The 52,210-nt window shown below is 28.0% G+C and overlaps 3 protein-coding genes across 3 annotated transcripts; all 3 read right to left on the bottom strand.

Moving 5' to 3' along the window:
- Positions 1–1,736: 1,736 nt before the first annotated feature.
- LOC145844200 (uncharacterized) lies at positions 1,737–4,005 on the bottom strand. Its single transcript, XM_082951569.1, has 3 exons — positions 2,859–4,005; positions 2,378–2,594; positions 1,737–1,889 (listed from the first exon to the last, which is right to left on the bottom strand). Exons 1-3 carry the CDS (start codon positions 3,984–3,986, stop codon positions 1,858–1,860), a joined length of 1,377 nt encoding a protein of 458 aa, XP_082807695.1. The 5' UTR covers positions 3,987–4,005; the 3' UTR covers positions 1,737–1,857.
- Positions 4,006–4,201: 196 nt separating this feature from the next.
- On the bottom strand, positions 4,202–32,387 carry LOC145845154 (zinc finger SWIM domain-containing protein 8-like). The gene is made up of 41 exons (XM_082952577.1): positions 32,235–32,387; positions 31,633–31,738; positions 30,962–31,008; positions 30,493–30,577; positions 29,755–29,941; positions 29,214–29,328; positions 28,604–28,801; positions 28,054–28,255; positions 27,392–27,587; positions 26,969–27,095; positions 26,518–26,649; positions 26,088–26,212; positions 25,174–25,372; positions 22,112–22,259; positions 21,273–21,320; positions 20,897–21,054; positions 20,063–20,258; positions 19,731–19,793; positions 19,434–19,512; positions 19,032–19,155; positions 18,358–18,543; positions 17,640–17,879; positions 17,401–17,457; positions 15,949–16,065; positions 15,301–15,493; positions 14,775–14,849; positions 13,723–13,888; positions 12,403–12,565; positions 11,898–12,044; positions 11,313–11,460; positions 10,701–10,924; positions 8,990–9,112; positions 8,759–8,801; positions 7,855–8,183; positions 7,507–7,605; positions 7,117–7,255; positions 6,544–6,662; positions 6,187–6,260; positions 5,329–5,443; positions 4,302–4,991; positions 4,202–4,237 (listed from the first exon to the last, which is right to left on the bottom strand). The coding sequence occupies exons 1-41, from the start codon at positions 32,385–32,387 to the stop codon at positions 4,202–4,204; spliced, it is 6,171 nt and encodes a 2,056-aa protein (XP_082808703.1).
- Positions 32,388–48,380: 15,993 nt separating this feature from the next.
- LOC145845153 (chromobox protein homolog 1-like) lies at positions 48,381–50,729 on the bottom strand. The gene is made up of 5 exons (XM_082952576.1): positions 50,602–50,729; positions 50,085–50,179; positions 49,163–49,225; positions 48,733–48,883; positions 48,381–48,498 (listed from the first exon to the last, which is right to left on the bottom strand). Exons 1-5 carry the CDS (start codon positions 50,727–50,729, stop codon positions 48,381–48,383), a joined length of 555 nt encoding a protein of 184 aa, XP_082808702.1.
- Between the last annotated feature and the right edge of the window lie 1,481 nt (positions 50,730–52,210).

Below are 52,210 nucleotides of genomic sequence, written 5' to 3'. Positions count from 1 at the left end.
TCTAAGGAACTCTATATAACGTGTTTGCTATGTTATTTTTATCCTTTTACACAGTAGTATTTTTAAATGATATTTTATTATAAATCACGTTTATAACTAAAGAGGTTGTATTTTTTTCGAAAACACCTAGGCCCGCTAAGATTAGTTTTTGAGATAAGTTTGTCCAACTCTAAAAAGGTTGTAAATCTGACACATTGGTTAGTACCCTACCCATATTTTATACAACAAACACAGTAGTTAAAAACTAATAAAAAAATGTTTCGCAGTCTGATTTAACTTTAAAAAACTTGATTTGACTGAATCCGGCCGCATCTTAATTTAAAAAATACCTTGGTCTCAATATAATATAATTATAAGCACATCTCGGGCTGCAGTTTGCCAACCTCTGGTATAAACCGAAGCTGCATTTAAAATATTCTTTATTTATTCTAAAACTAAGTTATAAAAAACATAAACAGAACCTATTGATGCAGAAAAAAAAATTACAGAAAAATAATAAACTTGTTTAGTTTTAGTAAGTATCTATAATCAGCTACTAGCAGATAAAATTAGAATTCGATTTTTTGAAGTTGTACCATGTAGTTTTTCAGATAATTAAATTCTTTTAAAATTTGTTGCCGATTAAATTTGTCCTATTTTTATATAAAATGCACAGAAGCCGATATAGACAAGCAAATTAGTTGATTTTAATTTAAGATAAGACTTATGTAAAGTTGACATTGTTTTAAAATGGCTAGGTTAGAAATAACTACAAAGTATAATAATAATACTTTTATTAAAGTTTGTTCAAGGAAAACCAGGTTACATGACAAGCATGTAATCACTGGAATTAAATTCAAGTTCCTTAAAAACTTTGCGGACATTTCAATCTAGTTTTTAGTGATCTTTTAAATCTAATGGAAGTCGTAGTTGGTTTACTTCTGGGAATCTACAGCTTTAAAATTTTTTTCTAAAATAAGCTTTGCATTCGATTTTAGCTTGAGGTAATCTTGGTTTTTGCTATTTTCAAACGTAATGCTTCACAGTGATATTGAATTTTTTACAATGCAAAATCTTGAAAATGTTATCTTCAAGGGTTAATAACACTAATAATTTTTTAAAAATAAAACTTAGTATCCAGCAGGTGTGAAATTAACACTTTCCGTACTCTATATCTATAGTAAAAAAACAATGTGTTGCCACTGTATTATTACATGTGGACATTATCTTATATAACCAAAAATAGTAAGTCTTAATAAACAAATAAATTATGTTCACTATGAAATAAACTTTGACATACAATTGATCCGCGAAAGAATCATATTGACAAATGTACCAGTCGACTAAAAAAGTTACTTAAATTAGAATATTCTAACTTGTTTATAAACACCTTTACACTCAGAATTTAGTTTTTATTTTTTTTTTAGCTACATCATGACTGTTAAAAATGGACAATTAGCTAGTTAAGTTAGTATTTAATAAAAACCAAACACAACATTTAATAAATTATACTTTATTACCTATGTAACGATCAAATCACAATATAACGAATACTTTTAAATGGGAAATACTCTCACACGATTTCTCACAATGAACACAAATCACTGCAATAAATATTACGTCACAGATATCCCGAATAAATAGGTTAGCAAAACAAGAACGGAATATTGTTAGTATTTGTATGTTAAAAAAATTCGGCGAAAAATGCCAACAAAATTATTGATCTCTAAAGATCGCCGCATTAATTAAAATATTTAAAATATTGTGTATTGTGCAGAAACTCGGGTGTTTCTAGAACAAAATAAATTGTCGTACACTTAAAATAAATAAAACGTATCTCATGTATAAATAAATATTTTCAGTAACATTCAGGTTTTGCTACTGCGGATTCCAGTGGCCAATGGTGAACCCTGAAAGAAAATAAATTGTTGTAAAAAGATAAAAATAAATAATATTAATTATTATCATACTGTTTAGATATGAGCTGTTTTGGTTAAATTCTAGTTTAATGTATACGGTATAAGTTAATATCATCTTTATCTTAACAGTTTCTCAAAAATACTACAATTAGCTAAAAAAATCTTAACATAAAATTAGTCACTCAATGTAAAAAATTAATTAGAAGTTATATTTACTAATTACAAGTTGTTTGTAATGTATAGATATCTAATGCTGCTAATTGAAATGTCTTTAAAACAATAATTTACAAAATAAGTGCTAGTAATTTGCATGTATTAAATAAAAAACTTTTTTATAATTATTAGTAGGTAGATTTCTATAATAGAGTACACTGAATATAAAACATTTTTTTGAATTAATTAGCAACAAAATTTCTTTAATACCAAAAAAAAAAGCTTAAAATTAATTTTAAATATTTTATACAAATGAAACAGCTCACCATCTTGCCTTTGATTGCTTCTACCATCTCTATTTTGTCTCCTACTGTTGTTACTGCTGTTACCCTCCTGTCTTCTGTTACTGCTGTTGCCCTCCTGTCTCCTGTTGTTGTTGTGTTGCCTCGCACTATCCTGCTGCTGCCTCGACTCCCTTCTGGTTTCTTTCTCGATGTAGGACGCGGCCGATATGTTGACCCCGCTGTCTCCCCACTTGCAACTCTGATATAAATAATTAAATCAAACTAATATATATATATATATATATATATATAGATATCTAGGAAAATTTTGAGGTTTTAATTTAAACAACACTTTTTACTCTTTAACTAGCAGATTACTTTTATTTATCTAACCAGCAGCTTGTTTTGTAAATACTTTCTTTTAAGATGAATTAAAAGATACTTCGGTGAGATATTTAATAAAATCAGTTTAATATTATTTAATTATATTAATCAAATATAAATATTTATTTATCCAACTAACAGTTTGCTTGTGGCTTCCCCATTGCTCCGTTCCGTTGCTGACATCTGGTTTTTGACAACCGCTGCTGGTTGGTTGAGAGAAATTTCCGCTCGAGCTGATTGGTTGAGAGAAATTTCCGCTGCTGCTCATTGGTCGCTGGAAATTTCCGCTCGAGCTCATTGGTTGTTGAAAATTTCCGCTCGAGCTGATCGGTTGTTGATTATTGAAAGGGTTGACGGCGGGTGAATTTCGTGAAGTTTGAGCGACCGAAGGAGGCGGAACAGCGGAAGGATTGTACGCGGGTTGCGACGAAACTGGTGCACCGGAGAAGCTGAGTTGTTGAGGAGCCTGCGAGTTTTGTGCGGGTTGAGGAATTTGTGAAGGATGGGAAAAGCTGGATTGTTGAACTTGTGAACTAGCTGGTTGTGGCACCTGCGAGTAATCAGACGCTTGAGGAGCTGGGGAAAAGGTAGGTGTCTGGGGAACGTGCGAGCAACTGGGTGATTGAGCGGCCAGGGTGAAGCTGCCTGACTTGGTAGCTGGTGGGAAAGCATGGGGAGCCTGGGTGAAGTTGCCGGGTTGGGCGGGCTGGAAAGATTGCGAAGTGGATGGGACTTGCGAGAAACTACCAGACTGGGGAGTTTGCGAGACGGCAGACGGTGGCGCAACGCTCATTTGACCGTAACTCTGCGCATGGGAATAAGTTGGGGAGTGGGCAACACTAACATGTGCAGAATTCGCAGCTGAAGGTTGAATGCTAGGCGAAGGTTGGGTGTTAACGTGACCAACGTTACTTTGTACAGCTTGGGGGTAGCTAGTAGGCTTAACAACATTGTTTTGCACGGGTTGGGGGTAGCTAGTAGGCTTAACAACATTGTTTTGTACAGCTTGGGGGTAGCTAGTAGGCTGAACAATACTATTTTGTGCGGGTTGCGGATAACTTGACGGTTGAGAGCTGGTAGCGGCCTGCGTGAAGTTTAAACGTTGCGAGCAACCTAAAGACTGACCAACGTTCACCTGAGAGGGTCGAGCAATATTTTGGGTGGTCATAGGTGAAGGTTGAGTAATGTTTTGGGTGGTCATAGGTGAAGGCTGAGCAATGTTTTGGGTGGTCATAGGTGAAGGTCGAGCAATATTTTGGATGGTCATAGGGGAAGGTTGAGCAATATGTTGGGTGGTCAAAGGTGAAGGTCGAGCAATATTTTGGGTGGTCATAGGGGAAGGTTGAGCAATATTTTGGGTGGTCAAAGGTGAAGGTCGAGCAATATTTTGGGTGGTCAAAGGTGAAGGTCGAGCAATATTTTGGGTGGTCATAGGGGAAGGTTGAGCAATATTTTGGGTGGTCATGGGCGGTTGAGCAACACTCACGTGTTGGGAATGAGCGAGTGAAGAACTTGCAGCTGGAGATTGAGTATTAAACGATGGTGGCGCGTAATTGGAATTAATGAATGTTGGTTGATCAACGTTCATCTGTTTGTTCTGAGCGTAATTGGAAGGGTGCAGGCTAACAGGAGGTTGATTAGTGTTAACCTGAGAATTTACTTGCTTGGCTGGTTGATTAGAAGGTCGGTAGTTGATCTGTTTGTTTTGTGCTGTTGAAGTTTGTCTTCTCGAGTGATCGCTCATGTTGCCGACTTGCGGCATCGCTCGTTTCTTGTCCGCCTGAATTGCTCTGTTGTCCTGGTAACCCACCTGGTGTTGTTGGGTCGCGTAACTTTGTTGCTGGGCAACGTGATGGTGGTTTTGGGGTGGAGTCCCAGCGGGTGGACCCATCTGGGGACCGCTGTAAGCCCCGTTCGAAGCGTGAGTCGTCAGGTTACGGTTGTTGCTAGGGTTACCGACAAAGTTGGTGCTGTACACTATGGGGGGCCGGTTGAAGGTCCTGCCGACCACGTTGCCGTGGTAACCCTGCTGGGGGGAGGGGGGCAGCTGGAAACGGGGGCTGGTCGCTTGGGGCTGCATCATCTGCTGAGGCCGGGTTGGAAGGGGCGGGGGCGGTTGTTGTGGAAACTGAAGTTTCTGGGTAATCCCCTGGTGCCGCCACCCGTGGGCGCTGTTGGCCTGCCTCTCGGCCTTCTGCTCGTCGACTCGCTGGGCGATCTTCGACCTCAGTATCTCCTTGCAGTTCTTCGACCGCACTATGTTCCGACGCAGCTGTTTTTTTAATTTTAAGCTTGTGATATTTAACTTGCAAGCTGTTAAAAAACTAAAGTTGTTTGCTTTATCTTGTTAAGTCAGTTAAGTCAGCTAAGTCTTGTTAACCTTTCAGCAATTAAGAAAAACTAAGAATGCAACTAAGAAAAAGAGACATTTATTAATAAATTTAGTTTATTTTCCCTAATTAAAGCACCTTAATACAGTTTTTATTTTAAAAACCGAAAAATAATAATTGCTTTTGTTGTTTTTGAAAATATTTGTCTCATAACTCCACACTTATCATTAAGTTATAATAATTTTAAACATTGATTTAATATTCATAAGAGGTACTAACGAGGTCGAATCTTTCCTGACCGTTCCTGCAGTTCGCAAAGCACCTGTCGGCTTCCAACATGTGCTGCAAGAACTCCTCGTGACCGTCGACTGAAGCCGAATTCAGCTTGAATATCCTGTTTGTTTGTTGTTTAATAAATTAATAAATAATTAACAAACAAATTTAAATATATACTGAAGCAGAATTCAGCTTGAATATCCTGTTTGTTTGTGATTTTATGAATTAATAAATAATTAACATACAAATTTAAATACATACTGAAGCCGAATTCAGCTTGAATATCCTGTTTAGTGTGATTTTATAAACTAATAAATAATTAACATACAAATTTAAATATATACTGAAGCCGAATTCAACTTGAATATCCTGTTTGTTTTTTTGTTAATTATATTTAACTGGTGTGCATTTAATTTATTGAAACTGTATGAAACTTGTTAATTAATTTAAATTGAAAAACTTTTAATTCCTGTCTGCTGGTTACTTGATAGATTTCTAATAAATTTTACTATATAAACTAAAATATATAATAAAGCAGAACTCTATACCTTTTTAATTGTTATTTAACAATTAGTTTGGATGAGGTTATTAAGCTAATTTTAAACAAGTTAACTAAACTTTAAACATTTGTACTTAATTCTAAATAAATTTCTTATGACTCAGGTAAATTCACCACAAAGTTTTGTTATTGGAATTTGTTTTTTGCCAGCTTGCATTTATTAAGTTTTGTGTTATCTACGTATTTCTACGTTATATGTTTTAATATAACATTATAATTTCAATAAAACATCTATTATTTTATATGTATATATACGGGAAAGGATTTTTAACAACTTCTAAATGTATATGAAATAAACAAACTTGTTATTGAGAAACTGCTGAAAAAAATCAGCTCCCTTCTCAATAATGCTGTCCATACTAGGGTGGTTTGCCATCTGTAGAGAAAATAACTATAACTATGTTTTTTTGTTGTATGACATTTTATTGTCCACAGTCTAACATGTTATTACTAAAAATGATAGTTTTATAGCTTGTATTTTTTTGTTAAACAAATTTAGAAGTAATTTGTCAGTAATGTCAACAGTGTCTTTTCACAAATTAAAAATGCTTGGTAAAAAAATAACCAAACGAAATAGTTGCAATATAACTTCAAAATAAATTGTTACTCAACTAAATGCTCAATAACTCAAATAATAAACTCAATAAATGCAAACTAACGTTTGGAATCTCCAGTTTCTTGTAGAACTCAATAGACTTTTCGTATATATGCAGCAGGGTAGGCGGGTAAGTAACAGTTAGATGGACAACATTGCAGAACTTCAACAGGTATTCAGGTCCTGAGAATGTGCATAACGTTTATATTTGTTTTATATAGAAAAAAAATTATACATCACCTCCTTGGATAATTTTCTAAATGTTTAATAATTAGAACTACTTTGCTAGTAAAATGCAATTAAATTCAGTGAAATGATTGTAACACTGTGAATGTTTACAACTGTAATAGTATTTGTTCGATATGAAGTTTAAATGCTGTAAATTGGTTATTTTGTTCAGAAAGAACTTAAAGAAACAATTGTTTTCTTATATAGATATACATACATATATATATTTATTTATTAGGTTATATAATAAACAAATAGATTTAGACGACCGTTTCGTATACGAAATGTAACATTCCATACACTTTTCAGTAAAGCTAAAGTTTATTAAAAAGTTTAACAGAAATTTGAAAAATTTTAAGTATTGTGACGTAGTATATATACATATATATATATATATATATCAACCAACCTAGTCTCAAGGAAAGATCTAGTTGCCAGTCAACGTGTTTCAATGGCGGCCAGTTTTTATTATTCTTGTTCCTGTTGTCCTGAGAGTAGTGCTGTAACGAGTTGAGAGCCTGTATCGAAACTGCATGCGCTGTTTTCATCTAAAACATCAAATTTATTTTACTTGTTACTTGGATACATTTATTCAAAAATATTTTCATTAAGGATAACTTATTTTTCAAACTTGATCAAATAAATTTGTGTCGTACTGTGATTTTATTCCAAGTTTTTGAAATGTTGCGTTTTTACTATTAATAATAACAGCAGTTTTATACAGAGTGTAAATTTAGTTCAATGTTTTCAAAGTCTGAATAAATAATTAAAGTATTAAACTTTATAAGTAAAAACTGACAGTTTCAGGCACTTCAGGTTGCTTGCTCCTAATCATGCTTTCGCTTTGCCACGTCGGTATCCCAATAAAGTTAGAAGGTATTGGTTGCGGGCTTATTACCTGATAATAAAATTGAAAAGACCATCTAAAACTACTCGATAATAACTAAATGTTAAAAAAAATTATTTAAAGACTATTTTAAATTAATTTTCAATCAAACAAAATTATGCTGAGTATTTTGTTCATGTATATTTTAAATGAAAATACAGATTATTTTTCATGAGTTTATTTCTAAAGTTTGTTTATGTATATTGTTTTATCAACTAAAAAAGTTAAACATTCTGAAGAAAGTATATTAATTATTCCAACCTGGAGAAACTGTTCACCCTGCTTCAGCACCAACACCGGTCTCACCGGTTGGCATGGCAACTGGGGCGGCGGGACCCCGTGAAACTGCGGTGGAATACCCTGAACCCACTGGACGGGTGGCATGACAACACCGCCGTGGCCACCAGAGGGAATTCCCCCAGCCGTGGGCGAAACCTGCAGTATTTGTGGGGCGAACCTGATGGGCGACATGAGGGGTTGAGGGGGCTGCTGAGCGGTTACCATGGAAACCTGCTGTTGAGGGGGAGCTTGCTGCTCGCTTCTGATTGGCTGCTGATCGGAAGAGTGAACTGAAGGGCTTCTCTGATTGGCTGAAATAGTTTTTGTATTAATAGTAATTGGATATTTTTTGAAGTCAAACTAGCACGCGTCTTTTTACACCCTCAACACCCACCCCTGATACCCATAACTTTCACACAATTACGAATTTTAACCCCCAACAATAACCTTTCGAACTTTTTTAATTCAAACTTGTAAATTTATTATTCTTTAATTTAAAATGCTATAATACATAATTTATCGTTATGTAAAATTAACTTGACACTCAGAATATTCAAGTCCTGATCTTTTTGCTCTTCAAACCACTAGTTTAACAAGATACATGACCCCTTAAACTTGGCTTTCTCTAATATGTTAAGATTTCATGTATTAAATCACCCAACTGCGATTTGTTCTTATTTTATTTAAACATATCAATAAGTTACCAATGCTTAACACATGGGTAAAAGTCGAGCAAAAACTTGGTCAGGTTCAGTTTTAATTGTTTGGATACCTTACAATGTTAACATTTGATAATTGAATGTGTATTACACACTATGACTTTAAATATTAAACTCCAGTAACTATTTTCCTATAAAAAAGCAAATATATTATATAAAAAACTAACTGTTGATAAACTTCATCACGTCGAATTCAACTCCTCCGTTTTTCTAAAAAAACAAATAAATTTAATAAAAATAACCAAATACAAGACTCACTTTTAACTTAGTAACTACTATAGTCAAAAAAAATCATAAAATACAAAACTGAAAACATTTTTTTTCATTGAGCAAAAACAAAACAACATTAACTTTCAACAAACAAATATTGGTCGTTTACTTATAATAAACAAACAAACGTTAGTCTCAATATCGTCCCATCTTCTTGCCACATTGTAAAGGACCTCGGGCGGAACTCCTTTTCCGTTGCTCTTAGAAGAAGACACAATCGCATGCAACCCCTTCATCAAGATTTCACTGCTCTGTTTTTGATAATAATTTAATAATTAATATTAAAATATACTTAGATGAACACATGATCGTGCTTAACCCCTTCATTAAGATTTCGCTGTTCTGTTAATATTTTAAATATATGATGTGTAAATTACAATACATAGAATGAAAACCTAAAAAAAACGTATAACGTAAATGTAGTAAGTTCAAGTTAACAATAAAAGTTTAATTCCTTTATTTTGCTTTTCATGACTTGTGTTTTTTTACTACAGTTGGCCTTATGTTAATCCCGCGCATTGGGACGTTAAAATTTAAACTAAGAGAATCTATGAATAATTCTGAAATTACCTCAAATGACAGCACAGTTATACTGGTTATATACTTGAACAAATTATTACATTCGTGTTATTCCACGCGTGACGTCACAATACGTTTCAGGCGCATTGTTTGCCAAAACTGTGTAAATATTTAACTTTGACCAAATTTTCAAGTTTTTCTTTTAATAATTTTTTTTCTGATGAGTTTTAAGTGATAAACCGTGAACTTATTACCTGATGAGCTTCAAAAAAAAAAAAATAAATACCTGTATTAATTTTTTATTTCCATCATTGATTTTTACGAGTAATTCAAACTTGTTTATAGTTCTTTAAACATAAAAATGTATAAGTGGCTAAAACCAAATCAGTTTTAAACTCTTAATGAGAGACCAACAGATATAAAATAACTAAGAACCAAGAAAATGTTCTTGTACGAATATAGTCTTACAAAATATACTAAAGCGTTGCAGGTACCATTATACTCAATATTTCTGCATAAATTTTACTTGAATAATAAATACATCTCAAGACATTTTGTTTGTATTTATCAAAAACTTTGAATAAAATTATAGAAAACTGAACAAGTATCATTATAAACAATTTCAAATATGTATATACAAGCATGTTATTTTTTAAAATCAAATATTATTACAAACCATTTAAGTCATGTGATCAGTATAATTCAAATCTAATACCTTTTTTCTTGCCAATATCCAGCACTTTAAAAATTAAAAAAAAAGAGCAACTATAGTTACAGGTAGTTTCAAATATGTAATATGTGACCTGTACAAATATCATTTAAAAAAATATATCATACTTTTATAAAATCAAACTCTAATACCTCTTTCTTGCCAATATCCAGTACTTTAAAAATTAGAAAATAATAAAAATGAGCAACTGTAGTTACAGGTAGTTTCAAACATGTAATGTGATCTGTACAAATATCATTAAAAAAAATACATAAATATTTTAATAAATTCAAATCCAATACCTCTTTCTTGCCAATATCCAGTACTTTAAAAATTAAAAAAAAAAATAAAATGAGCAACTATAAATAAAAGTAGTTTCAAATATGTAATATGAGATCTGTAAAAATTTTTATTTTTAAAGTGTATATATATATTTTTTTAAAAATTCAAAATCTAATTTCTCTTTCTTGCCAATATTCAGTACTTTAAAAATTAAAATAAAAATGAGCAACTATAGTTACAGGTAGTTTCAAATATGTAATATGTGATCTGTTCAATTTTTTTACTATTTAAAGTGTATATATATATCATATTTTTATAAAATCTAATACCTCCTGCTTGCAAATGTCCAGCATCCTGTCCACGTCTTTGGGCAGCAGCGCGTTGGCGTGGGTCAGCGCGAGGTATGCGCACTGCGCGGCCTTCTGCAGTATGGTGCTGTTGCTGCCCCTGCTGTTCTTGTCCGCGTACTGCGACAGTTCCTTCGGGGTGAGATGTCCCTCCCACTTCTCGATAATGACGTCCATCGCACTGGCCCCTATCTCGTTTGCTTGCTCTGTTATCAGTTAAGTTTGTTTTAAAGTATTTGATATGAAAATAATTTTGGAGTTGCTTCTTTGAAGGTTTGTGAAAAAAAGAAGCTTTTACAGAAATATGCATTCACTTTCAACTTTGATTTGCACCTTAACGTTTGTAAGCATTTTGTCGTAGATACGCTTATATGTTTAAACTATAGGTTTATATATTAGTTGTTCAGTTTTAAATTTCATAAGATTTCAGTGTTTTGATTACAAAATGGCTCAAAAAAACACATTACTTATACCAGTTACCTAAAACTGGTAACCCATAAAAGTTTAAATAAATATAAAATAAATATTTATCGAAAAAAGACCCAAATCTGGTTATCTATTAAATGTTTACGAAATAATACAAAAATTTCTCACCGGTGACCCAGTTTTGGTGGCCGTTGTAGGTCCTGTTCACCCAGGTGGGCGTGATGCAGTTGGTGACGCCCAAACCGTACAAACCGATCTCAAAAGCCGCCTTCTGCAGGTTCCTGTTGATGTTCTGCTGCCGTTGCACTATCAGGTTCTGTGGGAAAAATTAGAATGAAATTTTTATTTTTATTTTTTATTGTGAAAATTATCAATGAGCTATTAGGTTCTGTGTGCGGGTATAGAGATAGTGAAAAAATAGTTTACCCAGTAATTTGTTTGAGCGTGAAACTTTTTATGCTTACAAATAAATGTTGTAAACTAATATGTTCAAGGACAAAAGCCACCAGGGCCGGTAACTAACAAACACACTAAATTGATGAAACAAACTACCTAGCTTATTATATGTTTGATTAAAATTAAGCTATAAATCATGTAAAGTAAAACGCTTGATGTCAGATACTAAACAGAGTGCACAGTTAACTACAACTTAAAGTCTTGATGAGTTTGAAAGAAACATCAATACAAAACTTGTTTCAGACATAATGAAACAGAGTTATAGTAACCATGATATGAGTTACAATAAAAACAAACGGGGTTGAAGTAGCTGGGGTCGTTGTTACCGCCGGATTTTTTCAGCAGCTCCTTGGCGAGCTTCATCAGGTATTCCCCCATCGCCTCGCTGGGGTGGTTGGGTTTGGTCGGTATGGCGAACATGGACTTCTGGTGCTTGTAGTGGCCCTGTTGAAAATAAAGCTTACTCGAGTTTTGATTGGTGAATACGACTAATTTTAATTTGATAGTGAGCGTTATTGTAGTTCTCGTAGTGCCCCTTTGAAAAATATTGATTAAACTTTGTTGAGATACTTTCTTGCTTTGATAATGATCCAGTAACTAGGCTGTTTATTTGTGATAAAAATGTTACCAATAAAATTTACTTATATACAGTTGTATACTAAACTGTAACAAACAAAAAATATTTTTTGTTCGAAATTGTGGTGATAATGTGGTTGTTTTAATAGTAACCAGGAGTAATTATAAAATCATTTTTTTATTTGTACACAGTTGCATTTTAAACTGTACTTAACAAAAAAGTTACTTTTTGTTTGAAATTGTGGTGATAGTGCGGCTTGTTCTCGTAACAATTTTCCTCTTTGCAGTACTCAACAATCCTGGCACTCAGCAGGTCTTTCTGGTTGAAGCTGTCCAAATACTCGGAACCCGACAAATTTGTCTTCTTGTACGTTGTCACCGACATCGAACTGTGTAAATTTATTATATTTATATTAAAAATTTTTGAACTTTCACATTGAAAACAGTTTTATTATTTAAAAATAGCAACAAAAACTTTATTAGTTTTTATTCTTTAGTTTTTACTGGCTTGCTATTTTCAATATTTAATTAATTGTTATCGAGCTGTGACAATTAATAAAAATTCGGTTTCAGTTTTATTTAAACTTTTATGATTGTTAATTTTTACATTGAAAACAGTTTGAAGGTTTAAATTTAAAACTGTAAGAAATAACTGATTTTTGTTACTTGTTGAAGCAATTTAAAGTTTTGTTAAGATTCGAGTTTTTGGTTGAACTCTTTTGATTGGTTTTGTTGTTGAATATATTTCCAGTTTAAAGTTCACCAGTTTTTTTTGAACACTTAAAATCATAATTAATACTTTACTAAGTCGAACTATTTGATTTACATGTTTGATTTTTTTTTAATATATAATTTTTATAGACTCTGGACTTAAAAGGAAAATTAACAATAAATAACAAACCTAATTTAAATCATAAAAAAATATTCAACAGGTTATACAACTCTTTCGCTTTATATGTTCTGCCGTAAAAAATATTAAGAAATATTATTCAATAACCATATAATTCCAATTAAAAAAGACATTGTCAAATAATTAACTTATAGAAAACGAAAATATATAATAAAAATTCTGAAAAAACCACCAGCTTTTTATTTAACCGCTAAGTTGCGGTCACAAGCAACATTTGAACTGTTTGTTTTGAAACGTCACAATGATTTAATCGTTTACGTAATAAACCGGTTAAATTTCACAAGTGCCGTTATAAATTAAATGTGCTTTCTCAAAAAGTAAACACAACAAGTTCGATATTCCTCTAAATTCGTAACAAAAATCTTTTTCTTTCAACAAACATAAAAACAATATTTTAGATTTCTACTAACCACTTATAAACTAATTTATTTTGGACTTAAAACCAAACAACATACCTGTAAAATAAATCATTAAAAATAATCTTATTTGCTATTTATATTTTTCAACTCTGTGTTTATTCTATACAAATACTTGTATATTTTTACTAACATAACTTATATAAAAACTTATCATAACACCTGATGGTTACAATTGTACATTCAAGATGAACAATTTATCAAATATAAATAAACAAACTCTTCATCTGAAGAGGGGCTGAGGGGTTGTTTTATGATGGGGGCGTCCCAGTTGCCCTGACAACCGGAATTTCCCCGCAGGTACAACTTCCTTCTCAACCTGGGGCTGCCGTTGTCACTGGAGAGCATGGCTTCCTCGCTGGCGCTGCTGTTCACTAGAGGCACGCCTGAGAAGTAAAAATTAATATGTAGATTTTATCAGCTTTTAATTACTTGTACATAATTTTACAGAAGTAAAAATTAAATTACTTTATTTTCTATTCATATACACTACTGTTTAAGAGTTGTACACCTTTGATTTTATAATTATTTATTTTACTAATAGTTGAAACTATGTTCACTAGTGGGACGCCTGAGAACTGATAAATTCATACATATTTAATAACTTATACTCATATATGATATGATTTTATTTTATAAAGAAGAACACGATTAATTTGAAACCCATTATGAACAGCTTGTTATTATTTTTTTGATCAAGTGTTAGCACACCACACCAAGCCAACTTTTTGATATTTTTTGTTACCCTTGCTGTAATAAACAACACACTTTAGCAAACGTAGTAAAATAAAATTTAATTGATTCATATTCCAACACTATAAAAATTGATTCTTGATTTTTTACAAACTAGTCCTAGTGTCACGCCTTGAAGAAGGCGTTACGTTTAACTAGTTTAATTTTATTTTTCACACTGTATCTCTAAGCTTTAAAAATAATGATATCAATTTGTGTGTTATATATTTAGCACTATACATATACTATTTACACATTTTAATTTATCATAAATTCAACTAATATATTTACAATCAACAAATTAGCGTCTAAATTATTAAATTAAAATCTGTAATCTGGTTTCATTTTTATATAAAAAACTTAAAGTTATTTTATTAGTTGTATATATGTTACAACATTTTATTTCAAGTTTTTGATATTTTTTTGATACAAACAGTTCACTGACTCACAAAACAGTCATCTTTTTTGTTATTGAAAACAATAAAAATAAACAAAAATTTAAGTTCATCTGAATATCTTATATATAACAAAAAAACAAACATTGTGATTTTCTTTTAGTTCTGGTGTTTGGAGACCTCCATGCTTTTTCCGGCTGTCTATGCGTTGACAGATGACCTAAAAACATTGTAATTTGATATTAAATTTATAATATTATATGTACTCTCTAAACAACTATTTTAACAAATATGATTGAAATTTTAATACAAAAACGATTAGTTTCAGATTCTTTGTATAAAACTTAGCTTGAAAGATTTTGAAAAAACCTAGTGTTGTTCACTTTATTTAATCTTAAAACTTAGTTTTAGCACACTTATTTTCATGTTTATTTAATATTTATTTGCTTAATTTTTCCACCTTACTCAAGATAACAAAACGAAAAGGCTCTCGCAATATCCTAACAGATAACGTCACAAACTAAATTAAATTGAATTTAAAGCTTCCATACAATTTATAAATATTATTAGTTTTCTATTAAATACCATCCTACCTAATCAAATAAATAAAATATTTTTAATGAGGAAAATACTATTATCTACTATTTTTTTATTATCATTTATCTTCAAACCTTCGTCATCAGAGCTGTTGCTGGCATCTCTCGCTTTCTTCTCTCGGATCTTGCTGAGCATCTTGTCGCTGGGTGGCGGCTGCTTGCCAACCGTCACTATGGTCATTTTGGCTCTTTTGTTTTTGCGCAGGTTGGCTGCCATGTACGCGAGTTCAGAGTTGTTCATCGACGGGTCTAGGAACGCGTCGAGTATCTGAAACATATATATATATAATGGTAAAATAAATTAATATTAAATAATTAAGTTAAGAGTGAAAATTTTTAAACTGGATGAATACTTTTATTTAGTTCAAATGTTTTAATATAAAAAGTTAATATGATGATCTGGAAACTTTTTTTAGCAAGACTCTATACCGAAAAACTAGTTTAAATTGTTTATTTAATGCTGATTAACTAAATTTATTTATTTTTATGATAAACAGATGCAAAATTAAAAACAATTAAATCCAAAATTGAAGTTTAGTATTGTGTTATTTAGGTACTCTGTTATTGATTGCTATAATCAAGCAGGGTACAATTGGAACCCTAATTTTTTTGAACAATTTAGTAAACCAACCCTCTTAATAACTTGCTGATTGTCTTTGTAAAGTTCCAGCAAAACGGTGACAATTTATAAATGTATGTACAAGTTATAATAAACAAACCAACCCTCTTAATAACTTGCTGATTATCTTTGTACAGTTCAAGCAAAATGGTTACGATCGAACCTCTTATTCTTCTCAACACTTCCAACAGCATCGGATGTTCGGCCTCTGATACGTTGATCTGTGATTTTAATATAAACAATTAATATTTGTTATTTTCGTCTATTTTAATTAACTTTGGATTCGTTAAGAGAAATAGTCTGTTAATTTTAAGCTAATATTATGGAATTTAAGCGTGATATAAATATTAAAATCGAATTTAGTAAAAAAGTATGCAGTTATTACAGGTATTATCATTGCATAGATGTAGTAGAATTCATATTAGTAAATCGATCTGGTAGGATAAATTTCTAAACATTGGTCTGAAATTCTTGAAATTTAATTGCAATATTGACAATAGAGTAATGGATTCAATATATAACTAGTATCAAAAGTCATGAGAAACGTAAGTTTCAATCAAATGTGAATATAGAACTAGATATAAGAAGGAGGTATTTACAATACTAATTTTTAATAATAACATTTGCTTATTAATAGATAACCTTTTAAAATTTTTTTTGTTTTTGTCTTGAAAATAATTTACTAAATATATTAAAGACTGTTAAAAAAGTCGAGCTAAAAGATAAATTTACTATAAATTTAAGTACTAGAAAAATTTAATCAATATAAATTTTATTGAAAAGTGTTAAAATTAACTGATAAAAGCAACTTTAGAAGAACAAAAAATATTTTAAGGAAATTCAGAACAAGGCTTATTTGAACATAAATTTTAAGGTATATCACATATATAATTATTTAGATATTTTATCAAAAAAGCAAGTGTATTCTAAAACAGGGAAGTTATAAAAAGTGTTTCCTTCTAATTGCTTCCTGACAATGACACGGTTCACAATTAACATTTCATTAAAGTTTTTTATTGACTTGTATGAGTTTTTACGTTATATAATTAATGAGAAAAGTATTAAAAAATGTAAGCTATGTGTAATGTTATACTAAACTGCAATGAACTGTAAGTTTTTTTTTTCTAATCTACTGATCTTTTACGAAATTTCATACACAGATTTAATTTATTTTAAGTTAAATTTAATGATTTTAATAAACTATTATAAGTTGATATAATTTTGATGCCTAAAACCATTTATTGCTTTTATTTCTGTTTTAAAAATAATAATAATAAAAAAACTTTTAACTTAATAAAAGAAAATCTTGTTTGAATGTATTGTAAATGTTATTGGTGAATGAATGTAAGTCTTATCTGAATGATGTTTATTTTTACTGAGTGTATACATTTTTTTAACTGTTTTTTTCAGAAATGATTTTCAATAGATTTTTGTATCTAATCGAAATTTCATCACTATAAATATAAAAGTTCTTTAAAATTTTTAAGTTTGTTTACCTAAACTGTCGTTTTCCAGGTTTTTAAGCAACTCTAATACAATTGAAACAAACTACAAACCTTCAACCTTACAGCCTTCAGCGCAGTTTGCAGCAATACCTCGTTCAAATCATCAACCTTTAAATAATATTGTTGTAAGCTTCAGATACATCAGCTTTGTGTAAAAAATATCAGTCAAAAAAGCTATTAAAAAAAAAATAAAATGCTCCAAATTTGCTACAGACTAAAAATGTTTGTCATACTTTACCAATCCTTACTTTAGTATTTAAGTTTAACGTTTTAATTAAATAAACATCAACCTGCAATACTTCCTCACCCAACTTCTTGACATTGCCAATCTGCTCCTGCTTCAGCACGGGGTAGAACGTCTTTATCAGAAACTCAACCTCCTCCAATGGCAGCACGAAATTCAGGTTGACGTCGTCGCGCAGTGACGCGATCACTCTCGCCCGCTCGACCAACAGCGTGAGGGTTTCGGCTTGCGCGGGGAGTTCCCGCAACAGAGAAATGATCTCCTTGTTGATGCTGAACAGGGTCACCTACGTGTGGGAAAATAGTTATTTAAAAACGCTTGAAAATATTGTAACGAACTTGGGTACACGAAATGTTGTACGATACAAAATAGGTATATAAATATTCCTAAAAATGGTTGAGATAAGTGTCTGTTGTTTGATTGAAAATTCATGGGCATGTATTTAAATTGCACTTTTTTTAACCTTACTCAAAACTTATGCATTTTTATAATTTTTGCATATAAGTGTTTTACAGACGCATAACTATCTTATCATTTATAAAAAGGGCAAAAGTCATTGTTTTAAAGAATACCAACTTTCTGTTTACTACAATTTTCTAAAAGCTTCACCCCCTAATAACTTCAAAGCCCGGCAAAATGTCATAGCTTATTGGACGTTTAAAGCTAAAGTTGAAAAAAAGTTAAAACATATCCAACACTATTGAAAGTTTATTACAGATGGACATACATCTAAAGTTTAAAAAAGACAAAAAAATAATAATCACCTCGAGTTTCTTGCTGCAGGCGGGCGGCCTCCTCACGCCCAACGCCTGCATTCCCAGGTAGAACGCGACATTTCTCCTCTCGGGACACTTCTCCTTGAAGAAGATCTGGCACAGGAGAAACGTCCTCCTGGCCATTTTCAGCGCTTTCTCCGAAGTCTGCATGATCCAGATGTCGCGGTCCGACGCCTGAAAATGGTATTTATTATGTAAACTAATCGAAAGTACAATTTACTGATCTAATCGTAAATAATACATCAATAAATTGTACAATGTTTTTTGTTATCAATTTGAATTCAAGTAGTCGGAAGCCTGAAAATTATCAATTAACTTTTATAAATATTGAAACTGAAAGTAAATAATACACCTATAGAACAGTACACTGTTTTTAGCAGTTTTAAACTTTTAAATAACTTGAATTTAAAATTTAGTTTTTAAATTGTTTATTTGACCTATTAATAACTTAATTATTATGTACATAATAATATGTTTTATTCTTAAATAAAACACACAAGTTATTTTTGTTAAAATATATTGTACATATAAAGTTTCAGACTTATTTTATTACATACTTAGAACAGCTAGTAAGTATTAAACAAATATTAAACTAGTTTATTCAATATTACATCCTACTGTTACTATTGAACCAAATAAGTTTGTTTTTATACCAAACTTACTCTAATCTTATTGGGGTCTCCCTTGTAGCTGAGATCAATCGGGCACAATAGAACTTTATCAGCAAGATTCTGGGCCAAATCGCATGCCTTGTCTACATGACCGTGAATTGAAAGTGCTTCACATCTGAATCCAATAATCGATTATATGTATAATAAAACTTTTTTTATCATTTATTGCTATTACTGAGAAAAAATTACTTTAGTTAAAATTATTAATTGCTAACATTATAAATAGCTGCTAACATTATCAAAAAAATACAAAACAATATCAGGTTAAGAAATTGAGTTGAATCAACTTATTTCAACTTGCAACTCTACTTTGCTTCAAATAAAAAAATGATAATTTCAAACTACTGACGGCAAAACTAATCCAGATAATATTGTTAATTGCGATAAACTTACATTATGAACAATTGCTCCAACTGCTGCTCTCTTTTCCTTGACTTCTCCTCTTTCGCTTCGTCCAATGAGATTTTTTTCACTATTTATTTGTAATTTATCAGATGTAAGAAAGAGTGAGTTATTTTCATAAAATGGTTTTTAATGTGGTAAATATACAAAAAGTAATTGTATATTAATTTTTTTTTGTAACTTAAAGTTTTTTTTTGCTTTATAAACATTTAAAAACACAAGGTTTTAATCAAGATAAAAAATGAAAGCCTTAAGTTAAAATTTTATTGAATTTAACAAAAGTCTTACACTTTTTGTTGACTTTTTCGATTGGATCTTCTTTTGTTGTGGAAGCTTCGCAATTTGATGTGCCTAAAAAATATTTGAGTTATTATAACTAAAAAATAGTGATTATCTAACAAACTTGTGATGAATTGCTCGTTCGAAAATATAAAGTCAATGTGCAGACAATTACTCTGCTAAATTTCAAAAATCTTTAAAGAGTTATAAATACATTTTAAAACATTTAGATTTAGAGGCTTGAAAACGTACTTAAAAAGAATAAACAACAAAAATAGTAAAACATGTATTAAATATTTACGATGGTAGACTCTAATATTATACATTTAATAAATTTATACCTGCTTTGTTGCTCGGGTCTGCGTCGGCTTCATTCGCGTTGGCGCTCGTTTCCACGGCAGCGTCGTCGGTTGCCACGGCGTCGGTTGCCACGGCGGGCTGCTTGGGGGTGCAGCTGGAGGGTCGGCTGTCAGGTGGCGCCACGGAGCTGCGACCGGAGGAGTTCTTGCTCCGACGCTTCTTCGTCTTCCGTTGTTGCTGGGGATTAATCAAAATAATACATATTATTTAATTAAGTATAAACAAAATAATGATTATAAAATATTGGAGTGATGTTGTTTATTAAACTAGTACAAATTATATAGTTGAGTATCACAATAACAATTGTTATGTATTATTTTCATCATACTAGTAGTAATTATTTTAATTAATATCAAAAATTGTAAAAAAGATTAATTAAGTGTTATATTATATATACTATACTAGTACAAACTATTTGATTTAATAAACTATATTTAATAGTTGTAATGCATTTGAGCACAAGTATGTTTTGACTAAACAATAAATTTAATTTTTGCGATTTAACACTTTGATTAAAAATTATATAGAATTATATAAAAGAACTATAATATTATCTTAAACTTATCAGAATCCCTATAAAACATTTTTTATTCACTTTCTTCTTAATAGTAAAAGAAGAAGCTTGTATACATGTATCTACCAGTTTACAATAATAATCAAGTAAAAGACAGTAATTTTAATAATAAAAGTATGTGTATACTTCCATCCATAAATTTATTGTTATAAATATTCCAAAAATAATGTAAACTAAAATATTTTGCTTAATAAAAAATAATAATTTTGACTATATCTAATTTGAACATTCCACAACTCACAGGCAGTCCCTGTATCAACCTCAACATCATCTGATCGACCTCCCGTTCCCTCTTCGTCATCTTCGTTCTGTTTGGCTGGTCGTTGCACAACAGGCTGTCCTGATTGGTCGAATAAGACGACGCTTCGTTTTGATTGGACGATGACGGTGATGGTTTGTCTGATGGTGAATATAAACATTTTTTGGGGTTTGTATGGAACTTAGTGATGTAACAACTGTTTTTTCGCATTTAATACAAAAACTTGATACTTTTTATGAAACAAAAAAAGCCTGCTTTAAAAATTTACACTTTTACTAAATTACAAATAAAAATTATATTAAAAAGTATTGAAAACTATAGCTTATAAGATTGCATTAATAAATGATGAAATTATTACCATTTACATTGTTGGATGTAGATTGACAGCTTCCCGGCCGCAAATCAACTGAAAAGTTATTTATTTTAAATCAAAAGTATATATGTCAAAATAGATTAAATAAACATTTCTTTAACAGATAAAACTCGAGATTTATATGAAAATATTACATAGGTTTTCAGACATGACAAACATTAAACAAGTCTTTTTTAACCATATTTAAATAGCTGTTGAAAATTTTAAAAAATTAGACGAGCTTACATTTAAATAAAGTTTAAATATTTTAAATTGATTTTAAAAAAGTGGAATTGACATTAGAGATAACGTTAAGGTGTTATAACAACAGATTACCTTCTATTTTTATAATAACTTGAACGAATCTAAAAATAGAAAGCAATTGTGTTTAATGTTGTTTTTATTCTTCCCTTAGGCGTAACCAACGATTAATAAAAATAAAAAAATTATAAAGAAAAAAATACTTGGCACTAGTGAAAGATACATAAAAAATAACTATTTTTGATTTTTCTAATTTAAAAATTTATACAGTAAATTATTTTTATTCTTCCTTTAGGCGTAACCAAAAAAAAAAAACTTTATAAAGAAAAAAATACTTGGTACAGTGAAACATGTACTTTAAAGATACATAAATAACAATTCTTTTTTTTAATTTCAAATGTTAAACAGTAAGTTTTTAAATTTTCAAATACATACTTTGTTATTTTTGTTACTTTATTGTTGAGTTAATCAAAAAATTACCAAGCCATTAAATTAAAACAAACAAAAAAAGTAGTTTTAAAATATTAAGACAAAGCACTATTTAAAAATTATTCTCTATATATGTTATTAATTCATCAACTTACACCAAATATTTTCATCCAGGTCGCGATTTTGCATTTTGGTTTTATTTTCAACATCATTTATTTCGACAACTTCACCAGGAGAATACTTGATGATTTTCTCATACTTTTCGTTCAAATCGTCGAATTTCGTCGTAAACCGCTCATCGTCCTGTTCGTTAAATTTAGTATTATTATTATAATTTATTTAGTATTATATTTATGTGTAAAATATTAAAATACAGTAGACTAACTATGTAAATAAAAATTTTTTTTTTTACATAATTTTTTAAATAATTTTAGCTTATGTTTTGTTAAACAAATTTAATTCTTCTTAAAACTGAAAAAAAAATACATATCACTTTATTTTTACAAAATGGTGTAAGCTAGACTTAATAGAAACTAATATCGTTATTTATACAGATAAATAAGATTGCCTGTGGTATGAAGATGTTTCAAATGCTTGTAATTGTGAAAACTTTAAAAAAAACATAATTTTCTTTCAACTCTGTTGCAAGCTTTTTATTCAAAAACGCTTTATAGATTAAGGTTTTTTGTATGAAAAGTTTATGTAAACAAAGGTAACAACTACTGTGTGAAATTTCTCTTTATTGCCAAACAAAACTGATTGTATACTTAAGCCGTACAAAGCCTTAATTTTGTAAAAAATACTCTCAAACATTAAGTTGTTTGAGGTGGTTAAGATTAAGTACGAGTTACATTTAAATAAAATAAATGTATGACCAGATAGCACAACAGTTTATAATTACATAGTAAACTTAAATATGGGAAATGGTACTATTTGTCAAGCATACTTTTGAAGCACATGTACTTTTTAATAGTTATTACTAAACATTTGTGTGATATATTAAAATTTTCGATTTACTTGATTCAGTCACATACATTTACTAAACTAACTAACTTCATAAAACAATTAAAAAGGTTACAACGCTTTTAAATTTCACACAAAACTTAACTTTCCGTTTTAAAAAGTTTTATGCAAAACTTCTTTTCAAATTAAGTAATTTAAAAGCCACTTTTCAAACAAAAGCGCATTCAGGATAATCCCTTATCCACATTAAAAACAGACAACAAAACATTCTGGTGCGAAAAAACCCATTAAAAACCATCAAAAATGCTTGGAAAAAACAGATTAAAAACCCTCGGCGAGTTTGATTGCTATCTTCTGAAGCTTGCACCCAAATTGCAGAGGGAGCAAACGTTTAACAGAGAAGAAGGAAAAACACAACAAACAGAACTTTCAAGCCGACTTGCTCGCACTCTGCACAATTCTCTTGCGTTTTCTTTGAAGTTAAACAAGCCAGCACCGCATTGTTGTTTTTTATGGCCACTCGGTGGAGGTACGGAGCTGATTTTGTTACAAATCGGTGGTTGCCAAGAATGTTTCCGGCATTTTATCATCATTGCAGCATTTCGAGTGGATATCGAATATTTTCTTTATCATTTTTTTGTATTTACCTTGCGGTCCGAATAACTAGTTTTTAATTGAGTTGACTTGGAAAAATGTTTAGGGTTTTTTTTGGCTATTTTACGCTTTGCAAACTTTGAAACCACAGTTTTTGTTTGAAAACAACTAGCCTTGTGGAGTTTTTGTTGTTTAAAACAAAAAATTACTGTTTAAAAATAAAATTGTTGAACAGTTGAAAAGCTAAGTACATTCAAATAAAAATGCCGTTATTAATTTTTGTTTGGAACAAAAAAGTTCAAATAGTTTAACTATGAAAATAAAAATTCAAATGTATTTTTGCTCGTAAAATTCACATTAACTTCTCGTATGCCTCAACATTATTTGTAATCTACCTTATAATCAAATTAAACTTCGCTCAAAGAAAAGTATTTTGAAATTACATTGTCGCGGTTTACTTTAGTACAAATATTTAAACGCAATAGAGCACTTTGGAATACTTGGTTTTTTTAACTGATTTGTTTTATCATTCTTAAAACACCATTTATTCTAATAATGACAAAATAAGAGTTTATTTGAAGCAAAACAAAAAAAAATATTTGTGCGCTTTATTTACAATTAAATATAAGAATTCTGTAAGTTTATATACCTATTTTAAAACAACGTTTTCAATAATTTTTTCAATTTTTATACATGAACAACTAATGACACCTTTTTATACCTGACAAGCATAGAAAAATAAATTACTTTATTTTTCGTACATAGCATTTTTAATTAAGCTACTAACGTTTTTTTTCACATTACATAGTTGAAGCAAATCCAATTCATTTATCTAACAAATAAGTTGATAAATTGTTCGTATGTCATATTAATCAAGTTATCAGACAATAATGTTATTTCAATTTAAAACATTTGTCATTCAAAAACTAATCACAGTAACTGACTGAAAATAACTTCCACAAAAACTACTGTGAAAACCACTAACTCAAACAACTACTGTTTAATATCTTATCATATGGCCTGATTCAATCCAAGCTCAAAAATTTCATACCAATTAAGAACTTTGTACCTCATTAAACCACATTATCGAATAAAAAACAGTTAAATAAATAGTAATTTTCTAACCCATACAAAAATTTAAAAAAAATATTCAACTTACCAAAACTTATCAAGTAATTTATTTTACCTGATTAACAATTCATCGCACATATTTTTAATGTAAAACACTTGTTACTTTACCTTACTAAATAACAGCAACATCAATTTTTCCATTGTATACACTTAACAAATCCCTTATCAGATTGTTTTTATCAACCTTAACTGACCAACGACAATACTGGTTATTTTATTCACCTCAAAAAACAATCAAAAGTATTTCTTTTATTAGCAAACATATTAGTTACTTTCTGTATAGAACAAATCAGCTATTGTAAGTATAAGTACTATTTAAAATTTATAAATTTTTTTATTAATTTTTTTTTATTATCATTGTTTTTTAATTTTGTAAATTAATTTGAATTTACTTATAATTTCATGAATTATTGTTTATTTTTAGTTATCCATCGTCTTATTTTTATTTTATTTTTCAGGCCTGAAGATCCCTTAGGGGTGAAACGTTGTTGCCTTAATGTGAATAAATAAATTTAAACTCATTAGTTACTTTATTAAAAAGCGGCAACATCAGTTCGTCCAAGCTTCCGTCCTGGCAGCTCTCCCCCCTCAAAATGCTCGTCACCGATGACGGGATGAATTCCTTTGTGACGTCACTGTTGAAATCACCGGAGCACTTCCATTGGAAGCTGCAAGCCTCGATGGCCGGTCGGAAGCCCCTGAACCTGCCGAACTTGTGGATGTGGTTCCTGTTGGAAATAATCATATTATTAAAATTATAAAAAATAAACACCATTGTCATTATGTTAGAAAATGTTTAATTTTTTTTTTCATTTTAATAAAACTTTTAAATATATTCTTGAAATGTTTGGAAATAACTAATTAAATTTTTAATCATACAAATAAAACAAGTTTATTATTTTGACTCTATAAATAAAAATATTTTAAACACTTCAACCTTTTTTTTACCGTTTCTTACATTCGTTAAAAAGAATTAAATTGTATAGTTATCATGTACTTTAGATTAATATAAATTATTGATTAATATTATTAATTAATGATTGTTTTGATGGGTTGTTAAACAAACTCTGTTGTCGTTACAAAATAAAATTTTCGTTTTTTTTTTTTTTTTTTTTTGACAAAACTTTTATTTTACATATTCTTACACTCGTCGAATTGCTACAAATTCTTAGTTAACTTCTGATGAAAAAAATACTTTACATCTGATAAAAAGGTTCCAGGAAGACTTATTTTCTTAACATTTTTATAACTACCAATAAAATATAAAAAAATAAGCACTCCTCAGTGCATGGATTACTTTCTTAAATAAACTTGGAGAGAACAAAATATTTTTTTTATTATAAGTGTTTTTTATATCATTAAAGCTTCTATTGATTTTTTAGGTTCAGAACTTTAGTGTTCATAAAGCAACCAAAACACTGATCATTTTATATTGTAACTGACTTGTTTTCGTTCTTGCACTGTTCATACACACTGACATGGTAATATACCAGTAACTTTCTGAAGTCGTTCTTCACGCTTGCTGAAATTCCTGGCTTCATTACGGCCAACCTCCAAGTATCCACAATCTGATTTGAAAATTTAAAAAATAATAAAAATCTTACTTAGGTGAAATCACTACTTTTGTTCAGGTGTTTTTTTTGCATTTAATATATTATCAAAAAAGTTAATTAGCTTATAAAGTTTAAAAAATTGTAAAATAGTTATTAAAACTTTACTTAATTTCTTTTTAATTTAATTTTATCAAACTTTTTGTGATCAAAAAAGAATGAAGTTAACTTTATCCAGGAGATTGGAACTATCTCAAAAAAAATATATGAATATTTCTGTTATTACTATTTAACTATTATTTAAATTTTTAAGCATAACAAACTTTATCCATGAGGTTGGAAGCGGTGTTTTGAAGGACTTCAAGAGAGCTGGCAGCAGAATCTTTCTTCTTGACCAAGTTGTCGAACGATGACTCGGAAAACACTGTGCTGCACATAAACCACCACGCGCAAAACTGTATACATACTACGTTAGAAAAAAAGAAAAAAAAAAGTTATTTAACAATTTGAAATGCTTGGTAAAATTGAAACAAGCACAGAATTGTTCAGTGATACTACTGTTTAAGAAATAATAAGGAAAATTATTCATCTGTTTGTTTCTGATATTTATATAAGATAACACTTTTAACCCTTACAACTTTTATTTAGTTTAAAGCTATAAGAAATTTTTAAAGATACGAGTTACAGAAATAATATTAATTGAGAACAACAGAACACAAAGCTGTAAATGGAAATAGAGATATTATTTCAGTTATTTTATTTTCATAAACTAACTTTCTCGTTAGTATCTATGCACTGGTCTGTGATTATTTTCAAAATCTCAATTGAATTATTGTCGTTTGTTGACATCAGGTCCAGGACTATTTTCAACAAATTTGTTATGTTTTCTGGTTCCTTGCTCCTGCAAAAAAAAAATTATTAAAAGCAACAAGACATAACGTTCAACTATTTAATCTAAACAAATCCAAACAATTTCTCTCAAAAAGTTGAAATCACAATATTTTCTGGTGTACGAAGACAAATCAAATATCAAAAAAATACGTAATACATTTATTTTTCATTACTTTTTTTAAATGCAATTAAGATAAATTTCAAACAACGTTGGCAACTAATTATTTTACTTTTTAGCCATTTGATTTTCTAGCCTATGATTTAGTTAAATATCATTCAGAATAAACAACTAAAATGAAAACTAACTGCAACGGCTGCCTGATTCTGTGGTACTCCTGGGTGACCGCAGGGTCCTCGTTGGTCCGGTCGTTCATAAGATCGGGGTAGACGCACTGCTGCGGCGTGCAGAACCTCTTGATGGCCTGCTGCACCTTCTCCTCGATCAACCGGTTGTTCATGAACCACGTCACCGTGTCGGTACTACATCCGCCGGCAGTTGGATCTGTTTGGGGGGTTTTGTTTGTGAGTATTAACATGGTAGGGTTTTTTGTCTCTGTATTAAACTTGTTAGGTTTAGAGGTTCCTTTATGTAAGGTTCATTTCAGGTACTTTTTTTCAAATAATAGGGTTTTATGTGATGTCCACCACCCATTGGATTTATTTTATTCAACGGAAATTTATTTATAACTAGTATAATATAAAAAAAATTAAAGTCATTATGACAGTAAAGAATCATCCTGTTGTCAAACTGTTAAGGGAGTTTCATTTATCTATAGTTGCTCATTTGGCTTTACTTTAAAACTGCAACTACATCCCCTTGATTCGAGATAAAAGATCTTATTCTGAATGTTTGGGATTATACTGATTGGCAAGTGAAAGTACTGTAATAAAAACTATAAATATATAGAAAATTAATTCATGCATTAGTATGATTATTTTTTAAGAAAAACAAAACTGAAAAAACCAACCTGGGTAACCGTGCGGGCCGTCGGTGCTCTGCTGGATGCACTCGTCGAATATGTCGACGGCGTTGCTGTACGCGGACTTTCCCATGCTGGCCAACAGCTTCATGATGAACACCTCCATCTGGTTCTTGCTCAGCTGACACACCAGGTCGGATATCGGGTTCCTCACTGTCGAGTTCTTCTCGTTGTCGGATGGGCGAGGAACCTAAGTATTTTAAATCTGATGATAATATCCATATAGATGTATATATGGCAGTATTATAAACTTGATGATAATATTCATATGGCAAAGTGAGCTTAAGGTACCTTGAAATGTTTTGTTACTAATGTGAGTTGGAAGAACTAAAACTTTTATGATGTTAATAAGAAAAACGAGAAAGATCATACTTAGTTTTGAAGTTGCATATTATTTTGATGTTATATCCTTTAATGTATTTGTAAAATTATCATCAATCATAGAGAAGGTTTAAAAACACAACGATAAAACAAGATTGTTTAGTTTTTATTTCTTTTGTTTAAACATCAACAACATTTTTTATTACACAAAACCAACATTTCTGATCCTGTAGATGCAGGCGGCGATCACGTGACTGCACCAGTGGGGTCCCTTCTGAAATTCCCCGCAATCGCAACTGATGTTGGTGATGACCTTCCTGTCGAAGCTGATGATGACCGTGTACGCCTGGTTGGTGCTGCTGTGAATCAGGCTCAGCTGGGAGTTGGGGTCCCTGTAGGCTATTGCCTGGCAAACCTGCGGATGTTTAGGTTGATGAAATCAAAATTTGTAATTGTCTTCGCACCACACACAAATTGCATCTTCTTATAATGGAATTTTTATCTAACTAATATTTGAAAGTTGATTTTTAATGTGACCTTTTATAGTAAATATTTTTTCGATAAAAATTTACAATTGGTAGATGTAAAATAGTAGTTATACCAATTAAACCTGCGTGGACATACTTGTAATGTTTAAATACTTATATGTATGCAGTCATGTAGAGAAATATGCTATTATGTTTAAATTTTTGTTTATATTTCAAAACTAAATTAAGCATTTATTAAAAATGTAGCCTTTGCACAGTTATGAAAGCTCATATTAACATATAATTGTACATAAAGCTGCACAGGTTAATTTTAATTTTAAACTTCAAACATTTCCTAACCTGAGCAGTGATTTGGAATCCGATCTGCCTGAACTTCATCACTCCTGATTTGCTTACCAGGTTGACAGCTTCGAGGAAATTGTCTAAAGATCCGTTCACTATCAGTGATTGCTTCCTGTATGAAGTTTGCTTGTTAAAATTTACAGTGATTCACAGAATTAAAGTGGCAATATATTTCACACTAACATATATTCCTATACCTAATATTTTTATACCTTAAAATATATTATAGACAGGATTTAAACTAAACTTTTTAAAGGTCAATTACAACTTCTAAAAATCATAAATTAAAACTTCCAAAAGTTACATACTGCAACAGATTTCAAAAAGTACTTAAACAGAAATTCTGTGTATCAAGGTAGAAAAGATAGCATACTAAATAATAGCTTTATCTAAATAATCTTTAAGTAGCAAAAGATTCTGAAAAGTACTTGAACACTTAGTGCACCTATCAACTTATACAAAATAAAAATATGTATAATATAAGTACTCATGAATTTTTTTATTTTTTAAATACTAAAAACACTATACTAAAAACAACCTGATATCATCCAGGTTGTCAGGGAAGCTGGAGTAAGCGATCTGCAGGGTGATGTTGGGCGCACCGGAGCACACCTGCTCAACTCGTTCGAACGGAATGGTTTCCGCTATGTACTTGGTGGCTATCCTCAGCAGCGTCGGAACTTCTGCCACTTTCACTTCGCTTCGAGCGTCAAGCGGACTTTGGCCTGAGTTTTTGTTGAGCGTCAGTTGTGCAAATGTTGCATTTTGATAGATAGTTTCTACTATGGTAGAAAAAATAGGAAAGTTGAAAGTGATCTTTGTTGTGCTTGTTTTATCAAGATTCAACTGGTTTAGAGCATTGATTGAACATGACAGAAAGTCTCTACCTCAAATGCTAGTAGTAAAACAAACTAAAACTGGCTACACAAACTATCGAGAACAATACATTTGATGATTTACTTATTAATATCAATTAACAAGCCAATATGGTTATCATATTAAATATCAAGATTGACTGGTTTGGTAACGGCAAAAGAAGATAAAATTTCTAGTTTAAAGGTCAGTAGTGAAAAAGACTAAAATTTGTTAAGATTAACTTTTTTTTGTTTGTACAAAAACAAACAAACCATTGTAGTGTGAGCTGGGCGAGTTTTAATAAAATCAACATACTTGGCATAGATAGAAAATAACAAAACATTTCTAATTTAAAGATCAGTAGTGAAAAAGATTAAAATTTGCTTAGATATTTTTTGTTTATAAAGACTTATAAACAAACCGTTGTACTGTGTGCTGGGGGAGTTAATTGCTTCCTCATACTCGTACCAGTTCTTGTCCAAACCCACGTAGTAAGTTCCGTCCACCTGGTTAAACATCAAGCTCACTTTACGAGCCTCAATATATACAAATTCATTGTTAATTTAGTGTTTTTTTTGTTTTCATATTACCAAACTTTATATATTTAATTCTCAAATATTAAACATTTACGTCTTTACATCAAAACAGACTTCAACAGAAATATTTTATTGTTAATTTAATTGTTTGTATCTTTTCACATACCATACTTCAAATATAAATATTAGATGCTAATTCATTTATATTCAAATTCTCATCACAACTAACTTTTTTTCTGGTTTTAAAATTTACCACTACATTCAAACTAAAACTATTAGCAATAAAGTATTTACTCATAAGCTTTAATTAAAGCTATACTAGTAATTTTGTTAAAAAAATATTTAAAAATTTACCTGGTTGTTGACTCTGATCTTTTTTCTCCCACTGGGACCAACTTTTGCTGAACAAAATAAATTTAAATTTAAATAAGTTTTATTAGCAATGGGTAGTTTTAAGAAACTTGGGTAAAAAATAACATAAAGTTTTACTTTACATTTTACACTTTTTATTTAAAATTTTCACATCGTTGTTCTAAACAATTAATAATACTAACTATTTTATGCCATACATTGAGCATAAAACAAGGTTGCCACTCGTTTTTTCAAAAAATTTTCCAGGTTTTTAAAAGTACACATTTTTGGGTCTATTTATAGTTTAAGTTAAAGGTAAAAAGCTGTGTTAAATAGTATAAAAACATTGAAAAGATACTGTAAAGCTACATTAAATATGTTTTTTAATAAAACAAAAATTTATAATGACAAAAAATATTTTTCCATAATAGATTATTTGAGTCAAATCATAATTTTACTGCTGAACACGTGATAAATGTTAAAATTCCAGGTTTTTCCAGGTTTTTTTGCCTAAATTGTCAAATTCCAGGTTTTTCAAAGTTTTTCCAGGTTTCCAGGTAAAGTGGCAACCCTGATAAAAGTACGAACAAAGTTTTTAGTTACAATAAGTACAAACGGGGTAAACAGAACATTGAAAATTGAAAACTTAATATTGAAAATTTATTAAAACTAACACAAAAGTGGGTTTATAAATGGTTTAGTTTGTTGTTTCTGATGAACAACTAGGTTTGAAGTTTCTCCTGCTGCCTTCTTCTCTACTTGCCTTTCTACTATTGCATTCTACAACAAAATATTAATTTTTACAAAATTGATACACACTAATGGAATCAATATGAAATAGTTTCATATAGGAACAAAAATGAGTTTAAAACATATATAATAAAATAACAACAGAAAAAAACAATTTAAACAAAACTGTTTCAACAACAAATCTTTAAAAAAAAAACTTGAGCAAACGTTGGTGAATGACTGGTAGAAACTATTCAAAACAACTTTTAATCAGTAAGAAAGTATAATTACATATAAAAAAAACAGGAAATCCTTACAGTCAAGGTATGAAAACAACTTTAAAACTGTCTTGGTGACACTTGATGTTTTTTTTACAACAATTATGTTATTACTTACTACATTTAAAATCAGTATTTATTAAAATTTTAACTATTTTGATCGGAATTATTCTAAAAAAATTGTCTAAATGTTGATCCATAACTGCTAAAAACTTTTTAAATATGAATGGAATTTCTTATTTTAAATAAAAAATCAAAAAAACTTTAACCTGTTTTGGTGCTGCCCTGCTAGCCACTTGCTGTTTTTTCACAACAACCGGAGCAGCGGTTCTGTAAGACCTCATTGGCTGTTCATCCTCACTGTCTTCCGCTGATGAAGACAGCAGCAGAGTTCCTCCGGGACGATCATTTTTGTTGTACATTTATTTATTTTCAAAATATATTGTTCAATAATATAAGAACAACACAATGATTCTTATTTAAAGTCTGCAAAGTTGTTGAGTGGTTAGGTACAAAATAAAACTCAACCAAAGTATTTATTTTATTAGTAAGTTTACAAGTATTATAAATTAAAAGTTAGTATCATTATTTAACTATGTAGATAAAATATTAACTACTTTATTTTCAGCTAATACCAACTTTTCATCTGATGTACTACAAAACAACATTTTTTTGTTAGTTTTTGTCATCAAATTTTTATTTTTAAATATTTTTAGTTTTGTTGCAACTCAATATTTAAATATTGCAAGAAAAATTCCCTGAAAATTTGAAACACTTATCTCAAAAACGTGGGAAATGATAGATTTTCAGTTAAAATGTCTTTTTTCTTCTTTTAAATTTACACCTCCCATAAGGAACCTATTGTACTCTCTGACTATCACAGGGTATAACTCAAAAATTACTTCGATTTTTTTAAATCTGTGAACAGCAACTTGTAGCTTAGTTAAAACTCAACAAATAAGACCGAATTGTGAAAAAAGTGATTTTCCCCCTTATGCCATTAACTGCTCTGAAATAAAAGTCTACAAAATTATTGATTAGTTAAAGAAATAGTTTAACTTTAAGCTATTATAGTAAAGCTAGTTATTTTACTTATTTTATTCTTAAGTATTTTGTAATCAAATAAGTTATGCTGTAAAAATTTAACTATTTTGACAGTTCAAGTTTTTAAGTAAAATAAAAATTAATTTTTCATATATGGCACCACTTATTTTTACCTTAAACCTATAACACTATACAAAGCAACAAACAGTTTAAACAAGCAAGACTCACTATATATGACTATATTTGTTAGGCAGTTAACTAATAACTTCAGAATTGAAAAATATTCAAAGTTATATTTAAAATTAGCTTTATATTTTTTCTTTCAAAGCCTTTTATTGAACATTTTTTATTAAAAAGCATTTGAAATTATGAATGTAAACAAAATATGTAATATAGGTTTTATAGGTTTGTAACAAATATAAATAATACAAATAGTGTGTTGAAATTAGTTATAACAACAAAAACATTTTCTATTAACATATTTATGAAGTATACATTTTATTAAGTAAACTATGTATAAACTGTTGCTATGGATAAAGGTGTCATATTTCTTAAAAAATTCCCAATAGTAAAAAAAAATTTAACATCTTTTAATTAACTTTATTTAGTTTAGGGTTTTTTAGATAACAAAAGGTAATTACTAATAGCAACACATTACACTATAAATTAAATTTGTAGTATTATGATGCATATGCTGTTGACCTTGTGAGTGTACTTTATATACTAATAAAAAAATTACCAAAAATATTTTTGTAGTGTAGTACAAACATATACAAAGTAATTATAACTTATGTGGAAAACTTAAACTTATTAAATGCTATAATAAATCATATAAAATAAATTTGAAAAAAAATTAATGGTGTAAAAGTGCTATACTGTAAGATTTTATAAGACCTAAACTTAGTGACCATCAACAGTACTTTTTTTACTTAAACAATTATTAATATTACATTAAACAGTATTAAAACATTTACAAATACTAAATAGATATAGATAAATAAGATAACATCTTTTTCATGGGCAGATATTGTTGCAAAAAATAGTCTGATATGTTTTGATAATATGTGAAAAATGTAAGTTAAACTGACTCTAAAGATTTTAAACATTATAATCAAAAATTGAAACAAGAATTTTGTAATTACCTTGGATGATGTTGCACCAATATCAAGCTGAAATAATATCATATTCAATGTTCTTTATAATAATTTTAGACTAAAAATTGTATTTTATAAATACAGTTTTAACTTATTTATCATAAACTAATAAGACTTAAATATTTAATTGCTTTTATTTTACAATATAAAGCAATTACATCTATATATTAATTGATATCAATTGCAATATTGTATAGTAAAACAGATTTAATATTTTACTTTATAATAATGATATTTAATTCTTACTATGAATTTATATAGCTTGTTTAAGACTAAGTATCTTTTTGGATTAAACATATTAGGCTTAAAACATTGATTTTTATCCTAAAGTTATTGTTAAATAATACATTGAACTTATTATAAATTCAGCTTGATATTGGTGTAACGTCATGCTAGGTAATTAACTACTAGTTTATGTGAATTTTTTTAGTTTTATACCTTGTAGCAAGCATTTTTACATGACTCAATTATTATTATTAATATCTAAATTTTTTCTTTAATAGCCTATGACAAACATTGAGACAGTTTAAAAATTAAGGATTTTTTTTAACTTTAATTACTTAAATAAAGGTAATAAACTTTTTTTCTTTGAATCATAATGTAAAACCTAAATTATACTTGTAAATGTTATTATTATAAAACTACTCTTATTTTATTTCATCAATTATCCAAATTTTCGGAACTTTCTAATCTCTTCTTTTTTATATGATTTCAAAATTCTGGCTATGAAGCTACTAACACTTTACTTAATTAGAAAAAGAACCTTCTGTTTAAGTTAACTAGTGTTTTAAATTTTTATATCCGGAAGTATGTGAATTTATTTTAGTGTACATAAACATACAGCTTAATTCTTATTGTGTTCCATAAGCTTGAATTTGAATAACTAAAGCTTCCTGACTTTTTGAACTTTGTGGTTTAAACCTAATAAATGTGTTTTATAAAGATAAATTATTTAAGTTGTTATTCAATCAGATAAAAATTCTCACAAAAATGTAAATTAAATTCAAAAGTTTTTATAAATAAAGTAAGAAACTTTCAATGTAATTAACAATTCTCATGAAACTTTTTACTATATTTGTACACTACTTTCTGAAGGACAGTTTAGTGAGTTCAGAATTTTTAACATAGTTACAGAACACATAGTTATGAAAATTTGTATATGTACTATAGAAAACTTTTAAAAAGCCACATCTAATTTCATTTTAATTCATACATTTATTATGATATAATTATTAAAGAAAAATATTTTTGACAAAGCTTTATGCACAAACAGTTATGAACTTTTGTGTATGTTCTATTGAAGACCTTTATAAATCCACTACTTAATTTTAAGTAAATAAAGAAAAAAAATTATATCTGATGGTTTGTTCAATTTTAAATTCTTGTTTTAACAATGTCATGATTCCTGAATGGATTGAATTTTAAAATTAAGAAGTGAATTTATAAAGGTCTTAAGTAGTATTTATACAAATTTTCGTTAAGAAAATGTGTAATAATTTTTGTCAAAAACCATGATCTGGTTTTTTACAAACTTTATAAGAAGAATTGTATTTAAAGTTTTACAAAGTTGTGTAAATAAAATCAATTTGACTTAAAAAATAAATCTTTTTAATAGTTGAATTATCAAATGCTGTATAATATTTTGAAAATACTAATTTTTTCACAAAATATATATTCCATACTAATACAATGTATACTACAATATAACACTTATTGATATTAACTTATTAAATTACCAAAAATTGTAGTATAGTGTTAATTTCAGCTCTTAGTAAATTATAAGTTAGTGTGCAAGTATTATTGAAATTTAATGTTACCTGAGTTATATTAGTAATAAAGTATTATAAGATTTAATTTTTTTTTAGTATGCTTACTATACATAAGCCCTTTTTTTAAAGACTAAATTTGAAAAAAACTTTCCAGAAAAAACGCTTACAAAAAAATTATAAAAGTAAGTATAAAGATTTAACTTTTTGTCTTGTAAATTTAGGTTTTAAAATGTTTTTGTAAAGTTTTAAAAGATTAAAGCTGGACTGAAATTTTCAAAAAGTCTTAAAATTATCCCAAGTTTTTTGTAAAATAAAAAACTAGCCTGAGTCATCCTGAATTTTCAAAAATTTAAACTGTCCTCAGTTATTATGAGTATACTTAGTATCCTGAGTGAGTGCAATCCTGTATAAGTAGAATGACTTATATATTAAAATTTATTTACTTCAAAACATATTCAAGCTATATAGTTAATAGAATAAGAAAAGAGATTGTAATTAAAAGAGAAGATAGTTTTGAGTGAAATAATATTTTTATTCTGTATCAATAACGAATTATTTTAGTATTCATTAAGAACCTATTAATTCTCCCGTTTATGGCCTGATGGTGTAGGAGTCTAATGACAGCTTTGAAAACTCTCTGAGTTGTAGGTTACAAGATTTAGAAGTGGACACAAAAAATATACAAAAATACTATGATTTATTTGAAAAATTTCTAAACTTTGTTAATTAGAAAAAATCGTAGCTAAGTAAAGCTATACAATTAATATTAAATTGTAAAATCAAAGTGGATCTTTTATAGTGTAAGCTAAGATACAAGATAACAGTGCAACAATATATAGCTTGCAACTTAGTTTTATTTTCTATGTAAATAACTGCTTTTATTTCTTTTGTGAAATAAAATAAGACATTTTTAATTGAAATGCAAATCTTCCACATAACTCAATTTGGTTTAGAAATTAGTTTATAGATTTAAAAAAAACTTTTGTACAACTGCGGAAATGTGTTAAAATAGATGTGTATTTATTAAAAAACTTGGCTATAGCTTGGGAAAATGTGGGAAGATGATTTTTAACCGAATAGTTCTTTTTAAATATTAAAAATTTTAACTCAACAAAATTTTGATAATAATAAGTCATATATCTAATTTCCAATAAATTATATTGAAAAATTAGTAATTGATTACGTCGCACCAATATCAAGCTGAAATTATATTAAATTTGATGTCTTTTTTAACCATAATTTTAAACTAAAAAATTATGTTTTTGAATTATATATATAAAACTAAACTTATTTATCATAAACTAATAAGACTTAAATATTTAATTGCTTTTATTTTACACTATAAAGCAATTATATAAATACAATGATTTATATTGATTACAATATTGTAAAGTAAAATTGATTGAGTATTCTAATTTATAATAAATAAATTTAATTATTACTAAACATTTATATAGCTTGCTAAAACCTAACTATCTTTCTAGATTAAACACATTAGGCTTAAGACATTATTTCTTAGCTTAAAATTATGGTTATAAAAGACATTAAATATAATATAACTTCAGGTTGATATTGGTGCAACATCATCCTATGTAATTACTGAAATTTTTAGTTTAAGTTCCCTAACTATATGTGTGCTTTTGTATCCTTGTATTATTTTTAGATTGGAGTGGAATTTAAACAATCTTGTTTTTAGGTGGAGTTTTGTGTTTTAAGTAGTTCATAATGTTTGTTTCATGTTTTTCTACTTTAAAGACAAATAATATAGTTGTTTACGTTTTAGAAATAATGCAATTGAAACAATTCTTTTGGCTTGTGTTTTACAAAGATTTTTTTTTGTTTAAATATTTTGAAGTAACTTTTTATATAAATTTTGTTATTTTATTTATATTTTATATTAAATTTCTTAGAATATTTACCCAAAAAGAGAATTATACATACTTGTTTTAATTTATAGAAAATTAATAAGGATGTATCAGAAAAGTTCAAACTTAAGATTATTATTGTTTATATTTGAGCAAGTGAGTATTTCTCACTAGGTGGTTTTGAGATCATAAAAAGGAGGGTTTTATAACAATAAATAGTAAATTCTAATAAATTTTGTCAAATCTTTTGATTAAAAGTGAGAATATAAGGTACTAAATACGGGAACAAGTCAAATATGCACGAAGACACTTTCACAAAGGAGCATTTATGCACGAAGAGACTTTTTTGCACGAAGGGACACACTTGTACGAAGACATGTTTGCACGAAGGGTCAATTTTACACGAGTGACAACTTTGCATGAGAGTAAAAACAAACAAACAATAATAATAAAGAATTATACAATAATAAAAAAATAACGGCAAGGGTAAGGTTAGGGGTAATATTGATACTAAAAACTATTAAATAAAAGATTAAATGAATAAAAATAAGTAAACAAAATAAATGTCAATAATATAATATGTTTACATTGCATTTTTTTATTTATTAGAAAAGTTTTCACAATACTCTTATCAACAACTATTGTGTTTGACTTAGCTATATTATATTATCATGTATAAAGCTATAGTATTAAAGAATTGAAGTTTCAGAACAATTACACCAAAATATACTTGAGCAACTAAAGAACATTAATTTAAATCTGAAATTTATTCCTTATTAATAAGTACATTAACTAAATTATAATAATTATATTTTAATTTAAACGTTTTCATAACTTTTTTATTATTATTAGTCACGTTTATATAGTTTTAAAGCTTGTATGTGTATACTTTATTGTAATATCTTTTTACCGTCTTAAATTCTTTATTTACTTTCTTATTCTTAAAAGTCTGGTGTAATTAATTTTTACCAACTTCTTATCTAAACAGCATTTATTCAACAACTTTTATTTAAACTTATTATGACGTATCCATTATCTAGCTTTTATACATATGATATTATATTTTATAGCTTAGTTAAACACAAATGTAGTTGATAAGAGAGTGTTTGAAAACTTTCTACTTAATAGAAAAAATGCAATGTATTTTTCGACATTTTTCATTTAATTTTTGTACCCCAAAAAAGTTAAATATCAATAACAAAATAATAAACCGACTTAGGGTAATAGTTAACAGTGATAGTAAAAACAAACAAAGATATATATATTTATATATATATATATATATAATAAAACAAAATAAGTAACCAACCAAGGGTAAGGGTAAGTTAAAATTAAAAAGCATTAATAACAAGTTAAGCAACTTATTGTACAACAAAAGTTATCTGAGTTTACCTTTAAATTCTTTTCACAATTGCTACCTAAATTCAACGTTTAGAGTACTTTTTTTATAATTTAGTATGAAAATAAATGCTTATGAGGGTTAACTTTGAAAAGGGCTTATTTAAAAGTTATAATTTGCATTTAAACAAAAAATTTAGCGGCTTTAAATATTTATAGCGTATAATGTCGCTTTTTTTAAGAAAGCTAAAAGTTTATATTTTTTTAACCGGACTCGCTTAGGTAGAATATTTGTAAACTAATAGAAATTTAATGAAATTCTATAAACAATAAGGTAAAGATGTAACAGTTTAGATAATTGTGTGTAGACCAGGGGCGTGTTTTGACTGGTTTCCTCTTTCCTGTGAACCCCCTAAGAAAAGAAAAAAGAAAAAAGTTTCTTAGAATATCACTAAAAACGTTGTTTATTGACTTTGTTTTGGTTATTTGATAAACTTTGAATAATGAATGTTGAATTTATAACACTAAAAGATTGAAAAGTTACGAGCGTGAACTTAACTTGAGAGCATTTTTTATGAACTTTAAAAAAAAATCTAAACTCAAGACCCAATTATGTACTTATCTTAATAGATAATTAAAAACTTTTTTTTCCTTCTAAAGAACGGTCCTTTTTCTTTAATTAAAAAAAAGTCCATTGAATTGGGGTTTAACTTTTTGAATAGGGCCCCTTCAAAATTTTTGTGCTTTTTTCTAGTTTTTTATTAAAAAATTTTTTTTTTTTTTATTTATTTTCCTAAACATACTTATTGAAATGAGTTTAATGATGCTATAAACTTTTATTTTCAATTTTTATTTTCAATTTTTTTTAATACCATTAGCCTGAATTAACTTTTCAGAAAAATTCCAATTATGCACGATTTTCGTTTTTCAGATATACAACCTTTTATGCAAAAATAAAATATTTTTAGTAATTTCTATTTTTAACAGACTTGTATAGTTATGTTTTATGATGCTGTGATATTTTTTCCCAGTTTATTACTGCTTTTAAAATACAGGACCCATACAAGTTTTACCTAAATTCTTAGCAACACTATTTGAGGGATTTCTTGCTCAAGTGCTAAGAGTTTAGGTAAAACTTGTATGGGTCATATATTTTAAAAGCAATAATAAACTGGGAAAAAATATCACAACATCATAAAACATAACTATACAAGTCTGTTAAAAATAAAGATTATAAAAAAATACCTTATTTTTGCATTAAAGGTTGTATATCTGAAAAACGAAAATCGTGCAAAATTAGATTTTTTCTGAAAAGTTTATTCAGGCTTATGGTATAAAAAAAAATTGCAAAAAAAAATTGAAAAAAAACTAAAAAAAAAATTTAAAGTATCATTAAACTCATTTTAATAAGTATGTTTAAGAAAAGTATTTTCAAAAAAATACTTTTTAAGAAAAGGTTGTATAAATAAAAATCAAGAAAAAAACACAAAAATTTTAAAGTGGCCCTAAACAAAAAGTCAAACCCCAATTTAATGGGTTTTTTTTAATTAAATTTTATTATAGCTATTAAGATAAAGACATAATTGGGTCTTAAGTTTGGACATTTTTATAAAATTCCTAAAAAAGCTCTCAAGCTAAGTTCACGCTCGTGTTTTTGCTCATAGATTTTAAATAAAATTTTTATTGTGACGTTATAATAGATAAAAGTTTTAAAGTAATTTTTTTCTAGGAAACTTTTTACTAAAATGCTCTTAGTTTCCATTACAAATTGTTACTAAATGTAAATAACTTTTGATTATATATTTTTTTGAACTGGTAAGTACAATTTTACTTAAAAAACGTCCAATATAATCACTAAAGTTTGTTGTATATAATAATGTTGTGTGAAGCTTTGTTTTATGTTGTTATATAATAATGTTGTGTTTGTACTTAAGCATTTATATTATTTGTTTATGTGTCAACCAACTGGGTTTAAACCTTGAAAAGATCAATTTTAAGAATTTTCTAAATCATCTTAGACAACTACACCACCTGGCAATTTATTCTTTTATCATTTAATGGTAAATTAATATTTTTATTCAAGTTGTTTTGTTTTTGTATATCTGTTGGCCACAAAGTCTTTTGAAATTTTCAACTCAAAGAGATTTCAAAACCATCAATAGAATCCCTGCACCACCAAGCAAACATTTGACTAAAATTTAAAGATATTTTAATTTAATTGTATGAGTCTAAACATTTTTTTCAGTGAAATTTAAATTTTCATAGATTAAATTACTTGAAAATTTTCGTTAATTACAAATAGATATATAAATGTAAAGAATTTTAAATTAAAAAAAAAATTATCTATAATAACCTTTAAAATAAAATTGAAATTCTCTTTAAGTTTTATTTAAATGTTATGAACTTACAACTGTATATCAAAATTCAAATCTGTTATTTAAAACAAAAATATTACAGACATAACTAACTACTTTATAAAAAATTAACTTTTTTTTACCAGGAAACAATATTACAAAATAATTAATACTAGAATAAATTTCTTAAACATATTTTAATTTAATTGTATAAGTCTAAACATTTTTTTAGTGAAATTTCAATTTTTATAGATTAAATTAATTTTAAAAAAAATATTTTTATTATAAAAAGATATATAAATGTAAAGAGTTTAAAATGTAAGAACTCCATCTATACTAACATTTAATTCAAAAGTGAAATTCTCTTTATAAAAATTTATTCTAGTTTTAATTATTTTATAATATTGTTTCCAGATAAAAAAGTTAGTTATTTCTGTAATATTTTTGTTTTAAATAACAGATTTGAATTTTGATATACAATTTGTAAGTTCATAACTTTTTTCTGGTTCTATTAGTTTCAATTTATCTAAATTTAATACAGTATAAGAAATGAAAAAATTTAATATTTTTTTATTACATACTACTTATATGTTTTTTTTATTTCTAAGCAGAAAAAAAGCATTTTAAACACAGAGTTTTTCGGCTAAATATTGCGTACTTAACTGGCAGCACATACCTAAAAAATGCGCACTTAAGTGGCAAATTAAGAATAAAAAAAATTGTGAACCGCCTTTGAAAAAAGTCTAGACACGCCCCTGGTGTAGACTTCGTTTATACCTATAAGTAAACTACTTTTACTTATAACTTCAAAAACCGTTTAGTTTCAAAACTAGCTTTAAGAAATACTTAGTAGCAGGGTTCCCGAAAAAAAAATGAACAATAAATGTTTGTCTTAAATAAAGTACTTTTAGATTAAAGTTAGTATTATATTTTATTAAGTAAATAATAAAAACAGACATTCCTGGACAAGAACTTATAAGGTACCCAAGTGGTGCACGACTTGATAACCGAAAGGTTCTTAGTGCACTTGATCCTAAGACAAAATGTTTTGAGCGGTATTTTGTCGTTCAATAAACAATATTTAGGTTTCCATTTATAAATAAGGGCTATGTAAAGTGTGATACCAATCGCTTAGTTTAAAATCTACTGCTTTGAATCCACTTAGTTTTACAAATATTTTTATAAGTAATTTAATTACTCAATTAGAATTTTCAATGATTTTCAAAATATTTCAGCCTTTTGTTATGATTATTGAGAATATGTTAACTCAACTAATTTTTAATTAAATTAACTGCTTTAATAGTTTTCTGTGAGTTCTTTGTAAAATTTCTCAAGACCAAGAATATTTAGCAAAAGTATTGTAAGCTGTTTAGCTTAGAAAAAAAACTTTATACTTAATACCTCATTAAAAAAACTTATCTAACTTTAAGATAGCCAAAAAATTGCTATTAAACGCTTCATGGACTAGTTTTCTTTTTTGATATTTTTAGAATGCATGTTCAAGTTTAAACATTTTATCGGTTTTGTTTTACTTTAATAGGATTGAAAATTTACAAAGATAACAATATGATATTTTCAAAAATATCTCACATATTTTCTTTAAAATAAAGAATCTAATTTTATAATAATGGAAATAACACAACTAACTAAAAATTTTTGTAAAAATGTCCTAGTTATTTCTCAATTTCGTTTACGGCAAGTTAATTCCAAAATAACTTCTAATTTAAAAACGTACTTTGTTAAACAGGTTATTATCGCTTTTGCCTTATAAAAGTTAAACAAAACTTTATTTCAAAAAGCATTTGGCCAGTTTAAAGATAATAAAAGAGTATAACAAAAATGATAATGATATCTTAAAAAAAAATAAAATCAATGGGCGTGGTTAACTAGTAATTAGCTAATTGTTTAAAATAAGCTTAATATAAACTAATTAACTATTATCTTGACAAATTTGAGCTAATCACACAAAATGTCCTTGTCTTAAGCTTGAAGGTCATTCCTTATTTGGCAATAGCAATATTGATTTTATCTTTAGAGTGATTATTTAACTTTAATATAGAACTGTTCATTAGTTTACATATTCCTTACAACTTCTACAACAAGTAAAATATAAATAAGTATAAAATAAACATTTTACTATATAAAATATTACTAACTCTTGCTTAAAGTTTTTGATTTTTAACATACTAAATGGTTGTTTTAATGATCACTCTTTATAAAATTTTTAAACTGAATTTTAAATTTTTATCAATAGTTAATAAACTTAGGTTTTGCATTAACAGGTTTTATTAAAACAAACTAGTAATTACCAGATCCAAATTTAAATTCGGGTCGGATCTGGCCATAGCTTACTGAGAAACAGAGACAACCAGATTTTAGTGATAGATTTGATTCCAGGTATGGCTAGATCTTATCTGGTCCTGTTATACCTTATTTTACAGATCCAGATCAGGCAAAGCTCAACTTAAAAATGAACAAAGATCCAGCCAGGATTAAGTTCGAATATTTTGAAAAAAAAACTTGGTTAGACCCAGATTTTGACAAGGTATGGTCCGATCTTGCTGGATCCATCGTGTGGATCCAATAGAATACTACAATAAGTAATCGTCAAGAGTAGTGTGAACGGTAGAATTTATGGAAAAACGATGTAAAAGATATCAGAACAGATCCAATTTGTTGTCTTAGTATATAACAAACAACCAAAGCAATAAAATCATTTTGAACTATTCTATGGGTTTTTAGAGCTCAGATTAGGAGACTGAGCTTACACTGAGCTAATATAGCATGTGAACTTCTAATGTAAAACTAGAAAGTTCATTTTCTATAGAATTTTGAATGAAAAAGTTAGTTGCTGTAAATAGAAATAGAAGTCAGCTGTTAAGTAAAGAAACTTCTTGAAGTTTTTTGTTTTAAATGTTTTAGATACGCATGTGGACATCCCTAAAATCTTTTAAAAGTTGATATTTAAGTTTTTTAAATACTACAGAAATTTTTTTCTAAAACAAAAATTGTTTAACTTTTTAATCTCCTCTTAAGAATACCTCAAACTTAAAAATTTAGAAGGTAAATACCTTATATTAAAAAGTTTATTCAAATTTATAAAAATTTAGAACTAACTTGGATTTTATTAAGAAAAAGTAATGATATTTTTGTAGAAATTCAGTTTGCTAGACCTACAAATATTTTTCTTTTATTCATACAAATAGAGGTAAGTTTAAATGGAAGTGACTGTTATGAACCTTTTTAACAAGTTTTAAAATTAGTAATGTTAGTGAATGATTAATTATTATAATTAATTATTAATTAAATATGTTTTAAGCTATTCTTTATCTTATTACATATCTATAAAATAGTTATTAACTGACTCTGAGTTGTTAAACATGAGTTGTTAAACTTAAAAGTATAAATTACTTGAAACAAATCCCTTTATCTACATTTAGGTTCTTAATTACAATAAAAAAAGCAAAGAACTAACAGTTTTTTCTACTCATAAGAACTCATGTTACACTGCAAACCTTATAATTTTAGTTGTATGGTTTGCAAACCAATGTTACATCAGAATGAACAAGACATTTTCTCGAAAAAACCATAATGTACTTTTTCGTTGTTCAGTTAAAATTTGCAACGGCAAAACGTCTCACTTAACTTTGGCCGAGTCGGCTGTCTTTTTTCAAAAATGGTCTAAACGGACCGCGTATTCATTAAAAGTCCTTCGCGTACCGCCGCAACTTTAAAACTTCCACTAAAAAAACGTTTTAAATCGAGATTTTAAATCTACAACAATTAAATTAGAATCACTTAATAATCACAGTTGAAGTGATAGCTTCGTTTTAAAATATCATCAATAAAAATTAAGTTTTTGCACAAGTCAGTAACTTCTGTTTTAAGTTTGACTGCCGTGGGTAGTAAAAAAGTTTTGTAAATGTTTAAAGTTTTAGAACATGTGGTTTATTTAAATTTATAAGATTGTTTATCAACTATAACTTACATTAAAACTAAATCAAAAAACAACGCTTATCTAATTTATGTATGGATCTAAGAATTTAGTTTTATGCAAGTTTTGACTTGTAAAATGTACCATACACGATTTTTTTTCTCGTATTGACTACTTGACCAAATTAAATTTTTTATTTAAATAAAACAAAAATAATAGTTATTCAGATTTTTGAATTGTTTCGTAACTTTAATGATGTAAGTTTTTTTAAATATGTACATAACCATAAAAATTTTTATTCAAAGACCATGTTTTTTCAAAAAAAAATATATTACAAAAAAAAAAATTATCTGAATGCTCAAAATTTTACAGCTATTTAAAACGGTAACAATAGAAGGCTTTTTATATTTTTTTTATAAAAAATAGATTATTAATTTTTTTTAACTAGTTGCTACCTAGCTGTAATCCAAATACAAGTTTGTTTATTCTGACTCGGCATAAACTTTGTAAGTTTAGCGGTTCAACAACTTATTTTTTTGTCGAGACTAGATGCATGAAGGTATAAGTCTTGTAAGAAACCGTAGTATTTACATCCTTTACGATTGTGAAAACATAAAATATAGCAAGTGTGTTGTTTACTAGTAAACTACACAGTTTGCTATGGTGAGAAAAGTTATACAACATTGATGTAACAATATTTGTGATCAAACCTTTTAGTATAAGTCACAAAAGAGGCTTTATTAGAGAAACAATTTTTTGCTACTCGTTTAAAATACCAGTTGGCGGCCAGAACTTAACACTTTTTATTTCAAACATACTAGCGTGATGCATTCTTTCTACTAACAACTTAAAATTTTAACAAATAATTTTTTTTTAAGTTTTCTAATTTATTATTAATTTTTGATTATGTGAATGTATATGAAATTCAACACAACCATTAAATAGCATACTTAACTTTTTGGTAACTAAACTATACTTTTAAGACTACTTTTACTATATTTAAAACTAAAAATAAAGTATTTCTTTAAATTATAAGTTTGGCTAAAAACTCTTTATTAGTACCAGGTCAGAAAAAATTGCTATTTTAACCGTTTTAGAATTTTTAACAGTTCCGTTTTGGTAGACGTTTGAAATTACGGTTCTTTTAAATTGTTGGACTTATTGATTTATTTTATTAAATATGATCTTCATAACTATACACTTTTTATTAAGTATTAATAATTTCATTACAGTCAGCAAAAATAATTAAACATGGCTTTTTTTACTACTTTAATAAAAACGAGTTGGCAAAGTGCTAAAAAGCGTTTTTTAGTATTTAAGATCTTTAAATTAACTTGATTTGATAATCTAATGCTTTTTTGCCTCGTTAAGAATTTTTTTTTTAAATTAAGAACTTAAATTATGTTTGATTTTACTATTATTTAGACCTAAACTTCTTCGCTAATTGTTACTAAGTAAAATAATTTTAGTTATTTCTATACAGCGATATCGTCGAAGAGTTGTATAATGAGCTAATGACATCCTTAAAAAAAAAAAAAAAGGAATTTAAGAAACCCTATTTTAGACTATACTATATGTGCTTACTTATAATTTTAAGCTCCTACCTGAAAATTTCAAATAAAGATTAAAACAAATCATAGAGGAGTCTACTTTGTTGTTTACAAGTTGGTATTGTTTTGTTGAGTCTTATCTTAGCTGTTAGACAAATTTAATACTTTAAACTATTTAATGAAACTTTTAAGAATTAAGGTATAAAAATTACTTAGTTTAATTTTGCTCGGTTCAACTGAACTGAATTTAAACACGTTTGATTGTGAAGCGTTGCATATAAGTTTTTCCTGTTGTACGTGGGCGACAGTAAGCTGATAGGATTAAATTTAAAATTGATCATTAGCTCATCATACGACTTATCGACGATATCGCTGTATAAAAATAACTGAACATGTAAGTTATTATATTAACCAGTAAACTTTATTGAACTGAGAAAATTAAAAAAAAACTAGTCCTAATGAAATAAAATCTATCCATTAGAATATTTAGAGGTAGATATTAGATTGGAAATTTTTCCTAATTAATTAAATTGATTAGCTTGATACTACAATGCTTTTAATTTTAATTAAAGTTTAAGCTTATCTTACAAAAATATTTCTAATACGGAGGTTCTTAATATTTTCAGAAGTTCTCCATACTACGTTTTAAAATAACTATTCATAAAAAATTAAAGAAATATTCGATTTGCTTTTCTATTAAAGTACTGCTTACAATTCGTAAAACTATCTTTAAAATATATTTTACTTGGATTTAAGTTTTTATGCACTCTTAGAGAAACATTGTATGTAAGATTTTGTATGAATTATCTACTCTTTTTACTTTTTTTACTATATTTATTTGATTAGATACATTAACTACAATAGGGTTGATCACGCCAATTCGATCATCAGACCACAAGTTTCGGTAGACTGAGACCGGTTTCGTCCTTATTAGGACTCATCAGTCAGTCACAACCGAAAAACTTGTAGTCGTCAATCTACAAAAAGTTTATCATGCTTTCACATGAATCAACTATTTGCTAGCAATGATCAGTGACGTCAGCATTGTCATTTGCCGTGCAACGTTTAAAACATTGTCCACTAAGCAAGACATCTGGCACGCTCGTTTTAGTACGATCAACAAAAAACATCGGCGAAAGTCAGCAGAGCAGAAGCCTGGACTTTCGTTTGCCGTGAGACAAGCTCAAGTTTAACAATAGGGTTGATCACGCCAATTCGATCATCAGACCACATTAACTACACTGATTAAATAGTATGATACATTTATTTATGTACACTTCGCAACTTATACAAGCAACAAAACTGCAAACTAAGTTTCACAAAAAAAAACATTATATAAAATGCGTAAACAAAAAGTTCAAAATCACTAAAAACAGCCTACAGGCCGAATGAGTACAAGTTTCGCAACTAAAGAACTGCTTGTTTTCTCCAGTTTAAATTCTCCTCATAGAACTTGATGACCAGTTTCGGGCAGTGCTTGTTGGCGTGCTCAGAAAACACAAAATCTGGTTCTGCCGAACCTTCCCTGAAAAAAATATTTTGTTTAAATAAATTGTATGTAGAAGTTTTGAGAGTAAGAAAAAGTTCTATCGTGTTCTCGTAGATTTTTGACATTTTAGACTGTTTTTTTTAAACTATAATCTACTTTTTACAGAACCGTACATTTTAGCTGAAAATATCAACTATTTTTTCAACTTTACTTTTACAGTTTGAATAGAAACTAAACCTTTATGTTGTATATATAGAAACTAGTACCAACCACTCCATAAGAAACACTGGTTTTCCGTTGTACTCAGTGACACCGATGATTCTCTTTGCAACCAATTTCGTCAGCATGCTCCTTTTTTTCTGCGGAGGTGAATAGTCTTCATCGTTCTTTTCTTTATCAGGTGTTGCAGTTTGTTTCTTGCCTAAAATTAAAGTAAAAATTAAGCGATCGTGATAAAAGTAGGGTTCTATTAAAATAATTAAAACAAAAAGCGGTTTAAAAACTTTAAAATATTTTTCTATATAAGTATATCAACGAAAAGTTGTTAAAATAGATTTACTTTTTATAAGGAACTGATAAAGATTTAGAATTTTCAAAAATTAAGTTGTTAACTTTGTTTAACGAAACTTTAGCAAAAATTGCTTGAAAAAAAGCACAAGCTTACTTATTTTCTTTTTTAAAACATTGCTTGTTTTATCACTTCTGACTTCATTGTCTATATCCATTTCTCGCGTTGGGAGGAAACTGCTCCTGAAAACCTTGCCTGGAAAGATTGATAAATAAGTTGATAATATTACAGTTGGAAATAATTTGCCAGTACATTCATTTATGATGTTATATTTTTATAATTGAAATTAACACAACATTATTTAAAGGGTAAAACTGTAGGAGAAAACTAGTAAGATTCTACATTTAAATAAACAGTTTACAATCAGTTGGTTTTACTGTTTAGTTTTAAATAGTATCTTTTTGCACTTTTCATTACACTTATAAACACGCTATATTTAAACATCAATATTTCAATCAAATGACACGTAACACAGTTTAAAGAAATAACGGTTTTAAATAGAATATTTAGTTATTTTAATATTTTAAGTGGAGGTAACTATTTAAACAAATTATTTTAAGGTATTACTAAAGCGCTTTTTGAAATTTTACTTTTTTTATAATGATAAGTAAGTAAAAATAAACTAGTTAGTAAAGAATATAAAAAGAAGAACTAGTCAGTTGGAAAAAAGTAATTGAACACATATTTCTAGCTAAGTAAATATGCAAACCATTTACCTCTTTTCTTTTTTAACAAGGAGCTAGATTCAAAATTGACATTTTTCCTGCTTTTTCCATCACCAAAGAGTACAAGATTATTACCTTAGAAATAATTAATTTAAATTCATGGATTAAAACAAAATTGAAACTCATCAGTACAATTAAACTTTTTTTAATAAAAACAAATTGATTTTACAAAACAAAATATTTTTTCACAATATTTAAAAAAAATATTAAATATAAATGTTTTATATTTCCTTTACCAAGTGATGATATTGGTTAACAGTAAATTTTTAACGAAACTTTTAACAAATATAACGTAAACATACCATTTTATCTCTATGTGCTATACTAACCTGAGTCGCTTAATGCCTCGATTACTTTCGTTTTTTTCTGGGACAATTTGTAATCTTCGATCAAGTCTTCAGTTATATTTTCCTCCGGTTCCCAACTGTTATGTATACTGATAAAAAATATAAGTACCATTAACTCTAAATGATTTCAAATTGTTTACTTGTTTTAGAAATACACAATAATTTTCAATTTAATATAATTTAAATCCTTTAAAATAAGTTTTAAATCCGAAAACAGTTTTCCGATTTTAATGAACTGTATGAACGTTTACTTAACTACAGGCGTTTTATAATTACTTCCACTAAAAAAAACTTCTATAAAATTTATAAGCCACTATATAAAACTATAACAGTTAATGAAAAAGAACAAGTTAGTTTTAACTTAGCTAACTTTCAACTTTATCATGTATAAGTTTAGCAACAACGTACTGAAGACTTTTGCTATCATATAAATATACTTATGTTTAACTATTTAGGTTAGAAGTATTGACACTAATTATTTAGAATTTTCTTAACGAACTTCGAATAGCCTTTCCATTTTATTTTGTACATAAAAACTTTTTTTCCCTTCGCATTCACTCTAATTCGCTTATCCAAAACTTTTTCGACACTGTAGTAATCCTCTGTTTGAGTCTTAGATGCATCCATATCCTCTATTGAGTCATCGGAAGTTTTCTTTCGATAATTAGTTTGCAAAGAAAAAGAAGTATCCATTTGATTTACTGTAAAAAACCCTGAAAATTAACTTTTAAAATGAGTTCAAAATGTTTTGTTTAGATAGGTCTAGAATCAATAGTTAGTGATTTAAAAACAAATTAAGTTTAATATTTAGTTATTTATATGTGCTAAATCCTTTTACTTAATATATTTCATGCAGATATACTTCAAGTAAACTTAAAGTTTGTAAACTTACAATGATTTAGAAACATAATAGTTGTAATTAAACTATAAAATAAACTTAGCACAATGTTTCAAGAAATATTTTATATTCATTGACAATAAATTTATAAAAAAATAATTATTTTGATTAGTACACTAAAAACTAACTAATAACTTCTTAACTGTTATTTAATATGCTTAAGTTATATGTGTATCTATCTGTGTACCTCTAGCATCATATAGTGGCTTGGCTTAGACAAAATTAAGCACATATGATTTAAAAACTTTATTTATCAGAACACAAAGAGACTCCTTTTATTTTACTGTTTTGAGATAGTTTACAAAAGATTATTTATAATATATGTTTTATTTAGATACACTGTTTTAGCTAGCTCAATAACCTTATACCAGTTATAATCTAAAGTATAGCCGTTCACACTTTCAGATCATAGATTACAATGCAATTTGGTAAACGATGATATTTGATTTAATAATTAACTTTATTTGAAAACTAAAACTTAAAATGACCGTTTTGTAACACATGCTATAAAATTACATAAAAACATAAGCACATTAAGATTAAACAAATAGTAGTACTTTAAGTTTATTATACTACATAAGTGTATTGTATTTGTTCAAAAAAATCTTTTTTGTCGTTCTTGTAACTTTAGTGTACTAATTTTTTTTAGTGTTAAAAATTGCTTTTAACATTAATACCACTACAGTTTTATGACTAGTAAAATATATCTTTGATATATACGGTAAAGTATCAATGTACCATAAACTTAAAAATAATGTTAATGACATATTGATATTTGAAATAATTACTGGTTGTGAAAAAAGTATTTAAAAATGTTTATACACATATTTCTTAATTCATTTTTTTAGTAATTTTTTCAGACAGATGTTAAAAAAAATAGTTAAAACTTAATTATAATCTTATTTTTTCGTTAAAATCATTTAATCGAGTATTTTTATTTTGTACTAGATAATGATTGATTAGCTAAGTTTCAAATTTATGAATTCTGGTTTCAAACTAAAAGTAACTAGCTAAACGATTTAGTTTACAACGCACTCAATTTGAGTCTAAAACAATTTAATTAGTTTCAGTTTGTTATGTATGTATGATTTAGTTTTTTAACTTAAAACATAAAACTTTCAAAAGGGATTTAGACTGATATAAGCAAAAGTTTTTTTGTACAAGTACCAAAAAAAAACTATAGTTTATTTAAAACTAAAACTTTATTTTT

The sequence above is a fragment of the Thalia democratica genome, chromosome 9 (genome assembly GCF_965202585.1).
Source record: "Thalia democratica chromosome 9, ktThaDemo2.hap1.1, whole genome shotgun sequence".
NCBI classification, from domain to species: domain Eukaryota; kingdom Metazoa; phylum Chordata; class Thaliacea; order Salpida; family Salpidae; genus Thalia; species Thalia democratica.
This window is presented reverse-complemented; position numbering and strand designations above follow the sequence as displayed.

What these genes read in the sequence shown, in the direction of transcription:
- LOC145845153 (XM_082952576.1), bottom strand. Translation starts at nt 50,729, where the DNA reads ATGGATGCATCTAAGACTCAAACAGAGGATTACTACAGTGTCGAAAAA. An exon ending in AAATGGAAAGGCTATTCGAA is followed by an intron (nt 50,180 to 50,601) that starts GTTCGTTAAGAA and finishes TATACATAACAG; the next exon opens with TTGGGAACCGGAGGAAAATA. An exon ending in CGAGGCATTAAGCGACTCAG is followed by an intron (nt 49,226 to 50,084) that starts GTTAGTATAGCA and finishes CAATCTTTCCAG; the next exon opens with GCAAGGTTTTCAGGAGCAGT.
- LOC145845154 (XM_082952577.1), bottom strand. Translation starts at nt 32,387, where the DNA reads ATGTACAACAAAAATGATCGTCCCGGAGGAACTCTGCTGCTGTCTTCA. An exon ending in TTGGAGCAATTGTTCATAAT is followed by an intron (nt 19,156 to 19,433) that starts GTAAGTTTATCG and finishes TATTGGATTCAG; the next exon opens with ATGTGAAGCACTTTCAATTC. An exon ending in TGAAGGCTGTAAGGTTGAAG is followed by an intron (nt 16,066 to 17,400) that starts GTTTGTAGTTTG and finishes TTAAAATCACAG; the next exon opens with ATCAACGTATCAGAGGCCGA.
- LOC145844200 (XM_082951569.1), bottom strand. Translation starts at nt 3,986, where the DNA reads ATGACCATCCAAAATATTGCTCGACCTTCACCTATGACCACCCAAAAC. An exon ending in GGGGAAGCCACAAGCAAACT is followed by an intron (nt 2,595 to 2,858) that starts GTTAGTTGGATA and finishes TATTTATATCAG; the next exon opens with AGTTGCAAGTGGGGAGACAG. An exon ending in AAGCAATCAAAGGCAAGATG is followed by an intron (nt 1,890 to 2,377) that starts GTGAGCTGTTTC and finishes ATTTTCTTTCAG; the next exon opens with GGTTCACCATTGGCCACTGG.